General features: G+C 36.4%; 2 protein-coding genes across 2 annotated transcripts; one reads left to right on the plus strand and one right to left on the minus strand.

Moving 5' to 3' along the window:
• Positions 1-27169: 27169 nt before the first annotated feature.
• On the minus strand, positions 27170-40007 carry LOC121419867 (calcyclin-binding protein-like). Its single transcript, XM_041614328.1, has 6 exons — positions 39884-40007; positions 35645-35966; positions 33144-33240; positions 31714-31810; positions 31116-31210; positions 27170-29608 (listed from the first exon to the last, which is right to left on the minus strand). Exons 1-6 carry the CDS (start codon positions 39893-39895, stop codon positions 29449-29451), a joined length of 783 nt encoding a protein of 260 aa, XP_041470262.1. The 5' UTR covers positions 39896-40007; the 3' UTR covers positions 27170-29448.
• A 6699-nt stretch (positions 40008-46706) lies between these two features.
• LOC121420697 (coactosin-like protein) lies at positions 46707-59549 on the plus strand. Its single transcript, XM_041615357.1, has 4 exons — positions 46707-46991; positions 53917-53999; positions 57380-57537; positions 59298-59549. Exons 1-4 carry the CDS (start codon positions 46912-46914, stop codon positions 59403-59405), a joined length of 429 nt encoding a protein of 142 aa, XP_041471291.1. The 5' UTR covers positions 46707-46911; the 3' UTR covers positions 59406-59549.
• Positions 59550-63951: the final 4402 nt, after the last annotated feature.

Here is a 63951-nt window from a genome sequence, read left to right on the forward strand (position 1 = left end):
GTGTAATCCTATGTCCTCTGAGATATTAAGACCGATGCAAATTTCGCGCATGTTCAGTTTACTTCAATTTATTTAATATTTTCTCAGTATAAACAGAAATGACACATATACAATAAGTACAGAAATGACAAAGAACATTTGAGAAAATATGGAGCTACCGTACAGAAAAGTTTGTAAAAACCAGTGACAGTAGTTCAAGTTTCAAGTTCAAGTTTTATTTTCCATTTCCATTATCAACATTACAAGCAAATACATTGAATTAAAAAAAAAACACAGCATCAACAAATACCAGCAAACGTGCATAGATAGTGGGGCGGTAAATGTACGAGATTTCGGCAAGAAGAAAGAAAACTAATTATTTTGCATATTCATCTATACACGTATATACATATATGGCAATTTAGATTTAAGCGATGTTATTGTTATTGAGTCCTTGATTTCTTTGGGGAGGTTATTCCTAATGCGTGAGCCATAATGCCAGAATGAATTTAGGAGAATTCGCGATCTTAGTAACCTTAAGATAATGAAATTGACATCTGAGCGAGTGTTCTGATAATGAACGGAGTTATATATTAAAAACATTTGGGATATATTTAAATAAATTATGTTATAAATAATTATAGTAGTCGTGCCACCCTTGCTCAGCTATAGTAAATTTTAGTACTTTTTTTCTTGAATTTGCACACCACGATTCTGTGATTGTCATGATATATTTGTGGTACTAATATCTTATATCCATTTTCTACATGACAAAGGGCCTTTTCACAATTTACAGTTCTTTCTGCAATTGTTCCCTAAATGCCTGATATTGAGTAATACCTTGGTCACATTTGCTCTACGGCAGCCGTACGGCGAGTCGAAAACAGCCGTTTTATTAATTCAAACCACCTATATGTAGTTGGACGATAAATGTTAAAACGGCTGTTTTCGACTCGCTTTATAGTCCAGGATAGGCCCCATAGAAACTTGACCAAACCTTGTTTTTTTATATATACAATATTTTCTGATGGTTTCTTGTCAATTCGAGGGTGCTGATTACGAATCTGGATGATGCCACTCGTGTAACCTTGAGCATTTTCCGCAAATTGGCAAAATCCAATATGGCCGCCAAAATATGCAAATTTACCCATAAAAATCCTAAAATTGTCCGCACATTGGCTATGAAATGCATGGAAGCGTGTGGCAGGAGTAAAATACACTCTGAAAAAATAATTTTTGACAAAATATTTATTTTCCTGATATTCAAAATGGCCGCCATAGTCCATTGTATACTCTATTATGTACAATATGAATAGGGAAAACTGATTTTTACAAAAATGAGCACTAAACCGCAAAAAGTCGCGATATATGAACGAAGTAATATTTGCAAATTATCATTACTAACGAGATATATCATTTATTATGTCATAAATGGGAAGATTTCTGTATTTTGATGCCTAAAATGGCCGCCACGGGCCCAAACAGTAATGCGTACAATGGCAATGGGGGCCAAAAAATTCACAAGAGTGATCACTAAAATGCATATTATTGAGATTAAACGTGTGGAATACTGACTAAAACATAATTGTTAACGAAATATGTTATTAATATGCCATGCATGTGATGAATATTGTATTTAGATATTCAAAATGGCTGCCAAAGGCCCTAAAAGCATTAGGCCTATCCACAATGAGAAAGAGGGGCAAAGAAATCACAAGAGTGATCACTAAAATGCATATATGTGATAAACTCATGGGATACTGTTTAAAAACGTATTTTCTAACGAAATATATCATTCAGGTTTAAAGTTTGTGTTAAATACTGTATTTTTACTTTCAAAATGGCCGCCAGAGACAATAACAGTGTTATGCACAGTGCAAAGTGGGAAACCAATATTCACAGGAGTGAGCACCATAAATGCAGGTATTAGTAATCTATGAGTAAAATATTGTCTGAAAACATGATTTATAACAAAATATATGATATCTTATGTAATTTATGTGATAAATGCTGTATTTTGACATTCAAAATTGCCGCCATAATCCCTATATTTATCATGTACAATGCGAATGGAGAAACTAATTTTCACAAGAGTGAGAATCATGAAATGCATATGACTGTGTTATACGAGTAAAAATATTGTCTTAAACATGATTTCTAACTAAATACATCACATATTGGTTGTGGAGGTTATGAATGCTGAACTTTGAAATCCAAAATGGCTGCCATAGGTCCTAAAAGTGTACTTTTGAAAGAATTTGGCTTTGTTTGACTCTATATATTGCCTATAATTGTGAATTCTGATGCAAGGGTGAAATATTGTCTAACACCATGGTTTCTAACGAGATATATCATAATGTTGTGTATTTAAGGTGATAAACACTGCATTTTTAAATTGAAAATGGCCAACATAAGCCCTTATCGTATAATATACAATTTGAGTGTAGACAAATAATGTTCACAAAAAGGGCATATGGCAGCCATTTTGTATGGTGAAATACAGTATTTATCACATAAATTGCATAAGAGATGATATATTTTGTTATAAATCATGTTTTCAGACGATATTTCACTCATACATCACCATTTAGCCAAGCAAAGCCAAATTCTGGTGAAATAATTTGTTCCCATTCACATTGTGCATAATATCGTAGGGCCTGTAGCGGCCATTTTGATTTTCCAATAACAGTATATATCACCTTACTGGCAGAATAAATGATATCTCTTAATAGAAATCATGCTTTCAGACAATAGATCACTAATACTTGCATTTATTGTGCTAATATTGGTTTCCCACTTTGCATTGTGCATATGTCTCTGGCGGCCATTTTGAAAGTAAAAATACAGTATTTAACACAAACTTTAAACCTGAATGATATATTTCGTTAGAAAATATGTGTTTTAAACAGTATCCCATTAATTTATCACATATATATGCATTTTAGTGATCACTCTTGTGATTTTTTTGCCCCTCTTTCTCATTGTGCATAATGCTTTTAGGGCCTTTGGCAGCCATTTTGAATATCTAAATACAACATTCATCACATACATGGCATATTAATAATATATTTCGTTAACAATTATGTTTTTAGTCAGTATTCAACTCGTTTAATCTTAATAATAAGCATTTTAGTGATCACTCTTGTGATTTTTTTGGCCCCCATTGCCATTGTACGTAATACTGTTTGGGCCAGTGGCGGCCATTTTAGACATCAAAATACAGAAATCTTCCCATTTATGACATAATAAATGATATATCTCGTTAGTAATGATGATTTGCAAATATTACTTCGTTCATATATCGCAACTTTTTGCGGTTTAGTGCTCATTTTTGTAAAAATCAGTTTTCCCTATTCATATTGTACATAATAGAGTATACAATGGACTATGGCGGCCATTTTGAATATCAGGAAAATAAATATTTTGTCAAAAATTATTTTTTCAGAGTGTATTTTACTCCTGCCACACGCTTCCATGCATTTCATAGCCAATGTGCGGACAATTTTAGGATTTTTATGGGTAATTTGCATATTTTGGCGGCCATATTGGATTTTGCCAATTTGCGGAAAATGCTCAAGGTTACACGAGTGGCATCATTCAGATTCGTAATCAGCACCCTCGAATTGACAAGAAACCATAAAAAAATATTGTATATATAAAAAAACAAGGTTACGCCTCTTCTATCCTGGACTATTACGGCCGCCGTAGAGCAAAGGTGACCAAGGTATAAGGAGAGCGAGAGAGAATGAGAGAGAGGGGAGGGAGAGAGAGGGGGGGGGGCTTCCTGAGTGTATGGAACACAGTTTAACATGGCATTGTTTATGTTTTCCTACTATAGGAAAACATAAACACTGCTTGAAGATTATTTACATCTAAAAACTTTCGCCAAGTAGGCCTATAAAAAACAGTAGGTTCATTCAAAAAGTTGTAGGATGGGGGGGGGGCAATATTACATGGCCAAAAAAAGTCTTTAGAAGATTGATCCTCCACCTAATATCAACCTTAAGCTGATTTCAAAGGTATTTTATGTCTTATTCGTAATTGGATTTCGATAGAGTTAGTCATAAATGGATTTGAACTGATCCGTAAGTAACGTTAAGACCAATTTTCTCGCGCGAATTTTTAAATCACATGATTAACTGCCATTTTACGAGATATTCAATAAAATAGAATATCTTTTTTGCAAGTAGGTAAAATTTTAAATCTCGAATTGAAGACAAACAAGTCGGGCAGAACGGAAGTGTATAATGATAAAATGATGAGAGAAAATTAACATTTTGTGAAAAACTATTACTAATCATTCAAAAATTATCTATTGTGCATGCTTCAATGATATCCCACTAAAGAACAGTTTTCATTTATTTTCAGCATAACGATCATTAAATTTCTTCGACATAATCACTATCATTGTTTCAATTTTCAATTCATCATTATCATCCATTTTCCCTGAACTACAGTGGATTCTATTATAGAATTTCATGTACCACGCAGTAAGCTGCGTAAAACACAACGTAATCAGAATGATATCACGATAAGCAGATAAGTCTCTATCAAATAACATTTTCTCTTTCTGTTTATGGTAACTGCCGAAGGAACTCAGCAGGACAGTATTTTGCTGGTAAACCCCAAGCTGGTATGTAACCAAATTACCTTGGAAACATTTTACATCTAGGTTAATCAGTCATAGCGGCTGACCTTTTCCACTGTAATATGATGGTTGAAAGAATTGTTCAACAATTTAATTAATGAAAATTGTTTAAAACTTCTAGATTTTCTGTTGTTGTTTTCCTTATACAGGTATAAACTCCTACTTGAAATAAGAAAAGAAATCCAGCAATTTCAATTCTTAAACATTTGTGTTAAAATAGTATTCTTTAAGAACCCCGATTTTAACGGGTGATAGTACATGTTTGCTGTTGAACACCACTGCTCTCATGTACGGCTCTATTAAAGCTTTGTGGTTAATTTGATTTTCCACTTTAATCTAAGTACTATAAATCAATGCACATCAATCAAAGAACTGCATTACCACTTTTGATATACAAATCAAATATACAATTAAGCTGACTGAAAATATCTAAGGGTGATTATTTTTTTAGAGAAAACCCCCTAATAACTTCCCAGTCTTTTCTTCATCCGTGCCTTACTGCATTGAAACAGGGGCAGCTCCATGGGTGGATGGCAGGGAGGCCGCTTCATTGCCTTTCAAATAGTGACAAAACGGTGAGAAGTCAAAGAAATGGGGACAGTGGGTGGAAAAAGAAAGAAGAACACAAAATAAAGAATAAGCCAGTTCGTAGTTCCTTTCTGCGCATGATCAAAAGACTCTACGTATGATCAGAGGAAGGTCATTTGTACTAAAGTGACATGGTGGTTTAAAATCTAATGAGATAAGCACCAACTTTGATGTCTTGATTATTCATATATTCTTTTGAATTGCGGTTTTCATTTACATCCACAAAAAACAACAATGCGTCCACGAGCGACTGGTATTTCACAGTTTGCAAAGTACATTGTGCAACATGCTATGATATGCATTCAAAGTAGGAATGCAACAAATACCTTCATCAAGTGTTCATTGGTGTGCTATTCTAGTCACCTGGTCTATTCAATTTCTTCATCCTGCTATGTAAGGCAAGCTTACGTAATATCTTGCTTTGAAATCTGCCTATCATAATGAAAGAAATGAGAGGTCATTTGACCAAAATTGTCCATAATGAACTACGAACTGGTCTATTGGGTAGTAATACCTAATGATAGCCTTACGATTCTTATGAATTATTGGAAACAAAAATGACGTCACAGTTGTCTTCACGCCACCAATATCTATAGGAAAACCCTCCCGTTATCCCTATGGTGAGCCATCCTAAAGGCATTTATACATCGTAATCCCCGCCTTTGTTTTAGCGATCTTCATGCTGTAGCCACTGCTGTCTTCGGCTGTATCTGGCGCAGCCTGCAGGGCGCCCTCTTGGTATGAATGCTTTGTTGTACTGTACAGGTCGTTCGTTGTGTACGCGTCCTGGAGACAATCATCCACATAGTTGTACTCCGGTGAAGTGTTTGTCTGAGGAAAAAAAGAGACCACACCACCAGAATTACTTTATTACAATTTGTTGGATACACATTAAAAGGTATGCACAATACAACGACCAGTAGGTCCCTCTGTTCTGCAAATCAAAATTTATTAACGGTCAAAAAAGCAAACACTAAACGTTTTGGTGATAGGTCCTTTTCAAGCTCTGCCCAACGTCTTGGGAATACTCTTCCAGCTTCCCTTCGTTGTATCCCAAATATTGCATCGTTTAGATAAAATTCAAAGACGTTTCTCATGAAGAAAGCATATTTAACATTTATAGAACTAACATCCAACAAGCTATTACTATAATAAAAAAAAACACACGCTTTATTTAGTATAAGTTTTCTTGTATAGGAGAAAAAAGATAGCGAGCATGTGTATATGTGTTTTATGTTCCATTGAAACGCAGTGATGCGAATGTATATACACGTCCTAATAACAGACACGTACCCTTCGCACGTTACGTCTCAAAATATTAACAGAAATCAATTTCTTTGGTATACCTCTCCTTCATCCTTGGCCGGTTTGGGTTGTGCTGGTAGCTGTCTCATTACTCGGGCCTTTTGCATCCCACTGTGACCTGTGTTAAAATAAAATCAAAAAAGAAAATAGGGGCAAGTGTATTTACAATGTCAATGCCACGTGTCACCATATATTTCATCCACCATACACGCGAACACCGCCACACATTTTGTTAAAACACATGTACACGTTGGTTTTAATAATGTTAAGTTGTATATCATTTTCATTTTATATTTGATGCCATGGCCCCGTCTTACAAAGAGTTACGATTGATCCATTCAATCGTAACTCTATGGAAATCCATCAGTGTCATAATTTTCTACAGGAAATTCGCAACATGTCCTCTGTACAAAAAGGAGAACACACCATATTGTCAAGTAATCAATGAATTTATGGATATGCATTGATATGTAGATAAATTTTTGAGCAAACATGCATTTTCATATGTTGACTTTGCTGGCTTTTCATAGTTGCAGTTGATCGGATCAATCATAACTCTTTGTAAGACCGTCACGGTCCCCAGATTGAAGAGAAACGTAGATAAATTGCCTTGCTAAAGGGCCATGTCGGAAATCAAACCCCGGACTTTTCACCTCACGCACCATTACACACGCACGCACATACGCACACAACCACACACCTTTACACACCCTCGCGCACACATGTATCCACACACCTATACTCGTCGGTCGAGTGCTACAGGGCGATTTTGTTTTTATTTGTTAAACCATCAATTCATTCTATTATTTGCTAATGAATATGACGATAAAAAGGTTGAAAATTGTATGTGCCTCTCCAATTTAATACGGTAGAATACAATATTTTGCTTACGTTTCTTCATTTTATAAAGAATGAAAATAGCAGCTATGGAAAGCAATATCCCTAAGGTGAGACCAACGATGAGACCGGTCCTCGCTGTAACAAGGAAAGAAAAAAAACCAAGAGTGATTCTTGGCATTCACGACATTGAAACTTGACATGGGTAGGATCAAACAGATGAAAAGACAAGAATAAGTAAAGACATACCAGAATATCACCAGTGACATTATTTTGTACACTAACTTTTAAGGATTTGAAATAAATCCAGATCAATTGTGATTCATAGTGACCAGCCGCGTATGGGATTCATTTTTTTATCTGAAGGATTGAATTTTAAATCCACAAGGTTTAAATGTAAATCATATATTCGGCTGGTCTCTATTCGATGTTGATTCATCCAACATTCATTGACCCTTAATGACCTATAACCTTGATCACGTGACCTGAAACTCAGGCAGAATATTTAGCCGTAATACTTGATTGACCTTAGGGGCCTATATGTCTAAGTTTTTTTATGAACTAGATATACATTCTTCTTAAAGGCCTCACTCACACCCAAAGACCCCCTCAAACCTAACCGAATTGCCTGAAATATGCCTTGCGAGGGCTGTCGAAATAAGGCATGTAAAAAAAATAACAAATTGCTTTCAAAGGTAACTGATAGTAAATCATATTACCATTCGTGTTTGGGTTCGTACACCTCCTAAACTAACAGGTGCAATTATTCAAATTCGCGCGGAAATTTTGAACATGTTTAAAATTTATCGACGAATAAAGAAATGGTTGGTCATCTGTTTGAAATACCGTAAAGGCCCCCTCACATTTAACCGAATTGCCTAAAATATGCATTGCGATGGCTGGCGAAAAGCATTTTTTTTTTCGTTTTCAACATAACTGATAGTAAATCGTATTTACCCTTCATGTTTGGGTTCGTACACCTTCTGAAATAACTGCTGCGATTATTCGAATTCGCACGGAATTTTTGAACATGTTTGAAATTTCCCGACGAATTGAGAAATGGTTGGTCATCTGTTTGAAATCGCATCTCTTATTTCGTCTGCGGTAATCGTTCGTGTTTTATTGTCACGCATAGTCCCTCATCATGCTTATAGCGCTTTTGCCAAAGTGGACCGATCTCGAAACAACCCTTAACGAAGCAACACGATGATACAAACGTACAAGAAAGCTCAATTCTCTCGTCTTCGTTTCTAATCGCACGCCATATCAGACAATTGATCACTGTTCGTTCGTCTTATTGGGTTATATCAACCCTTTGCTCGCTTTCGGCTGCAGTTTATTCAAAGAGGTGAACCGAAAAATCCTTCATATGAGATCCTTCACATGATAAATTAACTAACCCCTCGCTTACCGTTCGTTGATACAATTTGACAATAGTTACTGAGCGCATGATTTGACGGAAATTCGTTGATTTTTCGTGCATTTTTCCCATTCGTCACCCTTAGTCCGCCTACATTCAATCATGTGTGTGGGGGATTTAAATATTACAAAAACCTAACCTTGATTAAAGGGATGGTCCGGGCTTATAATATTTATACCTTAATACATAGAGTAGAATTCACCGAGCAAAATTCCAAAAAAATCATCAAAATCGGATAATAAAGTTATTTAGCAATATTTTGTGAAAACGGTCGTCATGAATATTCATTAGATGGGCTAATGGTGTCCCATCTCCACTTTTCGTTTTCTTATGTTATTACATAGAATCATATTTTTTCTCATTATTTCATACTTGTGTGGATAATATGTCTCTCTTATAATGAATAAGTTGCAGCAATAAATATCTAATGCACTAAATCAGTTGTCAATCCAATTTTCCTATTGCTTTGAGGAAAAAATTGAATGAATCTAATTTCATATAATAAAATGCAAAAGAACAAGTGGAGATGTGACATCATCAGCCCATCTAATGAATATTCATGACGACTATTTTCACAAAATATTGCTAAAGTCTAACATTTAATAACTTAATTTCTTATTTTTTTATCCTATTTTGATTTTTTGTGGGGCATTTTGCTTAGTGAATTCTTCTGTATTTATTAAGCAATACATACTTTCAGCCCGGACCATCCTTTCAAGATTTAAATGCTGGCGATGCCGTCATCCGAAAAGCGGCGCCTATAGTATCGCTCTGCTATTTAGTCGAGACAAAAAAAATTGTAACGATTAATTGACAGAACAAACAATCCATTTATGTCAACATAATGAAATATTTTCGTTACTTCCGGCGATACCGGATAGAAGAAGCTTTATCTATGATGGCATTTTCCTAATCGTTTTAGCATTACACCTACAATTGTCACCATTTAGATCAGGGATTCTCAAATGGTGGCGCGCGCGTCACTTGTGGCGCACCGAGCCTTGCGGAGTGGCGCTTGGGAGCCGATATAAAAAAGTAAAAAAAAAAAAGGAAAAATTGGGGAGAAAAAAGATGTATCTACCAGTAACCTGGAAATAAGGATTTGGTGATCATTTTAGTACAAAGAGAAAACAAAACTCTTTATCTGACCCTTAATTGCTAATTGATTTCCTCAAATTTTGTCAAATTTAGCACTCGATAACCCTTATTATGGAGGATCTACGGTGTTCTCCTTTTTATTCATTCTATGCTGTAAAAAGTTTATGTGCCACACAAGTGATTTGAAAACCCCGTTTGTAGGATTTCTATTTCAACGGCGAAAAATTTTGCATTTCCAGAGTATACGTTTTGGTTAAGAGTTAAACATCAAATAATATGATATTCAAAGAACATCCTGATCATAAAATATTATGAATTTGGGACATAACAAGCAGAAACTTTGTTTCCGGAGCTGATTAAAATCCAAAGTTGTAAAAGTGAAATACATGTATGCTCAGATGCATTGCCTGCCGTGATTGCCTGCATGCACTCTTGCTTAAGACAAGTCCACCCCAACAAAAACTTGATTTGAATAAAAAGAGCAAAATTCAACAAGCATAATGCTGAAAATTTCATCAAAATCGGATGTATAATAACAAAGTTATGGCATTTTAAAGTTTTGCTTATTTTCAACAAAATAGTTATACGAACGAGCCAGTTACATCCAAATGAGAGAGTTGATGACATCAATCACTCACTATTTCTTTTGTTTTTTATTGTTTGAATTATACAATATTTCAATTTTTATGAATTTGATGATTAGGACCTCCTTGCCTGAAGCACAAAATGTTAAAATAATGGAATTCCACGTGTGCAGGGAGGAATGAAACTTCATTTCACATGACAATGACGAGAAAATCAAAATATTTCATATTTCAAACAATAAAAAACAAAAGAAATAGTGGGTGAGTGACATCATCGACTCTCTCATTTGGATGTAACTGGCTCCTTCATATAACTATTTTGTTGAAAATAAGTGAAACTTTGAAATGTCATAACTTTCTTATTTTACATCCGATTTTGATGAAATTTTCAGCATTGTGCTTGTCTGATTTTTCTCTATTGATTCAAATCAACATTTTTTATGAGGTGGACTTGACCTTTATTAACACGAACTGAATGAATGATACCACACGTGAGTTGTAGAGAGGGGGCTGTTTGGGGCGTTAGTGCAGTGCAAGGCCTAATTTTCAGCCCTTGCAAAATCGGGGAACGTAACTTCAGCCACTGTCGTAGAGATGGGGGTGGGGATTAATGCCCCCAAGTGTTTCACGGCCAAGAAAAAAAGGAGAAAAGGAAAGGGAAAGAGTGGAACATTGTGTTATTTTCTTAATATTATGTCATAATATAGATTTTTGTATTGAAAAGTTCAATATTTTTGCTTCAGATGCCATATTTAGCCCCCTCATTTTTTTTTATACTCATTACGCTACTTGCTTCAGCCTATAGATCTGATGCAGAACAGTCTGAACTAGTAGTATCATTGGTATGTTGTGAAAAAGTCATTGGTCATTTTTCTTTTAATATCAATATTTTGTAGTTTGTTAGAGCCCCTCTGGGCAATTTAAAAGGCCTCATATTCCAAAACTTCTGGGGACTCTGCCCCCTCGACCCCCACCAGGGGCCTCTGGACCCCTCCATTGATACATTGCTGGTTTGCGTAATGGATATATAGTGGAGCGTTAGAGATTCTCAACAAGAAATGTGGCGCTTCAAAAAAAGTAATTGAGAATGGCTGATTTAGATTAAGATTCCGTTTTCTAAATTTCATACTATTATTGATTAAACGATAACATAATCTGTAATTTAAGGCCTGGTCACACCGCCCGAGTGTTGTTGGAGAGGTCGTGGAGCGGAGAGAAAAAAAATCATCACCGCTCGCTACCGTTCACCACCGTTTAACCAAAGCTGGCCTCCGTTAAGGCAACGCCGATGGTCTCTCCTACCGCTCCGAACGTTTTGAGCTGCTCAAAATATTGCGAGCGGTGAGGAGCGGGCAATTTTCCGCCCCAGCAAAGTTGACTACCGCTCTTACAACGCCTAGTCAAATTTTGGCACCGATAGACGAAAGTTCGTGAACGCTTGGGTCCGCTAAGCCAACGCAGAAATCTTGAACGCTGGTAGATGTACTGTTTTCTACCACAGTAATTGTGGCGAGTACAATGAGTAGCTGCATAAATAGTATACTCTCTTTGTCATCATGATCATAGTGTTAAACCCCATCAAACCGACACCCGCATGTGCAGAACTCCACTCTATCAACGCTCGAGTCACCGCTAAACCAACGCTCGCCATCATTAAACCAACGCTGGCTCCAGCGGTGCACCGCTAAGGCAACGCCCATGTTTTTCATCCCCGCCCCCCCCCCCCCCATTTGTTAAGTGGTGACGAGCGTTGTCGAAATTCGACCCTCTCTCCCTACCGCTCCACGGCCGCTCCAACAACACCCAGGCGGTGTGACCAGGCCTTTATATACAAAAAGATCCTTGCCTTTTGAGATACCAAGTATCTCCGATGGGGCACTCAGCGCAGTGTTGCCAAAAGTGACAATGGCCAATTTGTTCAGAGTCCACCCAGGTGGAATTGGTACGCTCTCATCAACGCCCACACATTCGCTTTCTTCCAGAGTAGGGTCGGCAGAGTTTGAAGACGGTGTTTGGACGAGTTGAAAACAGATACCTATGGGAAGTGGGTCGAGTTCACGGTGTGGCCGAGTCACGTCAACACTCATGTCGCTTGGATTGTAGATGGCCTTGATACCTGGTAAGATGGTGGCCACAATCAATATTCATGAAATGATTTGTTTTTTGTGACGAAAATTATATTATATTTTTTTTTACTACACGACACAGGGGGTAGCTGTTTCCATGTCACGTCACATAAACAATCTTATTACTTTTTTAATCTTTGATGGATTTTTCCTTTTCAGTCGGCCTCTAAAGAAGGGCTTAATGGTTTTGGAAGTGGGTCACGGATAGATAAAAAATGGAGGTGTTAGATAGGAAAACTAAATATGTAAAATAATATCTTTTTTTAGAATGGTAGGAAAAAGAAGATGTTGACTATGAAGATGAAAATGATGATGAAAATTTAGAGAGAAAATTGTAAGCTAGGGCACAGTAGACCGAGAAAGATGGTAAGGATAAACAAGAACACATCCGCAAAAAAAAAGATAAATAAAAAATGTCAGGGGTGGGGGTTGCAGGGGCGTTTCCGATCCCTCCATGATTTTACAAGTGAATGAAAAATAAAACTAATCAAGGGAAAGGGAAGGAGAGGGTATAACAAAAAGAGATGTATATTCAAGTTAAGTTATCACTCCAAAATGAAATTGCCATTGGGTTGTCCTATGACCTAAAAATGATATTAAAATAGCTCTGCATTCTGCCATATTTATGAAAATTTGTAGTAGATTTAACTTCTAGAGAGGTCAAAACTGTTGTGATATACATTATTGGGCATGGTTCATTTAACGTGGACGGCTTCCCTTCTTTAACAATTACAAAATATTTTCTTCGTCATAGTCTTCTATTTATTTCATGAATGTTTGGATTTTTAGGTTCTTTGTTGGATACTTACCTAGTTCGGATGGAGATAAGGCTATAAGGAATATAAAGGGTTGGAGATAAAATATATGAAAAACAATATCTGTAGGTTTCCATAAAAATACGAATCTTGAAGAACAAATTCCATTAAATTTGATGATATTTTGATTTTCCATATTTTCTATCTGGAGACAGATAAATAGAGAGAGAGAGAACTGCACAGTAAAACAATGTATAAAATTACATACATCGCTATTTACTACATAAACTTTACAGTAGCTCTTTAAACTGTTTCATGTATTCATAATTATTGAAAATTACATGTTAATAATTTGAATGTTAACACATGTTAATAGTTAAAACAATAAAATGTCTACCACACTTTAAAATAGGTATGTATCTGGAAGTGAAAGCACATTAAACAATTATATTCCTCAGTTTGGCAAATCGCCTAAAGTATCTTTTTCCGCAAAATTGGTATTAATTGTACAAAAATATTCCTTGATCATGGCGCTTGGTACTAAAAAGTTAGTAAACCCCACAAAAAAAGTTTCTACCACTTTACCAGCTTAATTATGAAATCAGCCTCAGGTTATAAAATATTAAATTCAACATAGTTTGTTTCTATGGGCTCGCCGGATAGCATCGCTAAATCTACGTTTAACGCCCGGGGGAGCCAGTTACATTGACGAGTGGATACCACGCGCGATCAAAAAACACGTTGTAAAAAGGATGTCTTTTTCACGATAGGGCAAGCTACGTACGTAACGTGATAAGGGTGTCAAATACACAAAAATAATGATAAAAGGGTATCTATTTTGCAAGGAAAATTACGTGTTTAGGGTCGAATTTGCGGAGATGATAAAACAAAATTAAAATGTTTTATAAAGGATGTCCTTTTTGTCCCAACACTTCGTGTTTAGAGTTCGATTTGCGCGAGGTGTAGAAGGTGGGGTCGTACGTACCAATAAGGTAAAGCAGACAACCGAAGGACCCGTAACAATAAAACATTCCTGTACTTGTTTAGGGGTTCATTTCAGGAAATATTTGCCAAGAGTATCGTTTTGTTTCCAATACTTGTTAAGGGTAGGGTTTCACACGCAAATACTTGATAAGGGGTGCATTATCAGAATATGGAAATTACTTGTTTAGGGTGCTTTTTGAGACCCATGGTCGCGCATGGTATCCACTCGTGAATGGAAGTGGCCCCCGGGTTTAAAGCTCAGTATAAACTAGGAATTACATTTTCTGTTGGGGCTCACTAACTTGGTTTCACATTTTCATATGAAGGTTAAATGGTCACAACTCAACGAGACAAAAATAATTGTTGAAAAACGCCTAATGAAAATAGTTATTATACAATCAGGGCCAGTCCAAAATGAAGGGTTATGGTTGTTTTATGATCACGAGTGTACGGAACAATATAGTTGGATACCCCCCATATTCGAGATGATGTTAAAGTATTACGTTTGGTCAACTGTGTGACGATGGCATTATCTTCACTGGAGCCGAATATGTTCTCGCTGCTCACTTCAATACGGTACGAAGTAAACGGCCGAAGATTGTCGATCTTGACACGAGTGGCGCCGATTCCGGAAATATCCGAACAATGTTCGAGCTCGTGGGTTGTACAGTAAACGACTGTGTAAGTTTCTGGCTCGCCGTCAAAGGAACCTCGAAGCCACGCGAGAGTGAAGGAAGTCGGCGTGACAGACGCACCGACAACCTTGACATCTTTGGGGCTGTTTGGTAAACCTATTTGATAAGTAAAATAATGTTAGTTGTTGCAGTAGTACTCTAGGCCTAGTTAAGTTGTTATTTTTTTCAACAGTAGGTATTTTTTCGACAAGAGCTTATCCAATCGCTATCAATTTCATCATTACATTTCATCAAACCGCAAAAAAAAGTCGTCAAATTACTATTTTGACAACATACGCATTTACATCATCTGAACGTTGGTTAAGATTGACTAATATAAAAGTATCAAATGCTTTGGTGTGATAACTAAAAGACATCTGTGGGGTGAGCATGTTAATTCTGAATGGGAGAGTGGGGAAATCCCGAAGGTGGGGAAATCCAGAACACCTCAATGTTTCACAGGCCTAATTCATTCCCCATAGACTCATGTGTTAAATTGGCACTTTATTTTCAAATTCATGAAAAATAACGATGAAATTCGGGGGTCGAATGTTTAATACCAGTGGATAGGATATATATCTGGCAATCCATATCTGACCAGAAAAGGGTCCCTCGACCGGCTCATTTTAAAAATAAATTGGCGTGTTTGAAGACACCTTCGGGGGGAGCAGATTCATCACCTCAAATAGCAAAATAGCCCTAATCCTTCCGCCAGTAAAAATATAGTCCAAAATTGGTGATATTTCTTCCCAATTTGGGAAAAGGAAGTTCAGTATACAAAAATAGAATCAGTGCTAGATGGACAATCATATGCATACAGTTTGTCAATCAGCCATATCAAAATAAAAAAAAATAGCAATGGGTTGGCTCGAATGAATATTTATGGCCTGCCACTAGTGATTAGGCCCGTGAAACCTCAATATCTACGAGAAGTGGTGAGGTGGTGCTCTCACGACATAATAGCCGGAACACAGAATGTTGTCTGACTTCCAGTGCAAGGATCAGATGACTTGACTTGAATGCAAATAACATTTCTTCACTTTTTTTCTTTTTATTTATCCACGAACGGCTTTTGAGTGTGGGGTATTCTGCGTTTTGTATACCATAACTTCTCAATGAATTTGTTGAATGTTGTTGCAATCAATATAATTAGGCCATATGTGTTTTATCAAATTATTTACTAGTCTTGGAATAATGCTCTCTTTTACTCTCAAGAATATAATGAAAAAAAATACATATATAGTTATGTAAAGTGCATACTGAAAATACGGGCAACCATCGAGACACTGTCCGGTTGTTTGAAAATTTAATTTGAAACATTTTTTTGCTTTACTTCGACATTTTGCATCTCAACAATTTGAGGCAAAATATGAAGAACACAGACAGAGGAGAGTCAGAGATTTTATTCATTTATTTTGACAAACAATTCTGACACTTTGTTTCGGAAAAAAAATGAAAGCAATTTTTTGAAAAATGCACAAAAATACACTGATTTCAAAGGGTAGCATATAATGCTATTCTAGGTGGGAAAATTAAATTCAAAGTAAGTTTGCCATTGGTCCAGCGCACATGTTCATCGATTTCGCACGAAAATGCATATATTGTATCAGAATTATTTGTCACTACTAAAGGGACAAAAACAACAACAATTACTTACTTCCAACATTTAGAATGACATTCTTCTGAAGCGCTTTCGATAGTCCATGATGCGTTACAACGCAGGAGATTACACCATCATTATCGTCTGCAGTCGGGAAAATATCGAGAGCTCTGGTTGACGTCACAAACGGGACGTCTGATCCTACGCTCCGATTGGTCTGTTCGTGTACGGTGACATGGACGTCACCATAAGTCCAGTTGATATTCGCCTCGGGGTTGGATGAGGGAACCGTGCAATTGATTCTGTTAGTGCGATCACGTACAACGTGCATCACATCCCTTTCAGTCAGTGCAAGTTGCTTGTTGATATCTAGAAGAGTTATATCAGTTGGCGGTCCTGTAAGAAAAAAAAGAAAAGAAAAGACATTTCAAATGATCACCCGTCATCTCTGTTTTATAGTCATATCAGCATCATTATATACGGGCCTAAAATTTTGTTTTAGTCTATATTTGAAGCAAATGTCCCATATGCAGTTTGGGGGGAAATACACCACATAATAGACTCAAGAGTGGGAGGTTAGACAGGGACCTTTTCATGATAAGACTTTTTGGATTTTTCCCCTGGCAATTAATGTTTTATTTGACAGTGAACATGTTGGTGAAAATAATACCAATAAAAAAAAGAATAAATGTTGATGAAACACTCCCAGTCGCCCGACATAGTGAGGTCTGGTCACGCTTACGCCGTATCCATCCGTTAGTAAGCTATAGGCCTACAGTGAGAAACAGTCACAGGTCAGAACAAATAAATGGAACAGGTTAGTATTTATGAACTTACTCAATACTGCAAGCCTAATGCGCTTGGACGGGTTCCCTCCTAAGATGATTGCTTTACACGTGTAAATCCCGTCATCATCTATCGTCACATGCATGACTCTTAAAATGCTACCAGACGCCAGATCGCCTGCCACGGAGTACTTTCCCGGTGTAGAAATGAAGATGTTGCACAAGGAGTTCGATATTTGAATGTCTTGACATTCCTGGATAAGGACAATCTTCTCTGTAAGATCATCTTTCGTCCATGATAGCCTGTCGAACTGATCTGGGTTGATAGGCTTACTGATCCCGCATCGCAACGCGGCTGTTTCACCGTCATTCACCGGGACAATTTCATCAGGAATATCTGAACCACGGGCTGAAAAAAGGAACAAGGAAAAAAAAAGTATCACTGAAATGGGCATATAATGGAGGAGTTCATTTGTTTAGGAGCTAGAACTTTATCGGCCATTAGATACTAGTCATACCTTCATAGTCATAATTATGAGGAAATTGGGAACCAACGTACAATGTAACAGGTAACGTTACAACATCAATAGATCACGATACAGTCCATTCACCTTGTGATGGTGCAACATTGTCCAACAACAAATGCCCCCAACGATGGTTGAAACCATCAATTGAGGCCTTGATGCAATGATGAAGCACCGATAGAGATGCATGCCACGTAATACATTGGGACTTATTTCTTCATCATTGTCAAGGAACATCTTTCAAGCGTTGCGCAAATGCCTTGCCAACGGTGTTCCAAATTTCGGCCAACATCTCAAACTAATACGTTTCATAAGGTTCGCAAGGCAGTATTTATTGTCAAAATGAACAAATAAATGAATGAATAAATAAATAGATTAATAAATAAATGGGAATTAACATTTTTAAATGGTATTGAACATACAAAACATAACCTAGAAAATTATCATATTTACAAAAAGTCAAACACTGACATATTGATAATTATATAGGCCTAAATGACTTTAACAAAATTAGTCTATCCCCTATTTCTGTTTCTGTTTATGGCAACTCCCGTAGGAACTCGGCAGGGCAGCGTTTTGCTGGTAAACGCCAAGGTGATATATAAACAATTACCGAGAAAACATTTTACGTCGAGTAGTCATAGTGGCTGACGTTATAGACTACGTATATTACTCTTGGGCCTTTTTATAAAAGTGGAGACAATGGCAGAGTGGGGATTCGAACTCACAACCTTCTGATTATGAGTCCAATGGTCTACCACTGGACCACTGGAAAAAGAACCCATTTCTCCTATCATCTGCAATTTTACATCCTTGTCATTGTATCATATATATATCCCATGTTACGGTTGATCAATTTAAAATGTTCCACCGTACTATTAAAAAAAAATGAGTTGAAAACTCGAAAATTATCGTAAGTTTGAAACAACGCTTTGTCATCGTTGGGGGTAACGTTTGAAACTGGTAAATTGGAGGGGTTCTATGAAACAGGAATAGAAGGACGTGATTAATTTGGAAAATTGTGAGATTGAACAGGTAATTATTGCACAAAAAATATTCATGGAAAATTTTTGGACTAAGATGTTAACATAAATTGTTTAGTTGAAAACTTGACGGCGAATTGACAATGGCACAACATTTAAAAGTGGTCGAATGGAGTGTGGTAATATTGAACGAGCCAATGGTAGGCTCTATGGCGTTCTGTCGTCGACAGACCCCCCCCCCCCCTCAACGTTTCAACCTAATAAGTTTCCCACCTCGACATCATAGTTAGCTGTCCAACAATTATCAATCAAACAAGTTTTTAACGTCATTTTAACGTCACCCGTGCATCAACTTTCGAATCTAACCAGTTCCCAACGTAACCAACGATTTGCCACTGTTCTTTTTCAAGGCCCTTCCAAACTTATACATGTACTTCTACCAGTGATCAGACCTTCAAAACGCTGTCTACCAAAGTTCAATTCAGTTTACGGCATTGCGAGACTACGTTGGTTTGCTACCCCTTAATCCCTTTAAAGGGGAAGTTCACCCTGAAGAAAACTTTGTTGTAAAAATAGCAGAAAAAATAGTAAAAAATATTGGTAAAGGTTTGAGGAAAATCCGTTAAAGAGTAGGAAAGTTATTAGAGTTCAAAGTTATGGATTTGTGACGTCATAAACGAGCAGCTGCCCCATGTGTTATTTAATATAAAATGCATGAATTTCAAATTTTGTATGGTTCCTGATGACTTAATTTTGTTTTCTCTTCATGATCGGGTGTGAAGTGATTTGTCTATTGATATACAAAAGGTGCAGTGAAAACCATTTTCAATTTTCTGAGAAAATGACATTTCATTGATTTTTTACCATTCGCTATGTAGGAATGCTGCTCGCATATGACGTCACAAATCAAATAATTGAAATTCTAATAACTTTTTAATTATGTGATGAATTTTTCTCAAACCTTCGGAAATATTTTCAATTATTTTTTCTGCTATTTTTACAATAAACTTTTTGTCAGGGTGAACTTCCCCTTTAAAACGAGGACAAGAGCTGGATGGATCGCTTTTGGGAATTTCAATGACATTATGAAGAGCAATTATTTGCCTTGAAAGAAAAGTCTTTAATCAATGTGTTAAACCAGCAATGACCTATGGTTCTGAAACCTGGTCTGTAACAAAGAAAATGGAACAGAAATTAAAAACCACTCAACACAATATGGAACGTATAATGCTAGGGATATCGAAACGTGACAGGAAAACCATACAATGGATTAGGAGCCAGACTAAAGTAGTAGACATAAAGCAATTAAATCAATGAAATGGAGATGGGCTGGCCACCTTGCAATAATAGGTGGACCAAACGCATCACAGAATGGAGACCATGGCTAGGATCACGAAATCGGGGTAGACAAATATTGAGATGGAGTGACGAGCTCACGAAATTCTTTGGCATAAATTGGATTGCATCAGCACCTTTGGCACCAACCTGAGGAGGCCTTCGCCCTGCAGTGGGCTGAACAGGGCTGGTATGATGATGAATCTGTAGCCTGATGAACCAAAATCTTTGAGGGGACCAGATATGGCCTACCGGATCAAATGTATGAAAGTTTGCGAGCGAGCGAAGCGAGCAAGCAAAATTTCGCCTTTTAAAAAATCCGATTTCGTGATACATATTTGACTAATATTCAGAATATCACATTTCACTCTCCTCTCTATCCCTTTCTTCAATTTTCCCGATTTCTTGGTCGTAAAAAAGTGGGGGAGGGGGAGGAAGCCCCCCCCATCTGTACGCCACTGCCTTCAATTTAGTAGTTGCAAATAGGAGCTTGAAATGAAAATACCCCCAAACTGCTTAAATATTTCCAATACTAGTATATCAAAATGTTACCGCTCGATCGCTTTTCCCGTGAAAAAAAAGAGAGCTAGAACAGATGAGAATACAAACAAAATTGAGAGGATGAATTTAGAAGAGCTAAAACAGTATAGAGAAGACAAGTGAAGATAGGAAGGGGTTGATAGAGAAAGAACTATAGAAGAGGAGGTAATAAAAAAGAGGGTCGAGAGAAAGAATAAGAGCCATCAAAGCTGATTATAGAGAAGGAAAGTGTGTGCTTGTGTGTGTGTGAGTGGGCGAGAGAGAGAGAAAGGGAGAGGAGGGAGAAAGGAAGAGGAGGGGGGGGGGGGGTGAGAGAGAAAACAAACCAACAGCAATGATCGATAGTGATTGATTTTCAACTTACCAAATCCAAACTGGAAGAAAATAAAGATTATGCCAAAGGGCAAACAATTCTGATAAATATTCCGGAGCATGTTAAAGCAAACACGAACAAGGTACAACATTCAAGCGTTATAGATATTGTTCAAATGATGAATATCATTCGATAACTTCAAGTTGCACTGTCATTCAGTTGTTTAGGCATGTGCTGTCGAAATTGAAACTGTGATAACAATCGCGAGATATTATGTTTTAATTTATTATTTTTTTTGTATGTGACCTACGAACACTAGCTCGAAACTCTATAATTGTTATTGATTGATAAGGAGAAAACTAATAATGGGAAGAATACTTCAGAATGATTTAAAATAGTTGAATAGTCAACTGCATCGCAAGATATTGTCTTTCTTGAATCATTGGACTCTAATAATGTACCATAATGACCTCTCCTAATGTTATCATTCGATACTTTAACACGTTTATAGTGTTACTTTCTGTCATTAAAGTCGTTGTATAATGACAAATTTGAACATTAATTTGTGAAATATCTGGACATTGTCTTACATGCAATCGTTTTACTAAAGGAAGCACGGTGGATCGTATTATATATGTGTGGGCGAGGTAGAGTGTGTGTGTGTGAGTGGGTGTGTGTGAGTGGGTGTGTATGTATGTGTGGAGAGAGTGAGGAAGGGAGTTGGGCTTGCAATAATTTGCAATATGGATACAGGGGTCGCAATGAGGTGCAGATCACAAGTCTGCCCAAACAGAAATAGGGGGGTATACAGATTAGCTACAGATACAAGCGATGATATTTTTTAGATGATACTTTTTAAGATGATGATGATGATAATCATTATACTACCATTGGCGGCGGAAGCCCAAAATTTTAGGGGGGGCCAACAAAAATTTTGGACAAGCAAAAAAAAGGTTATCAACCAACAATTTTAAGGGGGACGCAGGAAACAAAGTTGACAAGCAAAAAAAAGGTTATCAACAAAAAAATTTAGGGGGGAATCGTCCCCAACTCAAATTTAGGGGGGAGGGGACACGTCACTCTCCCCCCCCGCCTATGGATACTACTGCTCCAACTACAATTATCACAATTTTAAGGAAGAGATAAATAGTAAGATATTTTTGTGATAGCTCCCCTGCAAAAACACCGGTGTTGATTTAACACCAGCCCGCTATCTTTATTGGTACACACCAGAGAGGTGTTGATTTAACACCAGCCCGCTATCTTTATTGGTACACACCAGAGAGGTGTTGATTTAACACCAGCCCGCTATCTTTATTGGTACACACCAGAGAGGTGTTGATTTAACACCAGCCCGCTATCTTTATTGGTACACACCAGAGAGGTGTTGATTTAACACCAGCCCGCTATCTTTATTGGTACACACCAGAGAGGTGTTGATTTAACACCAGCCCGCTATCTTTATTGGTACACACCAGAGAGGTGTTGATTTAACACCAGCCCGCTATCTTTATTGGTACACACTACAGGTGTTGATTTAACACCAGCCCGCTATCTTTATTGGTACACACCAGAGAGGTGTTGATTTAACACCAGCCCGCTATCTTTATTGGTACACACCAGAGAGGTGTTGATTTAACACCAGCCCGCTATCTTTATTGGTACACACCAGAGAGGTGTTGATTTAACACCAGCCCGCTATCTTTATTGGTACACACCAGAGAGGTGTTGATTTAACACCAGCCCGCTATCTTTATTGGTACACACCAGAGAGGTGTTGATTTAACACCAGCCCGCTATCTTTATTGGTACACACCAGAGAGGTGTTGATTTAACACCAGCCCGCTATCTTTATTGGTACACACCAGAGAGGTGTTGATTTAACACCAGCCCGCTATCTTTATTGGTACACACCAGAGGTGTTGATTTAACACCAGCCCGCTATCTTTATTGGTACACACCAGAGAGGTGTTGATTTAACACCAGCCCGCTATCTTTATTGGTACACACCAGAGAGGTGTTGATTTAACACCAGCCCGCTATCTTTATTGGTACACACCAGAGAGGTGTTGATTTAACACCAGCCCGCTATCTTTATTGGTACACACCAGAGAGGTGTTGATTTAACACCAGCCCGCTATCTTTATTGGTACACACCAGAGAGGTGTTGATTTAACACCAGCCTGCTATCTTTATTGGTACACACCAGAGAGGTGTTGATTTAACACCAGCCCGCTATCTTTATTGGTACACACCAGAGAGGTGTTGATTTAACACCAGCCCGCTATCTTTATTGGTACACACCAGAGAGGTGTTGATTTAACACCAGCCCGCTATCTTTATTGGTACACACCAGAGAAGCATTGAAACAACACCAGTTAAGAATTGAACCTGTACTGGTTCAACAATTATTGGGGTTGCTTAAATGCAAAATTGGTGTTAGCCTAAAGCCAAACCGGTGTTGTTTGAACACCTCTCTGGTACCGATATAGATACTAGGCTGGCATTGAGTTACACTGGCGTTTTGCAGTCTCTTAAACAATTACAGGTATAAATCATGTCATTTGATTAGATTAAAAATAATTTTGTGTTCCAAACAGTTACCACTGCAGCAGAAAGTGGGGTCCTATGGGAATGAAGAGAAAGTAGCTGTGATCCTCTTGGTTCACATATATCAGTGTTTGAATTTTATGTCTGCTATTATGTACAGTTTACATACAGAAATATCCAACCCCTCTCATAAGAGAATGTATATGTTTGCAAAATTTGGGATTATTACGGGATGAAATACTCATGTACCATCAACCAAATTATGTTTCAAATTCAATACAAAACAATAAGCTTTGATTTAATAAAGCTCAGAAAGCTTGTTCATCCCATGTTCCATGACCATTATTTGATCATTCAAATTTTAATGAATATTCTTTCATTTTATACACTACTCTTCATTGATTTAGCTCATTTTGTTAGGAAATGAAATTAATTTCCAAGTGGATCATATGGTCAAACCATGTCCAAATTCAATGGAAGTAATTTCACTTGAAGTTTACTTCTCGAAATTAGTAACATAAATTAAAGAAGAAAGAATAGTATATCTAATGAAGGTATGTGTTATTAATCAGAAACCTGTATGAACAAGCCAATATCTTTAAAGGGGAATGAAACCTTTGGAACAAATAGGCTTGTGTAGAAACAGAAAAATCAAAGAATAAGAATAAAGAAAGTTTGAGAAAAATCGGACAATAAATGAGAAAGTTATGAGCATTTAAATATTGCAATCACTAATGCTATGGAGATCCTCCCATTGGCAATGCGACAAGGATGTGTGATGTCACTGATGAACAACTTTCCTTTTGGTGGACTATAAAATACCCTCAAAATGTCTCTTTTTGCTTTTTCTTATGATGATACAAACTCTTTATCCATGATGTATTTTTAAAAAATATGTATTACATGCCCTCATGTAGAAAGAACACATGATCTATGGATAGATGTGATAAGAGGCAATTCAAGTGAAATATATACTATAGTAATGGGGAGAGTTGTTCATCAGTGACATCACACATCCTTGTCGCATTGCCAATGGGAGGATCTCCATAGCATTAGTGATTGCAATATTTAAATGCTCATAACTTTCTCATTTATTGTCCGATTTTTCTCAAACTTTTGTTGATCTGTTTCTTTGATTTTTCTGTTTTCACACAAGCTATCTTGTTCCAATGGTTTCATTCTCCTTTAAGTCCTGCTGTAGTGAACATGTAAAGGTCTGACTATGTTGATATTAACAAAGGTTATTCATCACTTTCTCTTGAGTTGACATTATAATGAACCAAAACTTTCAAAATTCACAGACATATAATAATAATATAGGGTATTTATATTGCGCACGTATCCACCTTGTATAGGTGCTCAAGGCGCTATATTACCCGGCTAAGCTAGGCGTTCATAGCGCACACAGCTTTTTAAGGAATTACTTCCTACCGGTACCCATTTACCTCACCTGGGTTGAGTGCAGCACACTGTGGATCAGTTTCTTGCTGAAGGAAATTACGCCATGGCTGGGATTCGAACCCACAACCCTCTGTTTCAAAGTCAGAAGACTAATCCACTGGGCCACAACGCTCCAATATACAACTGCTATGAAATAGGGATTTAATAGTTTCTGCATGTAACAGTGCTTCAAAGAGAGATTAGATACCACTAACATAAATGATATGGTGTTGCTGTGCTATTAAACCACACAATAAAGATAAAAGGTAATTACTTTTACAAGGGTATGACAAGTTTAATCAATCATTTAATGACTGTAATGACATCTTAAAAAAAAAACTTTGTTCCACCATACAAACATTCAACATGGAAGTGTACTGGAAACAGTATGGATCCATGCCAATTACAAGGCAAGATAAATGAAAGATGGAGAGAGCAAGAGTAAGAAGAAAAGGGAGTTGTGCTAGACACATCAGCTAAACTAACTAATGGTTTGGCATTGCCAATAACAGGGTCCAATTTCAATGAAAAATAATATTCCAGTAATTCCTATAAAAAATTTACTATCATCCAATACGGAAGAAAGATTTCAGTAGCTTTTAACGGTTATTGATATTTTTTTTTATTGTAACAAGTTTTATGAAAATGGGCCCCCAGAATACATTTGGTGAGTATGGGCTGGGTTTCGCCAATGCTGCTGTGTTATAATTACAGCTTGTCTCTACCTCCCCTCTCCCTCAAAATGAAATTATTGAAAGGATACTTTACATCTTACAAAGACTTTCAAATAATACCATTTATCATGAAACTAATATGATCGTGAAGGGTAGCTTTTCACCCTAATAGGACAGGGGGGGGGGGCATGATCCCCCTCAACAATTCGCTCAATCAATCTGAAACGGACAAAGATATAGCCGAGATATTGTAAGTCTTTTACATCAGAGTTCTTGCAATATTTTTGAGACCATTTTTGATACATAGTACATATACGGGTATATCAACGCGACACCACGTGACCTATGAGACAATTTCCTGCTGATAATCACCTGATCAAGATCAAAAGGGTGGGCATAACTACCCCCCCCCACCCTCCAGCCGATGATACATCTCAAAAAGCCCAGTCCTTTTAGGGTTGAAATATTGAGAATGATTTCTGTAGTTCAAAACCTACTGAATGTATGAAATCCTAAAATCTGAGATGATAAATGATCATAACATGGTGATATGGTTCCTAATCTAATGATCGACTGCATGTATCATTTCATCTGCCATTAATTTATCTCAACTTCCAGACAAATATGCTAATGACTGGTCTTGTTGTAGAGATGAGGACAGTTCATCAAATGACAAGAATCCACATCAGTTTTTGAAGAGTTTCGTTCCAGAAGGAGCGAAATGCACTTTTGGTGTTTTTCTGTAAATCAGGGTTTTTTTCATTCACCACTTTCCCTCAGCCACTGCCGTTTTATTTTGATATATATGATGGTACTATCAACTTAGATCAATTAAATCATGTTTAAACAAATCTAGCATTTTATATAAAATTATCAATTTTTCAAGAACTTTCGAAATTTTATTTTTTCATGGACTTTGCTTCTTTTCGAACAAAAGCTTAGTAAATTGTCAATTTTTGCCAATTTAAACAAGATTGATATTGGAAATTGATCACGAAAAACATATATATGGTCCTATAGCAGAATACATTTCACATCTTTTCTGATGTTTATCCATTGAAAATTACAAAAAGAAAAAAAAAGAAGGTATTTTGACACCTTTTGACCTGCCTCTTAATAATTTTTTTAAAGGTTTTAATTTTTCGACATCTTATTCCAAAAGGAGCTGCTGCTAAATCCAAAAATATTCATTCAAATTCTAAAATTGTGTTATTTCAGGAAAATTAGCAGTGATAGTTGTATCCACAACACGCATCTAAAAAAAGTGAATGCCTAACTTTATGTAAAATAGGACAAATAACAAATTTTAATAACCGTATAGTGGATCTAGCTCCTTTGTGAACAAAACATTTTTGGATATAGCTCCTTTTGGAAAAAAAAAATCTAATTTTGAAATCAATTTTTACCAACCTCTCCAATTTTTTTTCTCCAAATGTGATATGTTGCATTTGATTGCCACGTCGAAGATACATATATTTGTATAACAAAAAATTTTTTGGTCATAAGTGGATTTAGCCCCTTTTGGAATCAAGCTCTTCATTTTATAAAACATATAATACTACAGATCATTTTGATCGAGCATTAGCATAATCACACAAACATTTGTTACCTTTAGATCATTCCAAACGCCCTCAGCTACACCTCGGGCATGTAAGAACTGTTCCAAAGGGACGTTGTGTTATAATTCTTACCAATGCCCTCGATAATGTGTAATATTTTTATACAAAGTCATGTCACAGAATTACAGCATTTTCTTGCGACTAATATCATGATAGAAAGGTATAAAAATATTTCATACAGTATACATATATATATCAAAACACTTCAGATTTCCAATTACATGCTGTGTGAAGGATATCCACAAACAAAATCAATTTCACAAATCTTTCGATTAATCAAATTCATACTATGGAATGACCTTTATAGGAACATGTACCTTGTCAAAAAGTCTGTATCAGGACTTTTAGCAGGAGCCCTGCTATAAAGGCACTATGCATCTTTTCAAAGCAGCTTTTTCTGTGATGAAATGCAAAAATTGGAAATGAAAAGCCATTTGCGGAATTCCCATAAGAAATACGCGACTCTTTGACTTTAAACAATATATCTCATACACTCTAGTTGAGCTCTTATTGTGACATCACCCCCTTGGATATCCTCAAACTTTCCCTTATCCGATTTAGCCCAATCGTAGTGGTCTCTTTAATATGACAGAAGATAGGACAACTCTAGGGGGTGTTTCACAAAGAATGAAGTATGACTTAAAGTGATTGGTTAACACTGGTTTGACTTTTAAAAAATATGAGCTAGGTCACACTTGTCACCTGTGTCTGTGATATGTTACAAAAATGAAGCCCAGAAAAAATTGCGTTTGAAAATAATTATTTAGTGCTTCAAAAATTGAAATATAAAGTGACCGGAAACACCATCTTAATTTCATCCCATACACTTATGTGTACTATTTAGGTGTCTATAAGATGCCTATTTATAAAATCAGGGTTTGCCTTGTAGTTTTAGCTTTTCATTCTCAATAATGGTTGTTTTCAGGGTTTATTAGTTCTAATACATGCACTTGTACACATGTTTCATCTTGGTTTGAGAATTTTTTTAATCGGCTGCTCACAAAGTTAAACAATACCTTTAAAGTCACCTTAGTGCAGACGTAAACAGGATTATTTTAGCCGCAATATCATTTAATAATATGCAGTAGCGCGAGTCCTATTTGACCAATGCAGTGATGCCTTACATTCGGCAAGCTACTGTGCGACTCAAGGTCATACTGGAACATTTGTGAAACATCCCCCTGAAATACCACCCCTGGTTAACATGTATGGTTTATAAAATAGCTAATTCTAATAAAGCCCCCTTATTAATTCTTCATGACTCTTTACTTTCAAGTCTCATGCAACTTTTGAAATCGAAATTTAGTTTTAAATCAGACTCAAAATTTTTGACTAGTGAAAACAGAAATTGAGGGTTGATTTAATTGCATTAAATTCTTGGTGCCAAACACCTTAATGCAGCATTCATAAGAAATTTTCTTCATAATTGGAATAAGGTTAGTGCAAATTCAGTCTTGCTTTGTTAAAATAAAAACAGAGAAAGAAATTTGTGGCATATTACACAAGAGCATGTCACCAGTTGAGTATTAACCCATCAGGGACGAAACATGCATTTACATGTATGCAGGATGGAGTCTATGGAAATCATGTGTTATAGCCAGTATCATTCGGTCTTGACGGTTTCCATTGCATCTTACTGACATGACAAGGAGCTTTTGGGAATACCCCCCCCCCCTCACCGGGTCTATGCTGGTTCCGCATGTATATGCACAAATTAAATAAAGGTAAAAGAAAAATCCCCCCCCTGAAGAGAAGAAAAAAATGTCTACAAACATTATTTGCCCTTACATGATACAACAATGAAAGATACAAAGCATAGGAGTTTATAACTCTACGACACACATTTTTTTTCCATTTCAAGTCTACTTGTCTACAGTCCAATACCAATAGGAATAGTATGAAAAGGGTCTGCAATGTAAGACTAGGAATCAAAGAAATTACACGTATCCTTGCAGGCATAATTGTTTCTCCTGAGAACTCATCCAGAGGCGTACATATTTAGGCTTGATTCAAAGCTTCATTTATAATTGTTCAGTCGACTGTCTCAAATAAAGTCTGTAGGCTTACACTATATTGGCACGGTGTTATCATGGGAGCTCCATCGTGTCTTTTTTCTCGCGAGCTTGCGTCCATGCCTGGGCAATCGTTCGCTTCATGTCATCGTCGCCGTCATCGTACATCTGCTTCATGAGATCCATGATGCCCGCTGAGGGGTCTGCGGTGTCTGTTTTAGGGGGCGTAGGTTTCCTATGAAATCGAAGAAAAATATTAAAATCAATATAAAGAACACAGCTAAATCTTATTTTATTTGTGCCACTAATAAATTTCATCCAGCCAATCCATCACTTCAGACGAAGGTTTCATGAATTTTCTGCGCAAATCACGGAGAACGTCATAATCTATTTGATACACCCAAACTTTATTCACTGTTTGTAAAAAATACATGTAGGGACTAAAATGTTGCAAAGCCAATAGCATATTCATAAATTCTGTATGCATGGTCAGTATAGGAAATTTTTGGAGAGGGAGAGAGCGAAGGAGACAGATATTCAAAGGAGTGCTCCAGGCTGAAGATATTTATATCACAATAAATATTGTAAAATTCACAGAGCAATAATATGCTAAAAATTCTATCAAAATCGGACAACAAATAAAGTTACTGAATTTTAAAGATTTGCATTATTCCAGTGAAACAGTTCTAGGCATGTCTTCATAAATATTCATTTGGTGGGCTGATGGTGTAATATTTCCACTTATTCTTTGTATTTTATCATATGAAATTAGGTTTATTCAAAATTTTGCTAACAAACACTAAAATAATTGGATTGACAAGTGATGAAGTGCATTGGTTATTTATTGCCGCAACTTATTTCATCATAATGGAGACACATCATTCACACATTTATGAAAAAATGAAACAATTATGATTGAATGTAATAACATAAGAAAAAGGAAAGTGGGGATGTGATGCTCTGGCTCTGTGAATTTTACTAGCTATTTAGATATAAATATCTTCAGACCGGAACATCTCTTTAAGCTTCAAGGTTTCAACAACAAAAATAATACAAATGCTGCACTTCACTATCTTAAAGTTAGAAATCATACGGGGTGTAGGGTTCAGAAACAGGGGGGGGGGGGAGTTGAAATGGGTTCTATAATTCCAACATGAATACCGTGCTAGTACACATTCTCTCAAAATACACCCTAAACACTACACCATCCTTCAAAGTCAGGGTTCCCTTAACAAATATTTAGTCAGATTTTTCTCTAAAAGCACCTTGAATATTATATTTTCATGATGGGTGGAAAAGTATCTTATCCAGCCTATTGAAAGTGTATCATCATCTGCTGATTTTGGTGATTTTCATACACTCTTCACTGTACGTACATCCAGTGTCAATTAAAAACTATGCTTTCCAATTTTTTTATAGTGTTGTATGAGGGTGGTATTCAGGTCGCAATGATAGTGCCCCACTACAGCATTCATACACTGGTGTGTTGGCTCAGTTGGTACAGCGTCCGTCTCACAACCGGGAGGTCTGGGGTTCAAACCCCGGTCGCGTCAGACCAAAAGACGTGAAAAGATGGGAGTTGCTGCTACCCGGTTTGGCGTGCAACGATTCAGTGAATAGAGCCTCGTACATTGTAGATCTAGCACTGCACAGCGGCTGCTGAGCCCATGATCAATTGGGCAATGCAAATTTTCATTTCTTGCCTATTTCGAACAATAAAATATGAATTTTCATAAACATACCCTTTCTGTTTGGCCTTCTTTTCAGTCTCTGTTAAATATGCCCAGTTCTTTTCATCTCTCTTCTTTAATAGGATTACCAAATTATCTGTCTTGACCTGAAACAAAAGAGTCAAATGTATTTTTTATTAAATATGACTATACATGTATGCAAGCGCGGACCCAGACGGATTTAGACACTATACCATTTTGGGGGGCCATGTTGTTAATTATTTCATTTATTTTCTGGAGATCTCCCAAATCAAGCAACAGAATTGGATCAGGCAAGATTTGTAGTAAAATTAGACAAAGTCTGACATTAATGTACACAGGGGCGGATCCAGGATTCTTTGAAGGGGGGGGGGGGGAACATTTTCCCGGGAAAAAATTTGACAAGCAAACATGAAAAAAAGGGTTTCAACCCAAATATAAGTGAATTTCGTCCACAAAAAATTTGACAAGTGAAAAAAAGGTCTTCACTTTCGAAATGAGAGGGGGCACACTTCTGTTTTAACAGCATTTTACATTAAAAATCTTAATTGTGCCTCTCAAAGGGGGGGGGGGTGGGTCATGGGCCAGCTGTGCTCCCCGCCCTTGGATCCACCAGTGAATGTACACATACCTTATGGTGACTTTTATCTGGAATGATTTGATGTAGAAGGCTATTGACAACAAGCTGGTGAATACAATCTGATTTCTTTACTCTCAAACTCATGGAACTGTAACAAAAAAACATCAAAATATTCACATAATTTATGCTTGCCAGGAGGGAAATACTTAGAGAAATGCCAGTAGTTGCAGTAAACACTGATTTCATGAGAAAGTCTATAAAACCAGGCTTAATTGTTAGTATAACATCGAGGATACAGTTACATATAACTGAACTTTGTGAAATCTTGAAATCTACACTGAAAAATGCTCATGCTGAAGATCACCAACACAGATAAGCGCACATGGGACAGTGTATTATTGTTGCTTTGAATGTCGTGCCCGACGCTTGACCTGAATCCTGTGCTTATTTGCTAATGTCTCAGCAATTACACAATTTTTTCCAGAATCCTTTAGCACATATTATTATTTATACAAACAGACACTTTGGTGTTCATTTCATTGGATTATGTATGAACTCATTTTGATATCGTTACCAAAACTGGCATTTACCTTTAAAAGTCAGGCTAAGCTAATTGCACGCCTAAAACTTCACTTGAAATAAATCCCACAGTAAAGGTCTGCGTAGACTACCTTCATAGTATTAGCTGGAATTTCTACCTATAGTGCCAAAAATTCATATTACAATACAGTGCAGAAATGACATCATAGACCACTCAGATATCAAGAAAACATTTGGTTTGATTACTAGCCATGGCATATTTTCCTTCAGCAAGAAATTTACCCACATTGTGCTGCACTCAACCCAGGTGAGGATTGGGTACCGGATGGGTGTTTCATACAGCTGTTTGTAAGTTAAGAACGACCTGGTGAATCTTACACGCTAAATAATCACAAATGATCATTTAATGGTGAATATAATTTACCACACGACCAGTCATTCTTAAAGTTACTCTAAACTTGCAAACAGCTTTATAAAACTGCTCCCTGGTAGGAATTCATTCCTTGAAACACAGTGCGCAAAACAGCTGCTCTGCTTAAGACAGGGTAATCATGCTGCGTCACTTTAGAGCGCTCTTCTGATATAAAGTAATAATAAGCGCTACATAAGCAGTATAATCATTCATTGTCATTGTGAAAGTTCAAGTTTGTGGAGCGTTGTGGCCAAGTGGATGAGTCTTCTGACTTTGAAACAGAGGGTCGTGGGTTCAAATCCCAGAATTTTCTTCCTTCAGCAAGAAATTTATCCACATTGTGCTGCACTCAACCCAGGTGAGGTGAATGGGTACCTGGCAGGTTTAATTCCTTAAATGCATGAGCGCGGAAAGGCAGCTCGAGCTAAAGCCAGGGTAATAATAACAACGTGCCTCGGAATAGGATATTTCTAGATAGATGGCGCTATATAAATGCCTATTATTATTATGAAAGTTCAAAAACACTTACCTAGATGTATAGTTGACAGTGATGTCATCTTTAGCTAGAGATTGGACACCATTAAGCGTGACATACACCTTGACAAACTTAGGAGACTGATCCCAACCTACAGAGGAAACAAATAATAAAGACAAATAACTACAAAGAAGCATTGCCATAACCACAGTGTTTCATATTAAACAGAGTGGCCTGTATTCTGAAGTCGGGTTTAACTTAGACCATGGTCTAACTCTGTGCTATAATTATGGGAAGCCAAAAGTGTCAAAATTTGTATTAAATTTTTTTTATGTTTACTGTGCTCTTTCCTGATTCATCAATGGTGAAGACAATCATTCTATGTATACTTCCTATACAATTATGAATGATTTGAGAGCCAACTGAGGTGAAATAGTATATTTCTACAACTGAGGTGAAATAGTATATTTCTACTGTTAGTGATTTATGAACAATTGGCTATCCATACTTCGGCCTTGATCTGGCAAAACTACGTAAGTCATTTTTTGGCGTTTTTCAGTTTTTTAGTGTTTCTTATAATATTGAATACGCTCTTTCATTTGTCAAAATTTCAAATTCTAACTCCAATTATTTTGGGAGATTCGAAACCCAGTTTTTGTATTTAAAATTTTCTTAAAAAATCACTAAATTTAAAAGGCAGAACTACGTAAGTCGACTTACAAAAGTAGTTTTTCAAGCTTTGACGAGAATTAAAAGGCAAAACTATGTAAGTCTACTTACGTAGTTTTGCCAGAACAATAGCCGCAAAAGAAGAAGGTGATTTATCAGGCAAAACTACGTATCTCCCAAATTCTGCATTTTACCGGTCGCCCTCGTAAATTATACCGCAGAGCGAACGCGCAGCTAACTGTCTGCATGATGGTCTGCCGCCGCGGCTGCACATGCGTTTACCGATTGTGTGTGCATGCTTCAATGTGTGTAACGTATGTGCTTTGCGTACATGTATGTGTAAAAATGCGCGGCAGAGACACCGGATAGTTTTGCCTTATAATTTCGCAATGTTCAAGAGATACGTAGTTTTGCCTGATAAAACTTTGCCACGTGGCGGCGTACCTTGTGACATACGTAGTTTTGCCTGATAAACATTTGCCATGCGGCCGCGTACCTTGTGACATACGTAGTTTTGCCTGATAAACATTTGCCACGCGGCCGCATACCTTGTGACATACGTAGTTTTGCCTGATAAAAAGCTCAGAGTGTGTCATCAATTTTATCAGGCAAAAGTGCGTATGTTTTATAAAAAGTGAAAAATTAGTAGATTAAATGAGTAAATCAACTAGTTTTTGGTGCCAATACTTATATACGTTCCGTAAATCAAAGGAAAAAAAAAAAATCGATATACCATTTTCCACTTTTCCAAGAAAAGCAAAAGAAGCAATGTAAAATATTCAAGCTCAAATATCTCGAAATGGCGAAAAAGGAGATACGTAGTTTTGCCAGATCACGGCCGCCTTAAACCCCCGGGGGGGGGGCCACTTCCATTCACGAGTGGATACCATGCGCGACCATGGGGTCTTGAAAAGCACCCTAAACACGTAATTTCCATATTCTGAAAATGCACCCCTTAACAAGTATTGGCGTGTGAAACCCTTTACCCTTAATAAGTATTGGAAACAAAACGATACTCTTGGCAAATATTCCCTGAAATGAACCCCTAAACAAGTACAGGAATGTTTTATTGTTACGGGTCCTTCGGTCGTCGGCTTTGCCTTATTTGGTTTAGTACGACCCAACCGTCTACCCCTCGCGCAAATAGGACTCTAAACACGTAGTGTTGGGGCAAAAAGGACATCCTTTATAAAACATTTTAATTTTGTTTTATCATCCCCGCAAATTCGACCCTAAACACGTAATTTTCCTAGCGAAATAGATACCCTTTTTTCATTATTTTGGTGTTTTTGACACCCTTATCACGTTACGTACGTAACGTGCCCTATCGTGAAAAGGACATCCTTTTTACGTGTTTTTTTGGTCGCGCATGGTATCCACTCGTCAATGTAACTGGCCCCCCCGGGCTTAAACCACAAAGTCTTAAACCTGAGTTTAAGTTAAACCCAACTTCAGATTAGGGGCCCATATATGTGTTTATGCTGTGTGACTTAAGGGGTGTAGCGAGAAAATATTTGCAATCAATTGCAAATTCAGATGCAAATATACAAGTGACAGACCAATTTTAACTAAAGCATATGAATTTATAATTGTTGATGCAAGAAGCAAAGTGACCAATTGCAAATTTGCTATGAAACGCATGATTTTCAATTGGGTTTTAGACCTGAAAATGACTTGCTATCAATTACAGGTTTCTTGCAAAGCCCCATTACACCCTTAGTTTGAACTTTGAAGTCACTCCTTTGCATAAATCCTGCAGCTGGGTGGGGCAAGAACACACCGTCCCGTAGGATAATGTACAAAATTTGAATTTCCCCACTCCCCATATTTCGTACCAAATTGATAATCCTTCTCACTGAGATAATACTAATCTCCTTAGTCCTTACCATACGATGTGATGGTCTTTGATGGGAGTTTGGAGACCAGTACCTTCTGAGACTCGCTTGGCTTAGGTATGTCTGGAGCAGTTGTACCTGTTGAGGATGCAACAGGTTTATCATCGTTGGTTACTGCCCCCTGCTGACCCTGGCCCACCTCTTCTGTTACCACTCCGACAGGGTCAGCTTCCTTGTGGTCTTGCCCATCGGGTAATTTGGAGGCTTCCAGTGGTTCCTTCAGAGCCTGAATCTGTTTGGATAGTAGGGTCCTCACTGAATCTCTGGTTGTCAGTGTTGACAGTCTTTCAAGCTCCAGGCAGTCAAGTTCAAGCTGGGAAAATATATTGAAAGAAGAAAGCAACTGAATCCATGTATTCTTGTTTGCACTGTCAGCCTGCGACCATTGGCCTATATTCTGAAGTCAGGTTTACCTTAATCTCGGATCAAAGTTGTGGTTAAGTATGGATAGCCAATTGTTAGATAAATCACTAATAGTAGAGATATCACATTTCAGCTCATTTGGCTCTCAAATCATTCATAATTGTCTCGGAAGTATAAGTAGATGATTGTCTTCACCATCGATGAATCAGGAAGAGCAGAGTAAACATAAGAAACATACAACTTAAAAATTTTGACACAATTGGCTTCCCATAAGTTCAGCACAGAGTTAGACCATGGTCTAACTGACTTACTTCAGAATACGGGCAAATGTGTCTGTGTTCATTCTACATGTTTGCAATGTACATATAGCCATGCGTCTAAAACTTGCCCCATTTGTGTTACATCACCCAAACCTAATGATATCGCACCTACATGTATTTAAGTACAAAAATGATCATAACTCTAAAAATATTCACCTAATCTATATACAAAAGTATATTCTTTATGAAAGAAAACTTCATGAATCAAAAAATGGCATCAAAAGTGAGGTAAGGACAGCCATTCATTTATGAGTAAAAATATTTAGCTTTTAAAGACCCCCAATTATTTGTTTGTCTATTCCAATACCATTAATTACTTACCAGATTAGTATTGCTCATGAAATCCCCTATCACATGATACAAAACTGAAGCGGATTCAATAGTTTTGAGGTAATTTTGATAAGCAAATTTGTATATTGATTTAAAATATCCTAAACCAACATTTTAAAATTTTTCATCTTCTAATAAATCATAATAACTGAATGATGTGAAGAGAGACGTATTTGTACAAGTTATATTTAGCTGTAAATTGAGACCAAAATCAAAGGAAAAAAAAACCCCTTAAAAACCAAAGTTACCCAGCAATTCAACAATCCCATAGTGCAGTGTTTAGGGTTCAAATAGAAATTTGAAAACAGAATTCCATGATTTTTCCATGACTTCCTGTGATGTCCCGGGAGTTATGTAAAATTTGGGATGTCACAAAACTGGGAAAATTGGAAATCATGAACACCAATTATACTATAAGAGTATGATCACAGAGTATAAGAGCTGTGAGACACAACAAACTGGAAAACTGCCATAGCCAAGAGGTAAGTGCAATTCCCTGACTTTCCCTCACCACAAATTTTTACAGGATTTTCCATGACTGTGGTAACCTAGTCTGCAGGCACAGACCCTGATTGGAACTTTGATCAACAAGTGCGCCTCCACGCAAAGACTAGCTCATACAAAACTTGCTGTTCCAAGCGGCAGGGCCTTCAGTACACAAGGCATGAGTAGGCTGCACATTCAGATCCTTAAACTCGAGTGAAGGGATTGCACAGCAGACTCGTGGGAACCCTGGTGTTACGCTTCCATCACCCCTCTATCACCTTTGATTTTATTCATTTCATTGAGCAAAGTATGACAAATTGATATGCATATACAGTGCATATCAAAAAAAGGTTTACACTTTGAAAAAGACCTGGGAATTAAAAAATATACATGTGGGAAATTTTTTCACATATAATCTTGGGTTTGGGTCTCACCTATCCTATGAAAGCAAAAGTTTTGACAGAATGTTACACTTGAGTGAGTACTGTCCATTTTTGTAAAGCTCGCAGAAATCTGTTTGCGCAGAAATGCTCGTTTTCACGCTGTGTCAAGGGGAAAGGGCGAAATCAAACTTACCCCGCGAAACATTTCTCATACATTTCCCTGGTACTTTTAGTCAATTGAAATAAAACGGATACATTCAAGCATTTTGTAACAATTTTGCCACCCAAATTTTTTACCCTTATGTGCCAGCTGGATCTAAAAGTTTATATCAGACATCTCCAGCACTTTTTCATTCATTTTTTATTTTCATTTAAAGTGGGTTTACATTTCATTTTTTATTTAATACTTGTTTCCCCACACTTTTCCTAAGCTTGACAATGATTAACAAAATGAAAATCAAGCCTAAAGCATTTCATGTAAATCACAGCTCAGTGTAAAGCAAATGGCCTCGGTGTGTGAGGGATTGGACTGGGGCGTTATGCACTCTTATTAGTGTTTTGGGCAAGGAAACAAGTTTTAAAATGTAAAAATATCTTTAAATCAATTTTACTAGCTAAATTCCACGTGTTCTTCATGATTAAGGTCTACTTTTATTTGCTAAACTTTTTCAAAGTTCTGCGCAAATCTGTATTCATTTTTCACTAACTTTTCAAAAGTAAGTGGTGCTCACTCAAGCGGAAATATTTTTCGACAGTTATATCGTCATTTGCTTAAATGGATCTGTACCAATGTTAAAATGTGGAAAAATCTTCAGGATATTACAAAAGGGAAATTTTACAGGATTTTTTCAAAGTGTAAACTTTTTTTGATACGCACTGCAGCAGGCCTCGAAATAGGATTTTTTTTGGGGGGCAAGGCCACTTTTTTGAGGGGCACTTTTTCACTGAGGCCAGGCAGCAGAGGGCACCAAGGCCATACAGAGGGGCACCAAGGCCACTTTTTAAGGGGCATGTAATAAATTATTTGTAGGTGTTACAGTTTCGGGGGGGGGGGGGCTTTCCATAGTCGATGTTATACATCAGATTCATTACCAAACCACATTATTTACTTAAGAAAAAATGAACTTTACGCACGACTGGTGATACCTTCTTGAGCTACATGTAATTAAATGTGAATCTGATTAGCACCCAAGAAAGTATCACCGGTCGTTCATAAGTTGTTCGTAACTGACGAACAGCTTTATGAAACACTCCCATTCAAAGTACTGTACTTACGCATCGCGCGCGCTCGCCAGGACAGTACAGCGCGCGCGACATTTGTGTAGTACACATACGGAGCTCGCGCTCGTCCATTCTTATGCTGCAGCTTACATAGCATATGTAAAGCGCGCTAGCGGCCGGCCGGCCAGCTGTGTATAGCTAGCTCATCGTTCAGCGCGGCTTCGGACTAGACTGCATACATGCACTTGACGTCGCTGGTAAAGCTAAGGTACATGTATTGAATACTTTTTGAGATCGGAGAAAAGTTTTCCTCGCTCAGAAAAAAAGGTGCAGACTTTCTAAAGGGGTACATAACATATCAGAAAAAGGGCACATTTATGAGAAAAAAGGGCACCACGGCCATATAAAAAAGGGCATTTTTAGTGGCCGTAACTTTTAGCAAAAAGAAGAAGGGCATGACGGCCAGTAATGGAGGGAATCGATTATTTCGAGGCCTGCTGATAAAGCCATATTTTAGTATGTATCCAACTTTTCCTTCTTAAAATTAAATCTTACTACCGGTATAGATCCTAGACTAGATCTAAGATCATCTAGACTAGATTATAGATCTAGAATAGATCAATGACAATGTTTGAACTTTGATAATCTTACCTCCATATTTTTTTTTCAATTTTACAAAAGTTTTAGTGGAGCTCATGACATGGAGGGGAAATATGGAAGTCTTGCCAAAGTGTTTCCTATTAAAGGAACATTATCAAGTGAAAGATTTTGTGAAATAAAAAAAAATTCACGTTAAATCTTAACTCAAATCGTTAGGTGCGTAGATTTAGGGACCATTATCATATGCATCCAGATTCAGAAAATCACGGAACCGTGATTACTAGCCATTCACTTGCATGCGTAATAAATCACACACGATGAAGATCAGTTGAGCCGACATGGCTCGGTGAGTGTGGGAATTCCCGATTATCCGATATATTGCGCAACGCGAATGCGTCGTGCTGAGGCATCGTGTAATAAAATCGATGCCCAAAATAACACCGTCAAATGAATGGACGCTCCTCTAAAATACCTTTACTTTAGTCTCAACTAGCCAAATTGTAAAAGTAATATATATCTAGGCCTACCTCATTAGCCATCTTGACAAATACTTCTGAAGATTCGTACGTTTTTGTCGTAATTTTACAAGTAAGAACCCTAGCTCTCGAGATGCACGTTTCTATTCTCGATCGCTGATTAGTCTTTCTGATCTTCAATAAATATTAAGGGGCGCGCGCCGAGATTCCTGACAAAAAAAGTTTACTGTAAGAATAGCAGGAAAATATTCGAAATATTGGTGCATGAGGATAGATTATAGATATATCAAATTTCTAAAATAGTTATCAATTCAATATGTATATATATTTTTTCATTTGTGACTTCACACAAATCACAGGTGAGCAGTTTCCCCCATTAAGCTGCTGCAGCAGTAATAGGCCTAGTTCATATAGCAATGAACCTTCAAACATTCATACATGGTAGCTGAAAAAATAATAAGATACAAATAGTTTGTCAACGTTAAACATACATTGAAGTTGTAAATCATATCATCTATATTTCAGAGTAGACAAATTAACGAAAGAAGGAAAGAGTAAATATAAGAATTTGCAAACGGTTAATGAAAAGGAAAGTGATTGTGAAATGGTAGAGGAACAATATAGGCCTACAATTTGAATTTTAAAAAATGTTTTATTTTCTACTTTCAATTTCAAATTCATATTTACAATTATGATGAAGTATATACACAAATTGATAACATTACAACACTACAAATGGCAATTATCAAATTGAAATAATAATAATAATAATATAGAGTATTTCTAAAGCGCCAAATCCACGTTGATTATGTGCTCAAGGCGCTGAAATATACTTGGTATATTATTACCCCGGCTGTAGCTGAGAAATAGCAAAGTGAAAGGGAGTGAGTGCCAACTGGAAATTATGGGAAAAAGTTGTTGTGAATGAAATATATGTGAAAAGCAAGGGTTATCTTTTCATTGTAGGCCTATAGTCCGGGTTATATATGAGCCAGGTGCCACTGGCAGAAGGAGAAATTTTCATATAGTGCTTCGTATCGAGACCAGTTTGTATTTTTATTTTTTATTACATTAGTGTCATATGAAAGACAAATAAATTTCTAACAATTTTATACTATCTTATGGGATAAGGCGCATAAAGTGACTTGGCTCAGTAGAAAATTTGATTTTATGTATTTTCCCCCAAACTTAAAATTGAAAATTTTGGAAATACTGCTATAGAATGAGTCCCTCAATAATACTTGATGCGAGCGACAGACGTGAGCCAAATTTTTCCGATTTTCTAACCTGAAAACTGGACATTCTAAGCATTCTAGTAAAAAAATATTAGCTGGGAGAACAGTTTTCAGAACTGACGTGGCTTCCCTGGGTAAATAATATCTATATCATTATTATCATTCTAGGCATACATGAAATTTTCAAAAGTTGAGCACGTGATTCACTCGCAACATTTCACAAGGATGCCCTTTTAACAGTATTTTTTTTCCCAAAACCGCTTGCTCGCTACGCTCGCAGAAATGAAACGTGAATATATAACTTATCAATCAGTGATCACTTAAAAAAATTTGCTCGATTTAATTACTACAAAACACACAACCTTTTTACACAGATGATAATCTCATGGTGAAAATATCCGTTTGCACCAAATTGCCCCTATTGGCCCTTTTTTTGGCTTTGCCCCCCCCCCAAAAAAAAGGAAAATACGTTCCGCCGCCACTGATTGAAACACGCATCGTCTTCATGGCTAACTGGAAAAAGTTCTTCAAATGTCCCCTTCAGATCAGGTCAGAGCTTTATATATTTAAAATTTCTGTTCGCGCTTCTTGCTCGAAGTTATTATCTAAATTTAGTGACATAGGCATCTCGTTTTAAAGATCACAAACATATTACCCATCATATTAAAAAAATATATATAGCTCGCACTCGCATTATTTAAAAAGGGTTTATCATGTTATTACATACTTTATTTTATAAGTATAACGCTAATCATTGACTGTTAGGACTACCCTTTCAAAGAGACAAACAAAAACCAACTTTAAGCTGCCGATCGAGGAAAATATGGCTGAAAAAAAAATTGCCCCTCCCCCTATTTGACGAAAGTTGGATCCGCCGGGAGGGAGGCAGGGGGCACCTGCACCCCAAAAATGAAATAAAAACAGGGAAATGAATATTTTCCCAAAATGGGAAAGTTCCTTTATCAAAAATAAATATGCCTTTTTTCATGTTTTTTCGAAATAAAATACTCTTTTTAAAGTATACAAGTTAAGTTAAGTTTTCAGGCTGGAATATTGCAAATTTTCAGCTTCCGCTTCGCACTCTCATTCGATTGGTGAAATATGCATCCTAAAGAGGTCACTAAATGCTTTCTTTAACATATTTCTTTTCTGGTCAGTATGTTTAAGCTCGCGTTTTGCGCTCGTGTTAATTCTTTACTAAGATGCACATCTTTTTTTAATGACAGCAGAAATCTGTTCGGATTTTTACAAACTTATTTTCATTTTTTATTTGAATACCCTAAAGTTTTAGCTTGTGATTCACGCTTGCAACACCTCGCAATAATGCCATTTTAAGAATAATTGACCCCCCAAAACGTGTTACAACTTTACCTTTGAATTTGTTTTACCAAGCCGCTCGCTCATTATACTCTCTCCCGAAAAATAAAGCCTAAATGTACATTTTGCCATAATAAGAAGTCACCTCAAACAAGTTTTTCTCTACTTAATCACTATCAAACACACAATGACTTCAAGAAGATGATAATCTTGAGGTGAAGATATCACCAAAGTGCCCATTTTGACGTATGAGTTTCATTATTTGGCTTTACCCCCAAACGAAAATTCTTTCGGCCGCCCTTGCCTTCCCATCCTCATAACAATTGAACGGCAACAGTGTCCCCCGCCCCTCCCTTGCCTCTGCCTCTGCTCTCCCGGTTTTCATTTTTCGGATTAACGAACCTTATTTTGTTTTCGGATTAACGAACCTTTTGAACAACGAACCTTATTTCGTTTTCGGATTAACGAACCTTGGGAACAACGAAACTTATTTCGTTTTCGGATTAACGAACCTTATTTCGTTTTCGGATTAACGAATCTTCGGAACAACGAACCTTATTTCGTTTTCGGATTAACGAACCTTCGGAACAACGAACCTTATTTCGTTTTCGGATTATCGAACCTTCGGAATAACGATCCGTCGGAATAAAGCCACAAATGTTCGGATTAACGAACCCTTTTTCGTTTTCGGATTAACGAACATCGAGGTATAGGCAATTTACGTGTTTCGGAATTACGAACCTTCGGAATAAAGAACCTTCAGAATTACGAAGCTTCGGAATTACGAAGTGTAACCAACATCAGTACCCCAAATTTCAGATTCATAAAGTAATATCGGTTGTATCATTGCATCGAAAAGATGCAACAAGGGTTTATTGCTGGGAGTATAGGAACCAAAAGATTTGTACAATTTGAACAATGCTCTTCTCGCTTTATCAGCTAAATCCCTTGCGGCCACTTTAAGTGATCTTTTATCATGATTATTTGCGAAAACAATACCAATATATTTCATTTCCGTAACAGTGCATAGTTTTTCTCCATTCATATCAAAATTAATGAAACCCCTTCGATCGATCTAAATTAAATACCTTTGACAAAACTGGTGACAACACAAATTTTCCAGCTTTCACCTTGTCGTTCAAAATAGCATAATTTCCTGGTGCTTTCTTTCTCTTCAAAGTTTGAATACACAGTTCATTGGGAGTGATCTTAAAATCAAGAGATGAAAACGTGTTATTTACATGATTCTTAATTCCATTTTGATCTTTTGAAAGTAGGGGTTTGTGATTCATGAGTTCTTAAAAATACTCAAACCATTGCTTTTGTTGTATGTTATTTACTGGACTTTTTCTATCAGTGTGCAGTTTTTCTATAGGTGGTTAATTAGATCCCAATAAAGTTTAGGGTTCTCACTTTGAAGATTGTTTAGCTTGTCAATTATATGATTTCTCTTATTACGTACAATTTCTTTTAACATTCTTTTCAACCTTTTCTTCATGGTGTAATATTGCTGCCTGAGGCCTCTATCAAATGTATTTTTACTTACAGCACATGCTACATGTATTGTGTTTTATTAGAAATGCATGATCACTTCCTCGATTTGGTTTTTATCCTATGCTATCTTATGCTTTTCTTAAGAATATGCCTGACTGGTCAAATATTACATAATTACCTTTGCTCCTGAACTCTCTCTCTGTTTACCTCTGGCCCTTTCTCTCTCTATCTCTTTCTTCCTATCTTACCACGTCCTTTTTACTTTCTCATTCCAAATCTTATTCTGATGTGTATATATATTTTCTTTACTTATGTTTTCTTTATGTTATGAAATATATGTTTTTTGGTATTTATGCAGAGCCCTGTGGAAGACCAGCGATTTTTAATGAATATTTTAATTGTATATATTGTGTAATTTTGCATATTTGTTTGTAAAAAGCTGAACAGGCTACTCTGGATAAAGATGTGAAATAAATAAATAAATAAATAAATAAACACTTGTCTACCATGTCTACATAATAGTTTAACGCGACGCCGAAGAGCAAGGCATTCAGCATTAAACATTTTCTTTCTGTTCTTTTTCTTTGTGCTTTTTGCCCGAGGCATTTGACTTTAATTATCGCTTTATCTGCGACAGTCAAGATGCAGTTTATTACATCATTGACTGTGTTTTTAATACCAATGGCATTTGTAGAATATACCTTTTCCTTTATTTCTTTTATTATGGTCAATATATCAGGTGTTTGTAGCGTTTTAGCAAATTAAGGCTGCGTCACTTATATGCGGTTCCCATATATAAGCTTTAGGATGGGGGTTCAAAGCTTTTTTTTTTTTTTATTTCACACGGTCTTTGACGTTCAAGTGTGGGTGATATTAAAGATAAGACAATTGGGCAATGATCAGAAAATATATTGAGATCATCAACATAGAAGTATAATATGTCATCCAAAGCACCATTTTCAACAAGAGCATAATCTAATACAGAGGGAATTCTGGCATTCGCCTCATAGCAAGTAAATTTCCCAGTCAAGTTTACGTCCATTTACTATTCTTAGATCACATGCTTCATAAAGTTCAATCACGTCTTGCCTCTTTTGTTCACGGGCCTTGTCTCGATTTACCCTTGTATAGATATCTGAACAGTCGAACGTGAAAGGCACTGGTAATACCCATACCATCACGTTCTGAATCGTATTCAATTTCGTCTGGCAAGGTATTAGTATGAGCGTTTAGATCACCCATTATCATACATTTACCTCGGTTCTTATAAGTTACGATATCTTTCATGATAGCATCGATTAAATCTACTTTTGACGAAAAGGTTGAGCTTTCTGGGCTTAAGTAAACAAAACAGATACTGCTCCTGAAATGAGTCATGGATACTATTACCTATCTTTATCCAACAAAATTCGCTTGAGGTATTATTGATAATTGTAACCTGGTGCTTAATAGATTCTTTGATGTACAAGGCCAAGCCCCCCGAGTCAGCTTTAGCATTTTTGACATATCCTTGTAAAGACATATTTTCCTTCGGCCCTATTTTTATTTCTGCCAGACAAAACAATATCATACAAATTAAAAACATTGACAAAATCTTCTTCTAGTTTTGAGGAAGATTTAACCCCGTCCCATCTCTTGTGTATCCATTTACATTCCAATAACAAATTTGAATATTTTTTTCTTTCAGTCATAAGGTGCATTCACGTTTCGTTCCTCAGATACACCTTAAACAAGAAGTCTATCGTTTATTATTTCTTGAAGAGCTCATTTCAATTCCCCATCCATTTTTGCTAAAGTGATAACGATCATCACTATACAGATGAGTGTTAATTGTTCCACGGTAGAGCAGGTTTCTGTGATGAACAGTTTTAACTCTTCTGTCACATAATGCATCAGCCATCAACATGCACGCTGCTGATACCATTGGTTATCATCTCTTAATTGATTTGAAGGACACTTTGATCTGACCAGTGAGGTTGTTCATTTTACAAGCACAATCAAGTGCACTAGACCGTTCAACGTCATTGCCCCACTAGATTTCAACCAAGACTCAACATCATCCATTGTACAGTATATTGAATTACTTTATGTAACTTAAAATTTTGGGAAAACTTATCCGGATCAATCCCACTTATCTGTGAATTTCCAACTATAACAACTTTTCTCATTTTATTTTCGTTTCTGTCATTCATTTGCCCTCTGCTTCCATCATACTTTTAATGTTGCTCTCTACTCATATCACATTCGTGTTTCTTTCTTTCCTCATGTATTTCATTCATCCCCTCAGCGGGAAAATCCTAGGTACGCCACTGATGTAAAATAAGAAAGTTATAACATTTTGAAGTTAAACATTATATGCACAACTCAATGACATGCAAATGAAAAAAAGTCGATGATACCCCTCACTCACTTTATTTTTTTCACTGTTTGAATTATATAATATTTCATTTTTTCACAGATTTGACATTAAGGACCAACTTGACTGAACCATAAAGTGATAAAACAATTACCATAATACGTTCAGGGATGAATGAAAATTGATTTCACATTACAATGAGTATGTGATATTTCATATTTCATACTAAATAGTAATTCAAAGAGTGATTTCACCAGTCCCCTCATTATTATCTTTATTCTTGTGAATAAACAGCGGGTTTTTTTTTTGTTTACTGCGCAAGCACCAGACTGTTTTGATAGGGGGGGGGGGGGGTGCTCGATCCATGCAAATCCACTTTGACCTAAGGTTGTTGACTTGACATTTATTTTGAAATAATCTTTTTTACCGAATCGTGTACTGATTGCTAGCTGCTAAAAACCATTGAAATGGTTGCGAGGATGATCAGCCTTTGAATGTCTGCTTTACTGATCTAACGAAGCATTAAGCATTATATGCAACCGATAAAGTTTAAACCTTTCGCACATTGCCTCGAGCTCATTCTAGAGTAGTTTGTGATCTGTTAGGTCGGATCCCGGGGTCGGATAATATCCATACCATACCAGACTTTTTGCAGCTCATTGAGAGGAAGATTCAAGATGAGTTCTGTTTTTATCGACGAAGGAGCAGTTCGAGATGGATACGAGAACGTCAGGAATGACGAAACCCCAGAGAATTGGTAAGAGATTATATTTAGTGAGTCAATTTTCTGTTTTCACAAATACTGCGTGTGGAACTCTGCACCTCGCCTTTGTGTGACTGAGTGGGCGTGTCCTCGATCGGTTTGAGACGACGAGAGGCGTTCTAATAGTTTCTCCAATGTTCGAATTTATTAGTTTTATTGGTGCAAACGGTGTGATATCAGTGGATATTATTAAAACTTGTGATTATACTTTGGCTGAAGATATGCATATATTTACAGATTTAGGGCCAATGGCCGTATGCAGAATTGCTTTTCATGGGGGTCAGGGGGGGGGGGGTGTTACACCCACAAATGCAATAGCTCCCACAAATTATGTAACAACTTATCCACACATGTGATAACGCCCATAAATGTAATAACACAAGTAGAATGCATTGTTATTCAACGCTATTTACGGAGACTCAGTGCAAAATGCCGCCACCCAAAATCTCACGGCCTTTTCCCACGTGAATCTTGAATCATCATTGTAATGATAGTTCCAACTCGTCTTTAGAATCATCGGATCGACCTTTCACACGGAAAAGTCGTACCGAAATTCAAGTGGCTTTTAAATCACCTCCGGAGTAGAATTTGAATTCGTAATTTTGATTAGCGTTCGTAATTCTAGTTAGGTTTGGTAAAAAGTCGTCATTAACCCTATGTTTCACTGCAATCATAATTCAAATTACGATTTACTTACCCTGTGAAAAGTTGGTTACATTGATAGGATCTTCCCCCCCCCCGAATCTATTGAACCTTAATATTCTTAAACGCAAACTTAAAAAGATTCTCATCTGTCAATACTCCACACCAACAAGTCTAGCTAACACATAACCTAAACTAAAACTACATAATAACTTAACCTTTAACTAGCAATAAATTTGTCAAACTTTACTTATAAAAAAAAAACAACAACACTACAACATGATACAATACATTACGACCTGTGCACCTGCCATGTTCCTCTTTTCATTTGCAATTTTTATTTGCACCTCTCTTATCTCCCTCTTTCTTTCCTTTGTCACTTTACCCTCCCTATTATAATTTTGTAAGCAGTTTTTTTGTGTGTTACACTGTGATCATTATTATTTGAACTACTTCCTCTTATTTTTTTGTCGCTTATTCGTTTTATTTTTATATTTGTGGATTACTTGCTTTAAGTTTTTCTTCTGCGTCCGTCTCAATGTTTGTATAATTATAGTTGTATACATGGAGCTATTAACAGAGATGGTTGTATATATAGTTTGGTTATAATTAGTATTGAAACTAAGTTTAGGGTCTTGCCTTCTCTACAAGCTTTTGCTTTTCTTGGCAAGTCCCTCCGTTCATTTATTGTTTGTTTTCATTGATAAAATTACTGCAACAAATTGTACTTTTGTTTAATTTATATTCAATATTTGTGACGAAATTTCATTGATTTGTCTTTATTATCTATTATATTGAGTATGTATTGTTAGTTTCATTGTATTTTGAAAAAAAATGTTGAACGGAAATAAATAAATCTAACTCTAAATCTAAATAAATCTACATGTGAGGGATTCGACGGTGTCTCGCACTCATAATTTAATTTGTAATTCATGATTATCTATTGATACCATTAAAGGGCCTCAACCATATTCACAGCTAATGTGTTGATGGTAATTTCTGTGTTCCTAGATGATTAAGGAATCATACCCCGCCCCCTCCCGTTTCAACCTCACTCCCTAATACTCCAAACCTCCATTATCAGCGACCGTTAACATCAGCCGTTGCTTTACTTCACGAGAGAAATGTATAAAGAAATGTCTATGTCATGTAATAGTACACGAAATAAAACGAAATGAATATTTGTTGGTTTTTGTGTGATCAAATGCAACTTCAATTTCTCTGTGTATACATTCTTCTTTTCTTTCCGATTAACATAAAGATGAAATCTTTTCACTGTTTTTATTGTATTTTGTGTGTCTTTTCTTCAAAACCAAGGTTTCATCGGGTTGGACTTGACTTAACACTTAAAATTGCTCGAAATTCAGATTTAGATTATTCATTTTCCGTTCACAAAGCACAACAAAAGCAAACAATCAAACAAATTTAAAGTACAACATCAATCGGAATAATGCATAAGAATTAGAATGTATAAACAATGACAACTAATGCAAGCTAAAGTAGCTTTGACTAAAAACTATATAAAACAGAACGGAGGGGCTTGCCAAGAAAAGCAAAGCTTGTATTGGAGGCAAGCCCCTGTAACTTTAATACATATATTACAAAAATATAGTATAAAGGAGAGACGGAAGACAGTTTAAAAGGAGGCTATACAAAATATCGAAGGTAATAACGAAAGAGTGACACAAATTAGAATAAATGATAATAGTAATGATAAAAAATAATAATATGGTTACAATAATTGTGATTGTGAGGGAGAACAGAGAGGCAAATGTATGAGAGAGGGGGCGGGGGGGGGGGGTGCAGGTACAATTCAAGGTGCGAATTCTCCAACGCGCAACCAGAAAATAAAAGCATTTGCTTTCGTATTCAGACCGAAACCAAACCACCACGTTTACATTCACAGGTAGGCCAGTATTTGAAAACATCAATCACAACGAAATAGAAGAGATTTGGTAATGTGAAGAGGAGAAAAAATTAGACAATTTAAATATCAAATTGATATCAATTTCATATTACCTAACTCCATGGAAATATTGACAGACCACCTAATTCGTCCATATGACGAATCAAAATCCAGGTATTATTTTTTTAATTGTTGTTGTCAGTAGCGGACCGTGACCCGGAGGAGACAAAGCATTGGGGGGGGGGGGCACAGCATTGTTCACAGACAATGCAGTGCCCCCCAATGCTTTGTCTCCTCCGGGTCACGGTCCGCTACTGGTTGTTGTTGTTATCAATATTGTTAATAGCAGTACTATTATTATCGTTATTAATACTACTATATACTGTTGTTGTTATTAGTGTTATCTATGGTAAATGTATTATCGTTGTTATTATTGCTATCTCAATATATTCTCCTCAAAAAAGTTTGGAAATATGAGTTTGGCCATTAATTTATCCCAACTGCTAATTTCACACAATGCATCTTTCATAAGATTCTAAAGATCATTCAATATTCTTTAAAATGATACAATAATAATGATAATAATAATAACAATAATGATAATAATATAGGTATATTTACGCAGGGTAGCCACTTCAGTTTCGATATGCTAAATGATATGATTACAATTCACATGGAGGTGCATGGCTTATGTCGAAAGGGTGGGTGCTGTCGCTTTAGGGTGCGTCCACGCGAACGCGAAGATTCGTCCAAAGCCCCCCCGGTTTGGCCGAAAGGGTACGTTGGGAGCGCCACGTCGCGTCGCGTTCACTGGAACGCGCCCTTTCGTCCAAAGCCCCCCCCCCCCCGGTTTGGACGAAAGGGTGTGTTTAATAATAATAAATAAATAAATACAAATATTTATAAGAAAGCTGAATATAAGGTATTTTGTCAAACATTGCCAATTTGCACGTAAAATAGTGGATTTTTAATCATTTAAAGCATTGACAATTTGAGGAAAAGAAAGAAAAGTTCAACTAAGAATAATGATAATAATAATAATAATAGTGATAATAAAATCAGATACCCACCCTTGCAATAAGCCACTTGGTGCCAATTTTTCACTCAAATTCATTTCCATAAATTCACTCTTTGGGGTGAAAATTATTATTATTATCATTATTATAAGTATTATTATTATTATTGTTATTATTTTTATTATTATAAGTATTATTATTATTATTATTATTATACAAACAACACGCACATATTATTATTATTATACATACAACACGCACACATACACAACAGATACATCTCACAAAATATACTGAGGCAGGGTCTCAAGTGTAAAATATAGTAAGGTAGGGTCTGAAGAGTTAAACGTTGTGAATGCTGACCCGACATCAATTTTGGCCTTGCCCTTCCAGGACACATCTGCCGTAAGTTTTATAATTTGGGGGACACCAAATATCTCCAGGTATACGAATGTTTTCCTTTGTAATAAATACACACCTGCAAAGTATAAAATTGAAGGTAAATTTCCTTTTTTTATTTGAAAGGATCTTGAAATCAGTCATAATTTTTTCATGTATCAATATTACACCATAAAACATTTCCACCGAAAAATCCTCATGCAGCATGCCGTCATTGTTTTTTTTTACCTTAAAAAGAATGTTTGTGCCATATGATGATTTATGTTCCTATGCAAATTTCACATATCACTCGTCTTTTTTGTTTGTTCAGCTTTCTTATAAATATTTGTATTTATTTATTCATTATCATTAAACACACCCTTTCGTCCAAACCGGGGGGGGGGGGGGCTTTGGACGAAAGGGCACGTTCCAGTGAGCGCGACGCGACGTGGCGCTCCCAACGCACCCTTTCGGCCAAAACGGGGGGGGGGGGCTTTGGACGAATCTTCGCGTTCGCGTTGACGCACCCTAACGCGACAGCACCCACCCTTTCGAAATAAGCCGAGGTGCATTGCCTTGAAAGGCAAGGTAAAAAATTCAAAAGTTGCAAATCAAACAATATTGAAAGTCACTGTTTTTGTATTTTTCCGTGGTGATGAGTGAGTTTCTCAGCGGTTCCTTTTAATTGTTTTCATGCACCTTAACATCAACATTACCATGGAATCAAACATACCTCTGCACAAGCAAACATATACATAACAAACAAACATGAATGGGTATTTGAAACCACGACTCAAACCATGTTATCTCACAGATCTCCACTGTAGATGTTGATATTAAGGTGCCTAAAAACAAAAGAAACCGCTAAAATCACTCATAACCACGGGGGAAAAAAGGAACAGTGACTTTAGATATTGTGTCATTTTGCAACTTTTGAATTTTGACCTTGCCCCACATTTTAAGGCACTGCACCTCCATTTGAACCATAATCATATCGTGTGGGATATCATTATCAAGAAAATTAAATGAATTTGTAATTGGTATCAATCGTGACACATTAATATTTACTAAATATTAATGTATTAATATATAAGTCTAACAGCTCTTTTGCTGTTAGACTTGTTCTCTGCCTTCGATACGGTAAATCACACTATCCTTTTTAATACACTTAGTTCAATGGGTGTTAAGGGTGAGGCTTATGGTTTGAGTCTTATCTCTCATTCCACTCTCAGATTGTTTGTATCAACGGTTGTAAATCTGATGTTCTGCCTCTCTCTTGTGGAGTACCACAGGGTTCTGTGGGCGGGCCAACTCTCTTTTCGATTTATTTATCTGGCTTGCGACAAGTTATGTTGAAACACAATATAAAATACCATATTTATGCAGACTACATCCAACTCATGATTTCCTTTAATTCGGATCAACTAGCTTCAGAAAGTTCCATCCATCGTCTTGAATGTTGCATGGTTGATGTTCACGATTGGCTGACTTCTCACTCCCTTAGGTTGAATCCAGCCAAATGTGAATTTCTTCTTTTTTGGCTCCAAAGTACAGCTTAGTAAAATCCACATCGACTCCATCTCATTTTCTGGCCTCGCTGTAAATTTGTCAACTTCTTGTCGCAATCTCGGTATAGTTTATGATTCTCACATGACAATGTCGAATCACATTTCTTTTATTTGTAGATCAGTTCGCTACCAATTGCGAAATATTGGTTTTATTAGGAAATACTTGTCTCGACCGGCCACAGAAAAATTGGTTCACGCTTTAAAGGGGAAGTTCACCCTGAAGAAAACTTTGTTGTAAAAATAGCAGACAAACTAGTAAAAAATATTGCTGAAGGTTTGAGAAAAAATCCGTTAAAGAGTAAGAAAGTTATTAGAGTTCAAAATTTTAGATTTGTGACGTCATAAACGAGCAGCTGCCCTATGTGTTGGAATATAAAATGTATGAATTTCAAATTTTGTATGGTTCCTGATGACTTAATTTTGTCTTTTCATGATCGGGAGTGAAACGATTTGTCTATTGATATACAAAAGGTACAGTGAAAACCATTTTCAATTTTCTGAGAAAATGACATTTCATTGATATTTTACCATTCGCTACGTAGGAATTATGCTGCTCGCATATGACGTCACAAATCAAATACTTGAAATTCCAATAACTTTTTAATTATTTGATGGATTTTTCTCGAATCGTCGGCAATATATTATTTTTTCTGCTATTTTTACAATAAACTTTTTGTCAGGGTGAACTTTCCCTTTAATTTCTCCCGTCTCGATTTTGGAAACTCCCTTTTGTTTAATCTACCCCAGAAACAGTCAAAGTTCAGAAACTTCAAAATGCTGCCGCTCGCATCGTTTCTCTATCCACCAGGCGCACTCACATTACTCCTATTTTAAGATCCTTACATTGGCTCCATGTAAAACGGCGTGTTATGTTCAAGATTTTGTTGTTAACTTTCCATTGTGTTCATGGCTCATCTCCCCAGTACCTTATTTCACTGATCAAAAGTTATACCCCTTCAAGATCCATACATTCCTTCCTTTCCAATTCTCTTGTTACCCCAAAGTTTCCAAAACCTGGGGTGAAAGATCATTTGTTTATTCATCCTCGAAGCTATGGAATAGCCTCCCTCATAACATCAAACAGTGCTTGACTTCTGATACTTTCAAAAATTACCTCCAAACATTTCTGTTCAATTCTTCTTAATTTCTTTTTTAATTTCCTAAAAGGCGCCTTGAGCACTCTTCAGAGTGGATTTGGCGCGATATAAGTCTAATCATTATTATTATTATTATTAAAACCGAGGAGCGATTATCGATCAAAGTCAGATTTCCAAACTTTTTTGAGGGGTTTGTTTTATTATTATTATTATTATTATATCATCACCTTAATAATCACCACCAGCATCATCGAATGTAACCATTGTTTTTCTTCTCTCTCTCTTATTCTCCTGCTTCAATCTAACATTTAGGGTGGTCCTGAAGTATGATGGCAAACAGATATTCGTATATGAAAGTGGTATTAACTACGAAGATTTCTATGCACAATTTGGAGGTATGTAATCCATTCTGCGTTTAATTCAGAAACATTGGCTGGGCTTATACCCTATATATTCCAGCAAAAATATGAAATAACTCGAAGCATAATTATATACAATAAAATACGGTGGATAGCCCACATTGAGCGTGACTGACAATAACAGGCAGTCTTGGTGTAAAAATAGATATTATTGTATAGGCCTATACAATAATATCTATTTTTACACCAAGACTGCTTTTTATTGTTCTGTTAATTGTGTCTTTAACATCATATGTGATTTTATTTGTACCAAAGTGTAAGTTGATAATTTTTCAACTTTAGTCATATCATTTTCCCCTTAAATCCCTTTAGAGATATGCTACAATCAATGAACGACTATATATATATATATATATATATATATATATATATATATATATACAGTGCGCCCCAGAAAAAAAAACGAAACAGAGATTTATTGACGATTTATCATAACTTAATCATAAATAAAATAGACATATGACCTACCAACGTAAAGCTTAGAATCTCCTCTTTCATCTGGTACTACTTAGATTATTCATCATTCACGCATGAGTGAGCAAAAACAATTCAAAGAAAGAATGCCAAAAACTCATTTGGCGGGGTGTATCTAAATTTCAAAAAGATAGTCCCATGACTAAACATTGCAATATCTGCTCTTTTATTCACAAAAAATGGAAAACAAGTACAAAAAGTTATGATCCTCGAAACAATGCGTGTTTTTCCCAGTTTCCCACAGAAGCTATCGCGCGGTAACAAAGGAGTTAATGCATGGTTGATCGTCAACAAAACGGAGCGTCGAGAGACTTTGAACGCTAGCCTGTAAAACCTCTTCATTTTATGAAATTATTGAAATTCAAGCCTTATTTCAAATAACCAAAACTTTGTTATTCCTTGACTATTCTCTGTATTGGGTATGTGTGGTTTTCTTTTTTAAACCCAGATACGGCCCACCAAGTGACTTTTTGAAATCCCTTATTCAAATTGTTTTTGCTCACCCATGCGTCAATGCGGAATAATCTGAGTAATATCACATGAAAGAAGAGATTCTAAGCTTTACAATGGTAGGTCATTTCTTTATTGTATTTGTGATTAAGTTATGATAAATCATCGATAAATCTCGGTTTCGTTTTTGTGGGGCGCACTGTAAATATACGTATATATACTTAAATTATTTATTTTAAGCTAGTTGCATGCACAGACTGTTTCACGCTAAGGCTCATCAGCGACTGACACACTTAAAATAAGAATAAGCAGTAGAGTATAACATTGGGTTAACATAGCATGTATTTCTATTACGTATTGTTGAATGGGGTTCCTGAAGGGGTACATGTGTATTGTTTATTACATAATCACGATAATTAGGGGGTCATTACAATATGTATGGGGTGGGGGGGGGGGGCTGGTGGGGCTATCCACGTAGAGCAATGAGGAAGTTTTTCTTATGTCTACAGGTAGATGAGTTCAGTTCGAGAGTTTAAATTGTTGTTTTTGTTTGCGGTGATGATGGAGTATCTCTCCCATAGGCAGATGTTAAACCCAATGTTGAGCTTTAAAATTGTGCATAGAATGGAGAAGAAATTTAGTGAGAACTTCGGAAAAGGAGAAAGCAGATTAAGAAGTACGGGAAAAATAGTTTCAGACATAATACTAATAGTAATGATATGAATAATATATTAAATTCTAATTGAAGATGGAGTAGTAAAGTTCTTTGAAAAAGAACGACTCACAACTCAAGAGATTTTGCAGGTAGGTGAATTCCGCCAGGAGGATAGTATAAATCTTGCTAAATTGCTTATTAGCATAGGGCTCTGCAGTATTGCTGTTCTAGAGCTTGATTTTTGCTATCGAGCGTTGAAGTTCACCAAATAAGTAGCTCACGAGATTTTCGCATTGAACAGAATAGGCTATTTTTTCAGACTTCACAAGATCAGTACGTTGAGCTTTAACCTTTATTACTCAGTCCAAATCCATGTAAAATTTTACAGTATATTTCAGGTTTCTATATTTAAGATGATTAATCCATTCATGCCAATATTCCTCTGCTCTTTTGAGGCTAGCAGCACATTTATTTTCATTTTTTTAAGTTTGAAAGATGACGAAAACATAATTTATTAAATAAATTTGACATTTCTATAACAAATTTTAGAAATAGCTGCACTTTATTCAAAATCCATGTCACTATCACCAAAAGTTGCGACGCTTCAGAGGAATGTATGAGTTCAATGATATATTTTCAAACCTATTAGCACTTTTGTTGGGGAAATTTTTGAATGAAAAAATTACGCTAAAGGCTTCGTATCTATGTGAGAAAACATCCTAAGCCACTCAACCCTCCATATTTTGCAGCATTGCAAACTAAAGCTTTATTGTGGAGGTATTAAAAAATGGGCCCATGGATTTTTTTCCGGTAAATATAACGTGAAATATCGAATAAGCAGTCAGAATGCGGGTCATGAGGCAAATCAGCTGAAACCTATAGCTTATTAATCACATCAATAATCATGACGTCAATGCGCATAGCATAAAGTATGCGCAGATCATGATGGGCACAAACATAACTGTGGACCTCCTGAAAGGTCAAGTCCACTTCAGAATAAAATGTTAATTTGAATAAATAGAGAAAATCAAACAATTATTATACTGAAAATTTCATCAAAATCGGATGTAAAATAAGAAAGTTATGTCATTTTAAAGTTTCGCATATTTTTCACAAAACAGTGATATGCACAACTCAGTGACATGCAAATTAGACAGTCGATTATGTTTACCACTCACAAATTCTTTTGTTTTTCGTTTGAATTATACAATTTTTTTTTTTTACAGATTTGACAATAAGGACCAGCTTAATTGGACCATATAGTATTATACAATGCTTATTGCACATGTTCAAGGAAGAATTAATCGTTGTTTCACACGACAACGGAGAAAATTTGAATATTTCATATAATACAATACAAAAGAAATAGTAAATGAGTGATGTCGTCAGTCTCCTCATTTGCATACCGACATGAAAGTGAATATAACTGTTTTGTGAAATTAAGCGAAACTTAAAAATGTCATAACTTTCCAATTTCACATCCGATTTTGATGATGAAATTTTCAGTGTTATGCTTGGTGGATTTTTTTCTGTTTTTATTCGATTCAACTTATTGTTGGGGTGGACTTGTCTTTTAAGGTTTGTACTGCCAATTGTTTGCCAAAATATTCGTCATGAATGGATATTTGTTAATCTTTGTATATGTGATTTCATTTCATCATAACCTTAACAGGAATGTAAAAAAAAAATTGCATAACATATCTTTTCTGTTGGAAATGAATTTGAATTTGAGTTTTTATGGTTTTAATTTTAATTCGAATATCTCTGTCTTATTTAGATGAAGAAGCAGTGTATGGATACGTTAGAGTTGAGACTGGTGACGAAATGAGTAGACGGGCAAAGTTTGCTATGATTACGTGGGTTGGGTCGAATATCTCTCCGCTAAAGAAGGCGAGAGTTAGCACAGACAAAGCCATCGTCAAACAGGTCTGGATTGTAAGTATCTGTTGCACCATTTCTTGTTATTAATCATTTTTTTTTCTCGCCTGCATATCAGAGCGATATTATAGGCACCGCTTTTCGGACGGCGGCATCGTCAACTTGAAAATCGTTACCAAGGTTAAGATTCTTAAATGTCATCATAACTTAAGAAGTATATGGACCTAGTTCATGAAACTTGGACATAAGAGTAATTAAGTATGTCATAAGACTAAGGTCAAAGGTAAATTAGGGTCAAACTTTCACCATGTTGGGGTATTTGTGGAATTGTCATCATAATTTTAAAAGTTTACAGATCTTGGGATATAAGAGTAACCAGGTATCCATGATTGTCTTGTATGTGTTTCAGGTCACAGACTAAAATCAGAGTACTTATAATACAACAGAATAATAAAAATAATATAAATTGTAAAATAGTCTTAAAAATAACAGACTTAAAGGGGAAGTTTACCCTGACAAAAAGTTTATGGTAAAAATATCAGAAAAAATAATAAAAAATATTGCAGAAGGTTTGAGAAAAATTCATCAAATAATTAAAAAGTTATTAGAATTTCAGTTATTTGATTTGTGACGTCATATGCGAGCAGCATTCCTACATAGCGAATGGTAAAAAAATCAATGAAATGTCATTATCTCAGAAAATTTAAAAAGGTTTTCTCTGTACTTTTTGTATATCAATAGACAAATCATTTCACACCCGATCATGAATAGAAAACAGAATTAAGTCATCAGGAACCATACAAAATTTGAATTTCATGCATTTTATATTACATAATACATGGGGCAACTGCTCGTTTATGACGTCAAAAATCCAAAACTTTGAACTCTAATAACTTTCTTACTCTTTAACGGATTTTCCTCAAACCTTCACCAATATTTTTTATTATTTTTTCTGCTATGTTTACAACAAAGTTCTCTTCAGGGTGAACTTCCCCTTTAAGATTTTTGACTTTGAATATTAACAAACCGCTGGAACGAAACGAAATATGAGAGAAAGGAAAGAGAAAATAGACGTTAAATGACGAGCTGGGATTGGCTAAACCAAGAGTGAACCACCTGATTCACCCGATTGAATGTTTAAGTCACAACCTATCTACGAAAATTAGGATTTTCTGAATATTTGGCGGCCATTTTGAAAAAGCGCCCTCATGATTTAAGACATTTGAGACATTCTTATTCAACGTAAAAAGAAGAAGAAAATATTGTCTTTAAGGCTCTCTGTGATATAACCAATCTCTTGATCATTTACATGTGCTAAGTAAAGATTATTGAAGCTAGCCTGTGTAATTGTTTATTCTGACTGAGTGAAATTTTGGCTGTTCCCTTGTAAGATTTCTTTCGGAACCCAGTTTAGTATGCATTTAAAGTTTTTAAATATACAGTCGAATAATTTATCACAGAATGTTGTTTGGCGCTAGATTTAAAGGGGCCTCTTGTCTCAACCCACCTGCATGCTTGCAAGACAAACGACTAAGAAATTAATTAATTAATATAACTCTCGGGCTGTTCTGATTGTTCCGTTTCATTATGGTATTTGTCTGTTAGGGAAATTCGCATTAATACACCAAAATATATTATATTCTTTATTTTTTTCTTCTCTTTTTGTTTATGCCTGTCTTCTTACATGTCCCGTCTCTCAATTTCACATATTCTCACCTTTTTTCTCCTAAACTGCAAACCTCCATCAACATCACCCCCCTCTCTCTCTCTCTCTCTCTCTCTCTCTCACCTCATCTCCCATTTTGTTCCTAATGCAGCAATTTGGCAAAGAGATTATTGCTGATGAGAAATCTGAGTTGGCATACGACAAGATAGCAGACATACTTGAACGGGCATCAGGAGCCGCCTACGGGACTGGAAAATAAATTTGATATTACGTAAATAGGCTTAATCGTTCATCATTTTACTTCTTAATTCTATTCTAAGTAAATTTAGGATGTTTTTCTTTTTAACTTAACTTTCCCTTTTCTCGTAAGCTACGGTCGCAAAGGTTGAACAACGCACCAAAATGAATAGATCTTTTTTAAAACGAAACGATTTTGGCTCTATAATGGGTTTAGAATACGTTTTTCATAAGAATGCCTCGATCCAGCTATTCTTTCGTCATACTTTCGGCCATCTGACGGTTTTTGTCGTCCCAAGATGGTGTTATGTGTAGTTCATGGCAATCTCAAGTCATTCATGAGAAAATATATTTTAAATTTAATTCATTTTAAAGTTGCAGAAAGTGTGTAGCTACGCCTCACGAATACCTTACGAACGCCTTAAAAGAAGAATAGTTCGTTATAGCACCGTACGAATTTTCATTCAAAGAACGTGTTACGATTTACGAACACCTTTAAACACCGTAACTCAAGGTGTTCATGCGATCATGATGGGAATGTAAGGCTTTTAGAATTGGCTCTCGACCCTACAAAATCATGTGTGATTCTTACGATGTTCTTACGGCTGCCATATACGAACAGAGATTTTCGTATGACGTTACAAAAATCAATAAACAAGACCGTCGACCAAGCTGCGAACTTCCTACGGCCTTCTTGAGAAGATCTCTTGAAATGATAAAAAATTGTTCGTACGGTGATTATAGCAGTTCTTAATGGTATTGTATTGATGCAGTCATAGATTGGTTATAGATTTATATAAATGTTAAAAAGATGACTTCGTTTAGTTTAGTTTATATTACTTTTCGAATGTAAACTTTTATATGGTGTAAATCTTTGTATAATTTGCGCTCCCGTTGAAAATAATTATATAATGATCGTAATATCATCATGTTATTCAGTTTATGGGGCATCAAAATTCCCGTTTTGGTTTATATCACTTTGTCAACATTCACCCTGTAACTGTGCATTAACGCTCCCTAGAAGAGAAACAAACCCTGTGCAGGCCGGGGGGGCCTCGGACCCCCCCCCCCTCTCAACGATTCGCGCAATATTTTCGCCGCACGAATTTATTTGACCGCGCCGCTCGCTGACTTTTTACTTTCAAATCTTGCGCAACTTTTGAGACCAATTTACGTCACCCGGTTACGTGGTTCCGAAATTACGCATGTCAGACCAAAGATTGCTTAAAAACGTGATTTTGTGTACAAAGTCAATGCAAATTGTGTTTTCAACCCAAAATCATAAATGTATGAATATTTTTAGTTTTGCTGGTCTAAATGTATTAATTTTATGTTTTTTATGATCTCAGAAGAGCTCCCAACAAATTTCATTGAAAAAAAACAATTAAAAGCAAAGAAATGCATAAGAAATTGCAAAAAACCCACAATATAATACATAAGAAAATGATTTTATATCATAATTTTGTTCATGTACACTTGCTAAAAACACCGCAAAGAGTTTCTATACCAAAATTTGAAGATTTTGAGGTTTAGGGAGTTAGAGGAAAAATTACGATTCGCATACTAATTACGCATAAATCAGCATAATCACTTAAAAGCAATTCGCATGAAATAAATTACTATACAATTTTGTAAATTATGTCCCAGACAACCCGCGTGCCAATTTTCGGCGCGATCGCGCGGTCGACGGCCGAGATCTCAAGAGGGGGGAGGGGGGCATGGGAGCCCCCCCCCCGGCCATATGAACTCCCAAAATACCCCCGCCTAGATAGGGTTAAAGCAAGTAGAATTTTAGTCAGAATGAATATATTTCATATTGATATTGATAAGGTTGCGATCGTGAAACTAGTATAGCAATAAAAAAAAATAATTCTCATAAAACTAGTAAAGCTATCTGTTTCCTGTATAGTTGATTTATTTCTGTATCAGTTGACCAGTCTTTAAGTTCAAACTAAACATGAATTTTATGCCTTAATAAAAAGAGAAGTTGGTACGTTTATAAATTAGAAATAATAATTTTAACCTCAAATGGTTATATCCCCTACATCAAAATGTTCCAGGGCTTCCCCTGATACACTGTAAAAACTCCAGGGTTGATTTAACACCAGCCCGGACTCTTTATCTGTCCACACCAGAGAAGTATTGAAATAACACCAGTTTGGAATCAAACCGATGTAATTGGTTTTGTATATTGAATCAGGTCCCCGTCTTACAAAGAGTCGCTCCTACATTCTCTTCCACCGATTCTTCACCCTTTATGTTCCTGAGCCCCCGTTTTATAAAGAGTTACGATTGATCCGATCAATCACAACTATGGAAGGCCAGCAACGTCAACAGTATGCATGTTTTTTCAAAATATTTTCTAGCTATGATGTATATTCATGCATTCAACGTTTTCTTGAAAATTCGCTGTGCTTCGATCTCTTTGTTTACAAAAGGCATTGTGCCAATTTCCTGGAGAAAAAAAAAATATGACACTGATGGACTTCCATAGAGTTACGATTGATCAGATCAATCGCAACTCTTTGTAAGACGGGGCCCTTGTGTTAGACCAAAACCAAACTGGTGTTGTTTAACACTTCTCAGGTGTGGACAGATATAGATTCCGGGCTGGTGTTAAATCAACACCGGGGTTTTTACAGTGTACTGTTACTGGCACACAAAAGTGTGTCTAACGTCTTAATTTGCCAAGCCTAAAGATGCAGGGGGGGGGTGCCTCAAATATTTCTAGTGGCATTATCACGGTTATAAGCTCAGTCCGGTTTGCAGTATAGGAAATTTAAACTACTGATTATTTTAAAATTGACACAAACTCTTTGAGCATTGTTGATTGGGGATTGATAAGGATCGCCTCCCTCCCCCTTTTCCAAAATGAGGTGCCACCGCCTCCTTAATTTTTATCTTTTAGCATACAAAACATGTACTTGAATTCGTGAAAAAGGATGGGTTTGTAAAAAAAAAAATATAATTTACCAAAGATTTTTTTTTTTTTTTTGGGTGGGTGGGGGGTTGAAGCAAATTTTCTACCGATCACTCGCAAAATGAGGTTGAAAGTCTTGATCCTCGAATCATCGTCACAACATTGAATATTAGGGGGATACTTGAAAGACCATCAAATTTCTTAAGAAAATTATATCGCATTATATTTTGACTTAATTTCGCCTCTTTAAGTCACATAAAAGAGCGAAACAAAGCACATGTCATAATAACAATGATATCGCTACTAATTGGTTTCAAAATTTACAAAACATGTTAGAAGTTCTATAAAAGAAAAAAAACAACAATTGTAAAGCAGATAAGAAAATGACAGAATGGAGCATACCAGCAACGGGTGCAAATGATAGCATACTAATTATTTTAATGATTGACCGTAGCCGTAACTGGAAAAAGTAAATATCTAACACTTTATAAACATCGGATGTTAAATAAGAAAGTTATGAAATTTTAAAGTTTTTGCTTGATTTCACGAAACAGTTATACGCACATCCTGGTCGGTATGCAAATGAGGAGACTGATGACGTCACCCACTCACTATTTCCTTTGTATTCTATTACATGAAATATGAAACATTCTAATTTTCTCCTCATTGTCAACTGAAACAATGATTGATTCCTCCATGAACATGTGGAACTAGCGTTGATTTAAACTATATGATTCAGTCAAGTTGGACCCTATTGTCAAATCTGTTAAAAATGAAATACTGTATAATTCAAGCAATAAGAAACAAAAGAAACAGTAAGTGACAAACAGCATTGACTCTCTCATTTACACGTCACTGAGTTGTGCATATCACTGTTTGTGAAAAATAAGTGAAACTTCAAAATGTCATAACTTTCTTATTTTACATCAAATTTTGATGAAATTTTCAGCGTTATGCTACATGTAGTTCGATTTTCTTTCTACCTATTCAACACCTCACGTACAACATCTCACGAATGAGTACTATCCTGACCATTGTTTTGGCATGTAGCCGGTCCGTGTTGAAGAGTTTCCATCTGCTCTGGTACGGATATACACGTAGATGCCTTCAGTGCATTCGCGTAATGAATACTGGGGAAGCATGCAGAAGAAGATCCCACCGAGTGTCAGGGCCAGGCGCAGCCTAATTGCTTCACGCCACTGCTCACAGGAACTGAGGGAAGCTTCCAGATGTTCCAGCGTTGTAGCAAACGGTGCTCATTGAATTATATGACCATGGATCAGTCTCCGGGAGCCTATCTTCTACAGGAGGCTAGAAAGTGCACTCGTGGTGACCAAGTCAAAGGCTTTTGTCAGGACAAAAAGTCCAATGATGATTATAAAGTAAGGTAATAAGGTCACACATTTTCCGAAAAATACCGAGAAATCACCTTTTTTAATTAAAAAATAATACTTTAAAGTCCTTCCAATAGAAATGTATGGCTGGACATAAAAATAGGCCATAGCCCAAACCTCAAATGGTTTCATTCTAAGTTGAGCGGTTAATGACGAAATATATTAACCATCTGAGACCTGACTTGACCACTGAAAATGGAGAGATTGAAAGAAATGAATCATTCTTACTAAAATACAGTTCCCTTACATGAGCT

Source organism: Lytechinus variegatus, chromosome 8, assembly GCF_018143015.1.
Source record: "Lytechinus variegatus isolate NC3 chromosome 8, Lvar_3.0, whole genome shotgun sequence".
In the NCBI taxonomy this organism is placed as follows: Eukaryota; Metazoa; Echinodermata; class Echinoidea; order Temnopleuroida; family Toxopneustidae; genus Lytechinus; species Lytechinus variegatus.

Bases quoted from the DNA above. Each gene is read 5' to 3' on its own strand.
- LOC121420697 (XM_041615357.1), top strand. From the start codon at position 46,912: ATGAGTTCTGTTTTTATCGACGAAGGAGCAGTTCGAGATGGATACGAG. The intron at 54,000-57,379 runs GTATGTAATCCA...TGTCTTATTTAG, and splicing joins TTTCTATGCACAATTTGGAG to ATGAAGAAGCAGTGTATGGA. The intron at 57,538-59,297 runs GTAAGTATCTGT...TTCCTAATGCAG, and splicing joins TCGTCAAACAGGTCTGGATT to CAATTTGGCAAAGAGATTAT.
- LOC121419867 (XM_041614328.1), bottom strand. The intron at 33,241-35,644 runs GTAAGGACTAAG...TTTCCTCTGTAG, and splicing joins AAAGACCATCACATCGTATG to GTTGGGATCAGTCTCCTAAG. The intron at 29,609-31,115 runs GTATGTTTATGA...TCGATTTCATAG, and splicing joins AAGAAGGCCAAACAGAAAGG to GAAACCTACGCCCCCTAAAA.